General features: G+C 46.8%; 3 protein-coding genes, 1 long non-coding RNA gene and 1 other non-coding gene across 8 annotated transcripts; 1 reads left to right on the top strand and 4 right to left on the bottom strand.

Annotated features, from left to right (window-relative positions):
- Window positions 1-4,767: 4,767 nt before the first annotated feature.
- LOC133212120 (uncharacterized) lies at window positions 4,768-8,063 on the bottom strand. 3 transcript variants are annotated; one of them, XR_009725397.1, is made up of 4 exons: window positions 7,554-8,063; window positions 7,360-7,422; window positions 5,334-5,838; window positions 4,768-5,143 (listed from the first exon to the last, which is right to left on the bottom strand). It is a non-coding gene; the product is annotated as an uncharacterized LOC133212120 (long non-coding RNA). The 3 variants fall into 3 exon arrangements; XR_009725396.1 differs by having other exon boundaries at window positions 5,334-5,414; XR_009725398.1 differs by lacking the exon at window positions 7,360-7,422 and having other exon boundaries at window positions 5,334-5,414.
- Window positions 8,064-18,599: 10,536 nt separating this feature from the next.
- On the bottom strand, window positions 18,600-28,926 carry PABIR2 (PABIR family member 2). Its single transcript, XM_061353206.1, has 10 exons — window positions 28,621-28,926; window positions 28,189-28,267; window positions 26,898-26,954; window positions 26,490-26,533; window positions 26,357-26,411; window positions 26,032-26,133; window positions 24,622-24,710; window positions 23,998-24,062; window positions 21,572-21,668; window positions 18,600-20,517 (listed from the first exon to the last, which is right to left on the bottom strand). The coding sequence occupies exons 1-10, from the start codon at window positions 28,734-28,736 to the stop codon at window positions 20,367-20,369; spliced, it is 855 nt and encodes a 284-aa protein (XP_061209190.1). The 5' UTR covers window positions 28,737-28,926; the 3' UTR covers window positions 18,600-20,366.
- On the bottom strand, window positions 20,597-20,743 carry LOC133212209 (small nucleolar RNA U109). Its single transcript, XR_009725419.1, has one exon. It is a non-coding gene; the product is annotated as a small nucleolar RNA U109 (small nucleolar RNA).
- A 1,527-nt stretch (window positions 28,927-30,453) lies between the features above and the next one.
- On the top strand, window positions 30,454-44,387 carry LOC133212154 (P2R1A-PPP2R2A-interacting phosphatase regulator 1). Its single transcript, XM_061353219.1, has 10 exons — window positions 30,454-30,739; window positions 32,942-33,020; window positions 36,191-36,247; window positions 38,225-38,268; window positions 38,348-38,402; window positions 38,836-38,928; window positions 39,523-39,611; window positions 39,905-39,966; window positions 41,095-41,191; window positions 42,299-44,387. Exons 1-10 carry the CDS (start codon window positions 30,624-30,626, stop codon window positions 42,456-42,458), a joined length of 852 nt encoding a protein of 283 aa, XP_061209203.1. The 5' UTR covers window positions 30,454-30,623; the 3' UTR covers window positions 42,459-44,387.
- Window positions 44,388-51,603: 7,216 nt separating this feature from the next.
- On the bottom strand, window positions 51,604-66,854 carry MOSPD1 (motile sperm domain containing 1). Of its 2 annotated transcripts, XM_061353204.1 has the most exons (7): window positions 66,708-66,854; window positions 60,823-61,079; window positions 60,564-60,639; window positions 57,215-57,441; window positions 55,176-55,337; window positions 53,473-53,576; window positions 51,604-51,935 (listed from the first exon to the last, which is right to left on the bottom strand). In XM_061353204.1, exons 2-6 carry the CDS (start codon window positions 60,974-60,976, stop codon window positions 53,497-53,499), a joined length of 699 nt encoding a protein of 232 aa, XP_061209188.1. In that variant the 5' UTR covers window positions 60,977-61,079; window positions 66,708-66,854; the 3' UTR covers window positions 51,604-51,935; window positions 53,473-53,496. The 2 variants fall into 2 exon arrangements, with proteins under 2 accessions (XP_061209188.1, XP_061209189.1); XM_061353205.1 differs by lacking the exon at window positions 53,473-53,576.
- Between the last annotated feature and the right edge of the window lie 2,603 nt (window positions 66,855-69,457).

The raw sequence follows: 69,457 nt of genomic DNA, 5'->3' as shown, positions 1-69,457 counted from the left end.
CTTGTCCCAAGCCCCTCTCCAGGTTTCCTGTAGCCCCTTTAGGCACTGGAGCTGCTCTAAGGTCCCCATCACAGGCATTTCTGCTGGTCCCAGCAGAGCAGATCCAGGCTTGCTCTGTTTTCTTATGGCCATCCCTACCAAAACAGCCTTGTTGTGACCCATGACAAGCCCATCCTCACCCCCTGCCTGCTGCAGCCAGCCACAGGCTGTGGGAACAGCCCAAACTGGCTCTTCTTCCAGCATCACCTGCCTGGGAGCAGCTCCTGGGCTTGCTTGCAGCCTCCAGCCCCGTGTTGTCCCCAAGGCACCCTGCGCTCCCTGAACAGCAGCATCTCTGGCTCCGCTGCCCGTCCGTGTGCCAGGAATGGGGTGAACCCCAGCACAGTGAAACCCAGCGGGGCAGGGAAGGCGGTCATGCCTGCAGCGGAAAGGAATTCATCAAGACCTGTGCTGATAAAGCCATTGCCTTCACTGTGGGAGGTGATGACCGGCAGCAGGAAGCCAGCGGGCAGGTTGTCTGTCTGCAAACTCAGCCTCGGGCATCCTCCAACCCACCATGGCCCTTCCTGAGCAGCATCAGCAGGGACACAGGAGCCTTCTTCCATATGTTCCTATAGCCATTAGTGTAGGTCTTGGGCTGTGCTCACCTCCAGCTGCTTTGGGGGTCTGCGATGATGTGAAACACCCTGTGCAGGCTTGGGATGCCTGAATGCCTCATGCGCCAGCAAAACGTGGTTATAGGGGGCCATAGAGGACTTTCCCAGCTCCAGGGTCCCGGAGCAGAGCTGGGTGTTCCGGGAGCTGCACCCTATGGACACTGGACATGGACTCACCAGTCCCATTATGCTGATGGGCAGTGGCCAGGTTGGAGCTGCTTGCAGGAGTCACTCAAGGCTGGCTTAAGAAATGTGTCTGTGGCTGGGTCTGGAGCAAGGCGCAGAGGGAGGGGTCCTGCAGCATCCCTGTCACCAGCCTCGCCTGGCTCTCGGCAGCACGTCCAGGACAATATTCCCTCCAATACTCCCCATTTTGCCCTTGCCAGCGGCCTTCTCCCTGGGAACATCCCCCTGCAAAAGAACAACACCTGAAATCCAAAAGTGCATCAAGGTTTTTATCCGGAGACTGTGTGCCATTGGAGAGCATCGGGGTGAGCAGGCTGGGCAGGGACCACAGGCTGCCCACCCCAGCACTCCCGGTGCACCAGACTGCAGTAAAAGGTTTTCCTGCCCACTCCTCCAGCCTGTATCAGTCAGCTCTTTGGCTGCAGGGGAGGCTGCTGCTCAGAGCCAGTTTACAGCAGAGCCTTTATTTTTACTTTAAAAGCATCTGGAAATTAAAAATCCCCCTTGGCACCCGTCCACTTGGGAGGCAGAGCCAGGCCTGTCATCTGGCCAAGCAGCCCCGCTCTATAGCTGGGTTGGATGCATCCAGCACCGGGATGGTTTTCCACCCTGAGCAGAAGCGGGATGCTGGCTCCCTCCCAGCAGCTCCACAAACTTCCCAGGCCAAGCACTGGTTTGGTCCTCGTGCCGTCCCTGTGGTCTTTGTGCCATCCGTGTGACATGGTGTGCGCATCACCGCGAGCTGGGCAGGATGCGCTGTGCTCTTCCCCAACCCCAGGATATCTGGTACAAGGTGCTTTGGCCAAGGCAAAGAGCAACAGGCTGGTTGGTGCATGCAGGGCTTGCCCCAGCTGAATGGGACCAGTGTAAAACGTGGGGCACTGATGTCCATTGTGGGGCAGCTGCAGGTCTGGAGGATGCTGGTCAGCAAGAAGCTGTCCCCATGGGGAGGGCACATCGCTGCGGCTGCCTCAGCAGTGACACTAGCCAGTGCTGGCTGAACCTGGTGGGACAGTGCTGAGCTTATAGCAGAGCCCTGGGAAGCTCCCCATGAGCAGTGGTTTGCCCCCACATCCAAGTCATTTCATTGCTGTGGCCTTAGAGCCCAAGTGTGATGGGGAAGGGCTGAGGGACCTGGGGGGTTCAGATGGAGAAGAGAAGGCTCAGGGGGGACCTGATGGCTGCCTCCAACTGCCTGAGAGGAGGATGGAGCCAGGAGGGGCTGGGCTCTGCTCCCAAGGAACAAGGGATGGGACAAGAGGAACCGGCCTCAAGCTGCACCAGGGCAGGTTTAGATGGAGCTGAGGAACAATTCCTGCCCCAGAGGGTGCTCAGGCATTGGAACAGGCTGCCCAGGGCAGGGCTGCAGGCACCGGCCCTGTGAGTGCTCCCAAACCATGTAGACAAAGCCCTCAGTGCCATGGGTTAGGGGTGGCCTTGGCAGGGTTGGACTGGAGGAGCTGAAAGGGCTTTTCCAACCCAGCTGTTTGTGTGAGTCTATGCTCAGACTCCCATTCCCACCCTGCCCTGTCCCACCAGCTCCTGCTTCACTTCAGCCCCGTCAGTGCCAGGAGACACAAGCAGAGACTCTTCTCCCATCTCAGCAAAGCTCTTGCGAAGCCCTCCTGCACATCCAGAAACCAGGCTTCTCCAGAGGCTCACAGAACTGAAACTACCGTGGTCGGATCCTTATGGCAACGGCAACGCGCCCGCCTGCACAAAGCCCATCTTCCCCGTTGGATGTCAAGTCCCTCTTTCAAAGTATGGGAGCACTGGGTCTTCCCAAGGAAAGGATTTCCTGCACTATTCTAGCCCTGACAAAATGCTGTGTCCTTCTGTGCCACTGAAGTGCTGGGTTGAAATGGTCCCTAAAGAAAGAAGGAAAGGAAAAGGCAGAGTCAGGACATCAGGATCTTGCAAGCTCCAGAGCAGGCTGTGCTACCAACCTGGCCTCTAATGATACCTGCCAACTTTGTGAGCAGCGGACATTGTTTAAAGAACCTAATCAAGTTATGGGCTCCTTTTGAAGTCAGACAACTTTGATTTAGCAATGGCTTCGGAGCTTTGAAAAACCCAATCTTTCCTAGTTTGTCTTCCATGATGGCTCCTTACCTGTCTCCCACCATTGAATAAATCATCATAAACACGAACCAGATGCCTAATGCTAACAATAACTTTAGAGAGCCCTGCTTCCCCTAAGATGTATGGGCAATGACTAACACACTTTTAGCCTCCAGACTTAATTTAAAGCATTCTGAAACTGTGCGCTGGTGAGATGAAGGCTGCCCGAGACAATAAGTTTTACATTGAAAAATAACCTCTGGTTTTAGCAGCAGCAAAGTCAAGCTCATCCTCCCTCAGCCCTGGTATCAGCCTGCCCTGTGCAGCCGTGGGTGCACATCCATGATTTCATGTCTGATGATGGAGGAAAAGGAAGAGCTTACAGAAAATCAGGTGTCTGTGTTTGAATGCATGGGAGCATCAGCTTCTGCAGCTTACGGGGAGCATGCAGCAGCACAGCACAGCTCCTTGCAGCGGACCTGCCTTTGTGTTCAGCTGCGGTGGGACCAGGGATGGTGCTGAGCCTCCTCCACACACGATGCTGTGCCCATCACCTCAGCCTCTGCATCACCAACGCACTTTGAAACCTGGAACCCCCCCTTACCTGGAGCAGCAGCTCAAGGGGATGCGCTGGTGGGAGATGGAGTGATCCTGACCCAGAGGCCTCAGCCTGGGGCTGCTCCAGAACTGCTCCATAGGGAATATATTGCTTAACAGAGGAACCCACTTCAATGCATTACTAGTACAGCTGAATTGGTGTCTGGAGATAGAGCTATGGCAAAGAAACAAAGTTCTGAAAGCTTCCTTCAGTATCTCCTATGCCTGCATGCACAGAATGGGGTTGATCTTGCCTTTTTATTGGGATATAGTTGACATCCCTTATTGACAAGGTTTGTCATCGTATGCATTTTAAGCAATAACTAAAAGGGATAGGGGAGAAGGAAGGATGGGAGGAAATCTTTGACCTTCCAAAGTTAAGGAAATTCATATTAGGTAAAGTCTTCCATGCAGCCATGCTTTGCCTGGGTGATGCATCAGCACAGCATGGCACAGATCTGACACAGCTTCCTGACACAGAAAGAGCTGAAGAGTCATCACTATAAATATACCCATGGGAGGCTCGTGGGGAGCTCAGGGGGGTTATTTCTGCACCCTGAACTTCATGGCAGCACCTCTGCTTTGTTAAAGACCTCTGTTTGATGGCTTCCCGGGCAGCCAGGTCACATTAAGCCCAATGCTGTGTCTAAGGCACGGTGAAGATGCGATCCAGGAAAACCAGGGAAGATTTTCCAGGAGGTTTGTCCTTCGCATGGAATTTGTGTTCTCTTTGCATCACAGCTTGGTGAAGCTACACAGAATCATGGAATGGTTTGAGAAGGGGCCTCAAAGCTCCTCCAGCTCCAACCCTTGCCACTGGAGCAGCTTGCTCCAAGCCCCTGTGTCCAACCTGGCCTTGAGCACTGCCAGGGATGGGGCAGCCACAGCTTCTCTGGGCACCCTGTGCCAGCGCCTCAGCACCCTCACAGGGAAGAGCTTCTGCCTAAGAGCTCAGCTCAGTCTCCCCTCGGGCAGGTTCAAGCCATTCCCCTTGCCCTGTCCCTACATCCCTTGTCCCAAGCCCCTCTCCAGGTTTCTTGACTTGTGATAGGGGGAACAAGGCGAAGCACAGGGTGGCTTGAGCAGGGTAAAGACTGCACCCGGTATCTCCCAGGAAACCTTTGCCACCTGCAAAAGTGCTCTTGTCTAACACCAGGAGAGCTCTTTGCCAGCACAGACCCCGCCAGCTCTCCAGCCATGCTTGCAGCAATGCCAAATCCACCTCCAGAAGTAGTTAGTAGGGAACAAGAATATAAAAGACCACAACTTGCGCATTTCAAGCCATGGTTTTGATTATGTGGAATAGCGAACAGAACCTGAAAAACATCTTTTATAGAAAAAGTTAATTCTGTATGATGCTTTTTCCTTATAAAGGATGATTTACCTGTCTCCGGGGTTATGGGCTTTGTACAACAGAGCACATGTCTGTTCTGGTTCCTTACATCTGAGGTACAGATCCCAGGCAAACAGCTGTCCCGTGGTACTGCGGGGTTTTCATGACAAATGGGAATCCTTCACAGGCAGCTTTCATTTCTTCATCCGAAGGCCTCATACGTTAGGAGTTGCCAGAGTCCTGTGAACTTTCATATCTATTATGCCATCAGCACTCCAAATGCTTTCAAATTAACAACCAGCCAGATTTCCTTTCGATGACCAAGCAGGAAAATAAAGAGAAAGGACAGGAATTATTACATTACAGAATACCTTCTCCTCCAGCGCACTCAGCAATCGCTTTGTAAAGGGATATGAAAGGTTATTTACATTGGGATACATCTAAGGGGATGAATAAGAGCAAATGCTTCAGAAAGGGATCACAGCTGTTTCCTTTCTTACTTACCCTTACCACTGAGCAATCATCCCCATGCTGGGGGTGAGCCGGGGCTGCCACGCTCTGGGACACACTCCGATGGGATCCTGACAAAGTGCAAGGAGTATCAGTGGGAAATGAGCATTTCAAGTAATCTCTTACACTCATGATCCATTGAAGTCCTCTTTTAGCTCATTCCTTTTCCCGATTCCTGTTTGGGTGTTGGAAAGGGGCATCTTTGATCCCTGCGCATGGATGAGGGCAGGCACACAGGGAACAGCCCTTTCTGTAGGAGCAGAGCCGCTGCTGCATTGGCAATAACAGTTTCCAGGAAGGACAGCATGAAAAACAAGACAACAGTGCAAGAGGAGTGTTTTATAGCAGTGCCTTGCACAGCTCTCCCACCCTTGCCAGCACAGGCTTCCAAACGTGGTGGGATGCTCAGCAAAAGGCTGGAATCGCGGCCTGATGCCTTTTCAGAGTCAGGATCCCAGGCATCCGTTCAATGTGCTTGGCAAGAAGATTGTACAGCTAAAAATAATGAGGGTGATATTGAAAAATCAGGGAAATTCACTTTCAGGCCTCACGACTCTGGACCCTGTCAACTGCAGCATCTTTTGACTGTGCCTTTTCAAACCCTTACTTACAGCCCCATCTGCTTGGCAGCAAGGAGGGCAGGCGCAGGCTTTGCTAAGGTCTTGCAGGGCTCCAAGACCATGGATGGTCACCGATGGGAGCTCACAACAACCCCAGGGATGCCCTGCTCTGTGTGTCTATGTATAAAACCTGTGTGAGTGACTCAACAGCCTCAAAAATTGCCATGGTGAGTAATCCGCTGAGATTTGGTGCTGCCCTCATAAACACAGGCTTGGCAAATACTGCCTTTCGCTCCTTTTTAAGCATCAAAGGCTCACATTTGCTTTGAAAGCCATGTTTAGTCACAATGTCGTGTGTCTACAAGTCACTCGCATTGTGAGGACATAGCCACCTCCAAATAAACGCTGCAGCAGCTGGTCTGCTAACTGATGCACTTGAAAGATGGTACATAGAGCAGACGCCAATGCACAACCACAGAGGATGGTTGGTTATGCTCTGTGTTGGAAATGCACGCTTGTTTCATTGCTCCTTTCACTGAGGACAGGATTCTGCACTCCTGTGCTTTGTATAACTCCCAATGCTATAGCCCTGTGGCAAAACTTGAAGCCTGAAGAACTGTGGTGGGGGAGCTCGTATCAAGGGGGCTTCTGCCTTCATTATGCCATAGACTCGTCCAAAAGGGACTGCCAAGGAGTAGGTTCAGCACCAATTCATATGTATAAATAGCCATGCAGAAATCAGAACAGAAGCCAGTTTTATTACCCCTGTGCTTCAGGGCAGACTGAGCATCTCTGCCTTCTTCTGGTGCCTTAAGACAAGACTGTCAGGGCTGTTTCTTCTCGCCCCTGTTCCCTAGGCAGCTTTTAGCCTGTGTGAGGAGATCACGGCAAAGGAAGGCACAGAGCCCTCTTTCCTCAGCCTCTTGGCTAAACCCCACAGACTTAAACAGGGGTTGATGCCTCCAGAGAGCCTCAGAGCTCTCCTCTCTGACAGCTGTAAACCAAAGACCGGTTACATGAGATCAGCACACGCGGACATTGCCTTACACTTCATGGCACATGTACTACATCTATCGATAACGATGGGCAACCCATCGCTGCCAGCCCTTCAGTGGTCTTGTGATTATTATGGGGCTCTGTTTCATGAACAGGAGGGGGAAGCATGATGCAAGTCATGCCAATGATTACATGCAAAGATCTGCTGATCTCGTGGGACCACCGGATCTTTAATAAGCCTCACTCCAAAGGGAAAGATAAGTCCATTCAACCCCCCTTTTCCCATTAGGATGTCTAAATCAGTGCTGCAGCCCTTTAAACCAGCCAAACCGTAGGAATTGCCATAGAGTGAAGACACAGAGCTCTGTGCCTGACTCTGTAACAAGCAAACATGGGGTAATCTCCCTGCCCCGAAGAGCTCGCTGAGCCCTAAAGCATTAAGCAGGAGGGTTTGCCCTACCCAAAGCACCGTTTGTGTGACCCCTCCAGCAATGGCTCTTCTCCACAGGAGGATTCTGCAAAGCTCCTGATAACTTCATGGGAACACCTCATTGCATCGTGTAAGCATCCCCTTTGCCATCTCCCTCCCCAGAGCACTGGAACCTCCCCAGTAAGACACAGCCAGAGGCACAGCGTTTGGGGCTCTTTGGGTACCTGCCTGCATGGAGAAGCCTTCGCTGCTGTGGCTGTTCCAAAGCTGCTCGTGCGAGGAGCGTGGGTTCCTCACCAGGAGATTCCCCATTCCCAGGGAAGGGAGCGCAGGGCAATTAGTCACTGTAAAAGAGCCTAACGAGGGTAAAGAGTGAGGGCTTGCCTAGGCCCCAGTAAAACCCAGTGCTTTACGCGACCCGAGATGCTGCTGGGGGAATCTGGTTAATCTTTTCCTCTCCTAGTAAATCATTCATTGAGGCCATCTGTGAAACATGAGACGAGCAGCTCCAGCCCAAGATTCCCGCTTAGCAAAGCTTGGCCGGAAAGAAGCTTTCCTGATAAAGTTGATAGCTGCTCCAAGCCCTCGTGCTTTCCAGCAGCATTAATCCTGCTGGGGAGATTAGAGAAGCGGCCCTGGAAGGTCCTGAAGGGTGACTGTGCATCTCAGCAAAGGTCAAGGGAAAGGAATAAAGGGGAAAAACAAGGGGAAAAGAGGGAAAAACAAGGGAAAAAGGGGAAAAACAAGGGGAAAAGGGGAAAAACAATGGAAAAAGGGGAAAAACAAGGGGAAAAGGGGAAAAACAATGGAAAAAGGGGAAAAACAAGGGGAAAAGGGGAAAAACAAGGGGAAAAGGGGAAAAACAAGGGGAAAGGGGAAAAACAAGGGGAAAAGGGGAAAAACAAGGAAAAAAGAGGGAAAAACAAGGAAAAGGGGGAAAAATAAGGGGGGAAAGGGGAAAAACAAGAGGAAAAACAAGGAAAGGAGGGAAAAACAAGGAAAAAAGATGAAAAACAAGGGAAAAGGGGGGAAAAAGAAGGGAAAGGGGGAAAAACAAAGGAAAAAGGAGGAAAACCAAGGAAACAAGAGGAAAAAAACAAGGAAAAGAGGGGGAAACAAGGGGAAAAAGGGGGAAAACAAGGGAAAAGGGAAAAACAAGGAAGAAAGGGGGAAACAAGGAAAACAGGGGGAAAATGAGGGAAAAAGGGGAAAACAAGGGAAAAAGGGGGAAAACAAAGGAAAAAGGAGAAAAAAAAAGGAAAAAGAAAAGGAGAAACCTCAGCATTTGCCAGGGCCGGGCTCAGAGATGCATCTCCTGGCACTGCCTTTTCCAGCAGCCTCTTGCACACAAACAGCCCCAGCCCCTCTGGGCCAGGAGCATTCCTGGGGCTCAAGGATAGCATCAGTGCAGAAATCCGGTGCCCCAATGGTCAAGGCTGAGCCATGGCTTTGTTCAAGGACAGGCACAACCACCCCTATTCAGCTGAACCCAGACCCCAGACTTCCCTGCTTTGGGAATGCTCATGCCCGGGTTAAACATGTACAGCATGGGATGGTGTCACTCGAGGAATAAGTCACCCAAAACACCCCCATCAGCTTTCCATGCCAGGAGGCTTATCTGTGTCCTCCAAGCAGATTGCACTCGGGTCTTTAAGCAGCAGTCAGTCTTTCTGCATGGGCATTACTGCTAACCTGGGAATAGAAGAAAGTCCTTAGGCAAATACTTCATAGGGCAAAGCAAATAATAGTGAGCAACAGCTTGCAGAAGAACAGGGCTGAACACCTAACCACAGGCTCTAAGAGCATCACTTACAATCTGCCTCCCCCAGGAATGAAGACAATACAGTTTTTGATGGCTTTTTTGCTGAAGTCTTCTAGTTTGTGACCTCTTAGGATCCCTAATTCCCAGGTGGCTCAATAGCTAGAAGGAACAGAGGGTTTCAAAGGGAAAGATGAGATGCCCCACTTCCTAGAGCCAAATGTGAAGCAAAAACCCATACAGGGAACAAAGTAAGAGCAAAGCAGCATCTCGCTGACCATGACACTACCAGCTTGCTAGCTCCTTCTTGCAGATCTATGAAGCTTCATCTTAGTTCTTAGCAGAAATATCCCCTCTCCTTCAATTAAACCCCCCCTAAACCACATCACCTCGCCCTCAGTTGCTAATGTGCACCTTCTCCATAGCTTATAGCGCTCTCCTTTTCCCATCTAACCAAAACAGACCTAGGGCTTGTAACCTCTTCACAGAGTTCCCTGAGCTGCAGCTGAGATGCTCAAGGCATGAAGAGCAGGCAACATTCCATGAGTGGCAACCCTGGTGGAGCTGGTTCCAGAAAAGAGAGGGGAAAGGGAAGTGGGAAGAGGATTACCAGGCTCAAACCCATTTGTTGTTTGCTCCTGGTTAATATCTGTTCAGCTAACCAGAAATTGGGATCAACAGCTGGGATTTTTCCATCCAATCTGAGTGAGCCAGCAGTTGGGTTTCATTCAAGTAATTGTTCTAATGAATAATAATGTCTTATTATGACCAGAGGGCTTATTGCTAGAATGTTGTACTAAATTCCATAACCTGGGCTCACCATACGTTGTCCCTCTTGTGGGAGCTTCAGCTGCTCAAGAAGTAGACTCAGAGTTGCGTGAGCATCCCTAAAACCCTCTCCCCTTAGTTCCAACTCTGGAGAACAAGTTGTTCATCGTCTGCTGAATCCAGCCTTGGAGCAGCTCCAGTGAAAACAAAAGGAGTAACAACAGGAATGGATTAGGCCCGATTGCTTTCACATTGCTCCAACTTGAGTTTTCAATTCCAGTGCTAAAGGAGAAGTAAAAACAAACCCCCAAAGCCCCATGTATGGCACAGGGACAGATGCACTTCAAAACCTCAGTCTGCTCATGCTGCGGCCTCATGCCCTTTGGGAGCGCATCAAGGTGAGCATCCCCAGGCTCACCTATAAAGAAAACCCTGCTGTCTTGTAGCAGGAGCACGATAGATTCCTCCTTCTGCCCCTGCCTTGTACCAATGTTTGCACAGAAGGGGGCCCGTGGCAGGGTTGGAACGAGGTGATCTTTGAGGACCCTTCCAACCCAAACATTTGGTGACTGTATGAAACCCATCCCGCAGCTCTAAGGCTGGAGGGATATTGGCCCTATTGGCACTCTCTGCCAAGCTGAGATACAAAGGGATCACGGAGTCAAGGACTTCATTTCATAAAGGCACATGAAGATGGAATTGTGTGTGTGTTGTACCAGCCCCAGGCAGAGCTGTGCACAGCTCACAAGGGCACCTCTCACCTACAGACCTGTATTTCATAGAATCATAGGATAGGGTTGGAAAGGACCTTAAGGTCATCCAGTTCCAACCCCCCCACCATGGGCAGGGACACCTCACACTAAACCATGGCACCCAAGGCTCTGTCCATCCTGGCCTTGAACACTGCCAGGGATGGAGCATTCACAACCTCCCTGGGCAACCCATTCCAGTGCCTCACCACCCTAACAGTAAAGAACTTCTCCCTTATATCCAATCTAAACTTCCCCTGTTTCAGTTTTAACCCGTTACCCCTTATCCTGTCACTACAGTCCCTAATGAAGAGTCCCTCCCCAGCATCCCTGAAGGTCGCCTTCAGATACTGGAAGGCTGCTATGAGGTCTCCCCGCAGCCTCCTCTTCTCCAGGCTGAACAGCCCCAACTTTCTCAGCCTGTCTTCATATGGGAGGTGCTCCAGCCCCTGAGCATCTCCTCTGCATCCCTGGTTAAACAGATGGGAGCCAACAGAGAGCAAGAGGAGCAAGGGCTGAGATGGAGAACCCCAAGCCTCCCTCTGCCTGTTGAACCCCGCTTTCTCTCAGTGCCTGCTGCACCACTCACCCATTAGCTTTGAAGGAAGTTCCTTCTAACCCTGACCCGCTGCTTCCTGCCTGGCTGAGGAGCAGAGTACAGCCGCTTCCTCTGGGCAGCTCCTCAGGGCGCCCTTTTGGTGGCTGCCACATGAAGTTAACCCAAGAGAACGCGTTGCTCTTGTCACTGGGGCTATTCCAGAGGGTTATAAAGGGGGGAACAGAATTCTCCAGTGCTCAAACAACTAAACCACCAGTCAGAAGCCCCATGTTAGATTCCTAGCTCCTATTAAACCAGCAGTCACCGGAGGACCTCTTTGTGCCTCCAAACCCGGTTTTAGCCACACTGATGAGACTCCAGGTTATCCCTACGCAGATCAGAACCCCACGACATGTCACAGCAGCACCAAACAGTCAGGCCAGGTTTAACCCCAAGCGTCACAAAGCAGATGCCCATCTCCATTCAGCAGAGAGGGCTGGGAGCGGGGGAGCTCGGCTCAGCTGCCGCAATCACTGCGCGGTGTTTGCCAGCTTATCGGCAGTGACTTGACTGGTGAATGAGCTGCAGGCAGGCAGGCAGGCAGCTGGCAGGCTGCTGAGGCACACGGTGCCTGCTGGACCGCCGCTTCCTGCTGCAGACGTGCGAAGGAGAAGGCAAACCATGAGAGAGCAGAGAAACCGCTCCCAGCGCAAGGAAGGGCTGCGTGCGGCGCAGGCGGAACAGGGCCAGCCCAACCAGAAGCCCCAGCAACAGCGGTGCTGATGGCACTCAGCCCGGCACAGGGATTGCTATGGAGAGATCCCAAAGCAGAGCAGGCTCACTCATCTTCCCCCACCTCCTTGCTAAGCTGGGTTAGATCACAGTGCTAGAAGGGCAGCGGTCAGATCCAGCACACAGACCAAGGGTGATGCTTGCTTGTCTTTACAGAGAATCATAGAGTTTGGGTTGGAAGGGACCTTAAATCTCATCGAGCTCCAACCCCTGCCACGGGCAGGGACCCCTTCCACTGGAGCAGCTTGCTCCAAGCCCCTGTGTCCAACCTGGCCTTGAGCACTGCCAGGGATGGGGCAGCCACAGCCCCTCTGGGTGCCCTCACAGGGAAGAACTTCTCCCTAAGAGCTCATCTCAACGTCCTCTCTTCAGCTTAAAGATCTCAATAGATCTATAGAGGGTAGAGCTAAATGAACCCTCTTTCAGCAGGTAACACAGTTTATGTCAGCAGCAGACACCAAGCCATGTCCCAGCCAGCACTCACCTGGACACGCCATGGGAGCACTGCTGCCTGGAGGGATGCTCGCTCCGTGCGGGCAGATGTCCTCTGTGCACTGCAGGTTATAAACCCAAAACTGCTGCACACTCACCAGGTTCTGTGTGTGCCCACAGGGAGAAATAACAGCAAGGTGCTTCCTGCCTGTGGTCTGATGGGAAAGCCCCCAGCTTATACCCTGCAGTTCACTGAAACCAACTGGGAAGTGCCCAGCACGCTTCTAAAGGGCTCCACAGGGCTGGGGAAACAGGCACTGTGCAAAGTGCTCCAAGAAAAGCTCTCTTGCTGACACAGGGCCTGTCTGTTCATTTTGGGTTGTCAGCAAATCTGATCTAAGCCTCCTTTAGCACAGGGCTGGGTTGTTCCTTATACCCAAGGAGCATCTGCCTCTTCTGTCCCGGTTTTCAGGTTACTGGTAGAGTGAAATGCAAACCTCACCCTGGGAAGATGGCATTTACAGGGAAAGGAAGAGGTTACACTGTGAGTGAGGGGAAAGCTGGAGAAGGTGCAGGATTCCCAGTGCTCACCAAGCACTGCTCCGTGCTTTGCAAGCCACGATACGCCATCCCGTGGTGATCCCATCCCGGGAGCTTCGCACAGCTTGCTCCAAGTATCCAACCCAGCTCAACGGGCACTGTGTGTGCTGGCACGGCTGATACACCAGCAGTACCAAGTGCTCTGTGCTTCTGCTTGCTGCTGCAAAGCAAGGCTGAAAAACTTCAGATGCTCTCCCACCTGGTTTGGGTTGGAAAGGACCTCAAAGCTCCTCCAGCTCCAACCCCTGCCACAGTCAGGGACCCCTTCCACTGGAGCAGCTTGCTCCAAGCCCCTGTGTCCAACCTGGCCTTGAGCACTGCCAGGGATGGGGCAGCCACAGCTTCTCTGGGCACCCTGTGCCAGCGCCTCAGCACCCTCACAGGGAAGAGCTTCTGCCTAAGAGCTCAGCTCAGTCTCCCCTCAGGCAGGTTCAAGCCATTCCCCTTGCCCTGTCCCTGCAGGCCCTTGTCCCAAGCCCCTCTCCAGGTTTCCTGCAGCCCCTTTAGGCACTGGAGCTGCTCTAAGGTCTCCCCTTCAGGAGCCTTCTCTTCTCCAGGCTGCCCCAGCCCAGCTCTCTCAGCCTGGCTCCAGAGCAGAGCTGCTCCAGCCCTCGCAGCATCTCCATGGCCTCCTCTGGCCTTGCTCCAACAGCTCCATGTCCCCTTTTGCTGTCACCCCAGAGCTGGACACAGCCAACACCAGCCTCGTGCCATGCCATGCCAGCTCATCCCTGCTGGGTGAATTCCTCCTCCTGCTCCTCCACTATGGCACTCTGCGCCACCAAGTCCCCCTGACGCCCACTGCCCCACAGCTTTTGGGGCATCTTTGTCCCACTCCTGCACCCTCAATGCCCTTCTCATTTTCCCTTTCCCTCCATGAGTTTTGCCTGCTGGTGTCCAGCACATGTCTGACGGAAGCTGGCAACCCTGCTCAGTAACTATCCGGAGCATCCAGCCCTGCTTTGGTCAGCCAGCAAATGCAACCAGAACCTTCAAAGCTGATGCAACCGAGTGTAAGGGGGGCAGAAAGGAAGTCCACACAAGTTCAGCGAGCCCTCTGCACCCCTCCTTGCTGCCCATCTGGCCCACCCTACCCGAGCTGCCTCACATTGCTCATGCTGCTGGGGTTTACTACAGGAGGGGGAAAGAATAAGGAATAAGTAGAAGTGACCAGCAGCAATAACAGTCCTCAAAAGGCGAATGTTTCCTATTACAGCACTGGCTCTTTGGGGTTTTGATGTCACTTCTCCCACACAAAGCTGTTTCTTTCACAGTCTGCTCTTGCACATGATCAAGATGCTACACATCCAATGCGTGGCACATCCTCAAGCACATTTGTCCCAACCCTACTTTGTTCTCTGTACTGCTTTCCAAACCAATACTCACTCATCACAGCCATAGAGGCAGTTGGATCCTAGCTCCCATGGTCACATCTATTTTCCGTCCACATTCTTGGAGGTTCTGGTCATCCCTGGCAGCATTCAAGGCCAGGCTGGGCAGAGCCTTTGGGTGCCATGGTTTAGTGTGAGGTGTCCCTGCCCATGGCAGGGGGTTGGAACTGAATGGTCTTAAGGTCCTTTCCAACCCAAACCATTCCATGGTTCTATGTACTGGGAAGTGTTGACACTTCTCCAGGGTTGAGGCTGAGCTGCTCTTTGTGGCAGGAGCTGAGTTTCTCCCCCAGCTTTAGAGGTGTGTAGAGCAAAGGGTTTGCTTTGGCAGAGGCTAGATCCTACATTTCCAGTCTGGACCAGCTAACTTTAGCATCACCCTTTATTCTACTATGGCCCATGGTTTTTGATGCCACCTGCACGTTACAGATCCTAACATTCCACACTGAACATTGCAGATAAACCATTATAGCTCTCATGACAAATTTAAGTCACAATGTGGGGCAAGGAAAACCTTACTGTCCAAGCACAATGGGGTTTCCATGGCGTGCATTGCAAACTGCCCCCATACACATCACAGCCTGGCACTTCTGCCAACTTACTTTGCATTGGTGGAAGCTCCGGCGCGCTGGGGGCTGCAGCAGGACGCAGGTTTCTTTAGGTGCTGCATGGGTTAAAGCAGTCAAGCTCTGAACAAACAAGCACATGTCATTGCCTCCAGGGTTCATTGGTGGTAAACAGGAGTTACTCCTGCACAAACCATAGCCAAATGCCTCACAGAAGTAACACCAGAGAGATCTTCCAGACAAGACACATTGCCTTACCTGGAAAACAACCCCATATCCCAAAATCTCTTATACCCCACAAGAGACTTGCACAAATGCACAAGGAACATTACCACAGTCAACCTAACAGCAATATATTGTGTTTGTATAAGAGGTAAAGATCTCATGGCCCTCAGAAATAAGCTAAAAGGGACTAAAGGTGTTGGAATTACAGTGTAAGGTGATGCTTTTGGGGCAGAAAGGAGATGCTTCATAGCCTGGTGTCCCAAAGGGCCCTGCTGAAACACATAGGGCTGTAACCATGTGGCAGATGAACACATCTTGTGGCCTTTCAAGTGGCAAGTTCTTCCTTATAGCAAGGAGAAGCGTTTGGGGGTGAAAGCATATTGGATTGTGTTGTATTACTGATGATATATGCAAAAGATTATTGCCTGCAGTTAAAAATAGAGTCTGGTATCAAACCAGCTGCATTGGTTCACTAAAAATAGGTTATTTCTGCGCTTTCAGGTGTTATTTCTTCTAAACCTCCAGCCTTTCATGTTCACCAAAGCTAACGTGCATTCTTTAACAGCAGGGACCTACCTGCTTTGCATTTCCTAGCTTTATAATGCAAGCGGCACAAAACAAACTGCTCCAGGTTTAAAAGGAAAACATTGGCCCTGGTATGCTAACCAGAGGCGAGACTCAAACCCAAAGCCCAGTAGACCCTATATCAAAAGGCTTTAAGATCTAAAAGCAAGTAATAAAAAGCAGCTTTAATGTATAAAGGTTTGGATTGAAACAAGAGACTTCCTTAAGTGCCCAGTACACTAATAAAAGGATAGCCTTGAGGTACACACACAAGTTGAAAGTGGGAGTTGGGTGCGTTTGTATTTATGGGAATGGCAGCGCCAGGCCAGCAGCCACCACAACCCACTTACAGGAGGGCTCCCCATCCACAACCCCATACTTACCATGCTGAAACCACCTCATTTACTCCCTCAGAAAACATTCTTGCCCTAAGACAGCATCTGAGTTTAGCCTGATAGCAAAGGTCCTTGATAACCAGCCCTCCCCCAGCTCCCTGCCCTCTCCCATGATGCCTAAACCCAAGACAACTGCAACTCCACTTCTGACTGACTTGCTCTTCTGGGGCTGGATTGAGCAGAACAGTGCTAGGCTTGCCAACAGGGAGTCTTCTCCTATAGGTTTGAACACCCTGGACTGTTCTGAAAGCCTCAGTTGCTTGAAAAATGCCTTTTTTCATTTGAAAATGAGTTGGATCAGCTAGGTCTGCATTCAGGGGTAAAACAGCTGGTTCCTACCTCCTCCTGACTGGTACCTCCAGTGACCCAACTTGTATCAACCACTGACTTTGCTGAGGATTATTTAAGATCCCAAGAGAGATTGAAACAGTGAATGGCGGGCAAAATCCCTTTCCACTTACTATGGGAGAGCTGCCATTCCCATAACAGCCTTGGAATACAAGAGGCAGTTTGTACCGCTCCAAAAAAATCCCTTGGCCTTTACTCCACAAAAGCAAATGAAACAATCTTATGACTTCATGAAATATTTGAACCCATGATAGTGCAAAGCTGGTTTATTATGGAGTTACTGGGAAGATTACAGGCAGATGAAATCCCTGCAGGGAAAACCAAGTTCTTGCCTTCCTTGTCACAAATACGTAAGGAGGGTCTACAGATAAGAATGCATTTGCAAACATGATTTCCCAAGTCTATTGTATTGGTGCACCAGAAGACAAGGTCCACATCCTCCTAAGCCTGCTCAGGTTAACCTCTGCATACAGCCCCCAAGGTGGGTCTGGCTAGAGAAACACGCCAAGCTGAAGCCTTACATTTCAAATGGGTTTAGCATGTTGAACCATTAAAATGAGTGCTCTATTTTTATCATTACTGAAAACCCCCAAACCCTAGCAATAGCTTTCCTCGTGTATTTCAAGGAGTTTTCCAATAAAGTCTGCAGAACTCAGCTTTACATCCTCACCCACTGACAGTTTAATTACTCTCATTGTAGAAGACAGTATTTAATCACATACAGTCAGGAAAACAGCCCCTTAAATACAGGCTTTTGGGCCCATGATCCCCAATTTGAAATTCAATGAAGGAGAATGAAACATGCACACTGCAATCCATTTCCTGATTCAGAACACTTGATATTATCAAAACACTGAGTTCCACAGCTGACACACACATTTCTCTATAAAGCATTGGTAAAACCCTTCCAGCATTTTAAGCCCATGAAATGAGGATTCAGCATGGTTCAGATCGGATCTAAAGGCAGTGCTAGTCAAAGACCAACAGCACAATGCTGTGCTCATGAACACATTAAAAAGTCCAGCTGAAATGCTGCTGGAATTACACTGGTATTTGAAATTTGCTTCTCAACAGTGACAACATTAAAGGTAAGTCATCACTGGTGATTCTCAGCAACAGATCTGCACTAATGGCTCCTTATTGAAAACAAAGAGGCAAGACAGGAATTCTCAGACACCCATATGGCAATTCAGCATAAGTAAGTCTGGTGAGGTCATAAAAACCAGTGAAATGTGTCAGTAGTTATAGATTAAAACTGACTACCAGCCCCAGCTGCCCTGCTTCCCCACACTGCTACCTAATTCATTACAGACAAGCCAGTTACAGAGCCAGAAGTGCACCTTCTACTCGGTTTTAGCCAGTGTGCTGTACTAGCCTTCACACTGCCACAAAGATGGGTTCTGCAGCAGCAGCTCACGTGCAGTTAAGTGCAAACATCAGCTATTAAAGTATTGGAAAACTCAGTTTTAAAGTGAACACATTGTCTTACAGCTATGAACGTAAAAGAGAACGTGATCCAAGGTGGTTCCTACTGCACTGCACCATGCCATTCACTCTGAAATAAGAGACAGCCTGTGTCTGTGCTACATCCATAGTTTATAAAAGAGCAATGACTTCTGAAGAGTGGGGAATAGCCAGAACATTCCAAAACTGGCTGTAACGAGAGTATATGTGTGTTTGCTTTACAAAGCTTACATTCTCATGTTTACAAAGGCCAGCACTTGTAGAAGACTCTCCACTAACAAACAAATCTGGAATACATCCCTTGTACAGGTAAGTCAGCCAAAACTAAGCAATCGCTGTGCTCTTCTCACTTGTAGGAAAGCATGCAATAGGTTTCCCCCTTCTGACACCCCCTGTTCAGATTTCTACACCACAGTCCCATTAAAAGCACTCTTATGATGAAACTGGGGCACAGGCACCAGGCTGAATTTTATCACAGACACCACTTACCAATGCCCTGCAGATGTCAATGCAGCCTTCTGCTAGCACCAGAAAAGCAGAGAGGATACAAGCATGGATACAAAAATATTTAAGCAATTTAAGTAATCAAAAAAGGTCAAGAAATAGCACTGGGCATATCCAAATAAACTGAACATTTACTCCTGTAGAGCTCCTTTAAAAATGGCACCAATGGACAGTGTTTTACAATATGCACATTTATTCAAGGTGGGGAACTAATGCTCCACAGGTGAAAAAGGAGAATACAAATAAAAGTGCCACTGTTGGCCCACGATGGGATTGCTTACAATCGAATGGGAACACTTGGAAAAATAACCTGGTATGTACATGTCTCCTGGGAACTTAATGGCTTCTTTAGAACACAAAGAACTATGGTTGTCCCCCTCCCCTTTTTTTAGCCAGACAGTATTGCCAGAGCTTGTGCTCCCTTTGCAAGCACATCATCTTCCTTGAAATTCAGTGCTGTTTTCTTTCAGAAAGATCAGAAGTTGTACTTTTAGGTAATAAAAGCATTTATGTTACAAACATTCAAAACCGGAAGCTTATGATTCTGGCAGACAACGTTGCGTATTAAATACAAACCAGCCAGCAATTACTGAACATAAAAAACTTATTCAATCATAAAAAAATACTATAATTCATCACCACAGACTTTTTACATAGTTATAAATAATAAATAGCATAACACAGTAGATTACAAACGGATTTATTTTGCCCCGTTAAAGTCTTTAAAAAGTAAAATATCTCTTGTCTTACCTCAGCCTGACCAAGGTACTGTAGCAAGCCTGCTCAGAGCTCATACATAAGCCAAGCAATACTCAGAGCTCATGTTCAATCCAAACTTTTCAGTCTTTCCTTAGAAATGGAATCTTTGCTCAGCTGTTTGCCCTGCTCAGGACCAACGGAGGTGTAAATGCAGCTGCAGAGGGCATCACCTCGGCTGCTCTCTGGGGCTGCCCACAGCACTCGGAGAGCAGCACTAAGGAAAGCAGCCTCCAGGACAGGTTCTGGTGAGCACCCTATGAGAAGCTGTACATAAAAGGGTTTTCCCCACCCACCCCTCTGGTTTTACATTCCATCATTTTGTAGCAATGCCCCCCTAAGGCACAAAAATACCTCTGACCTCAATGCCACGGGAGACATCGGCGGTGCCAAACATGGTTCTCCTACACAGTAGTTTAAATAACTTTGTTATCTGCACTGTATGTCTTAGATGGAGGCATGGATTCATTTTCCTTGGCCAAACCTTGCTGAATATTGACCTCATTTCATAAAATCTGTAGGGTAAAGGATCTGGGGGGAGAACTATGCAGCCATTTTAATCATGTTTGTAGAGTACTGTTATTTCTTCACTGGCGGCAAAAGTGCCAATCATTTTGTTGTGGGTTTTTAATGTAAGAGAGGGAGATTTCCACACCCACTGTAAGAAAAACGACTAGCAGCACTAAGAAAAGGTTATCCTTCCTTCCACAGAAGAATTTTTAGCTAGTGACTAAAGATAAAAAACACCAAGGAGAATATTTTTACTCAGTGGTAGAAGTGCCAGAGAATAAATCAGCTTTTTCAAATCCCTCCAAATCAAATTCTTTCCCTAGACATAGTGACCACAATAATAATAGAAGTAATTCTCCTACAAATTGCAACACTACTAGGCAGATACCTATTCTTGGAATCAAATTGTGTATGCAAGTTCCTGAAAGCAAAAAGTTAGTATAATCTGAGCAGACATCTTGTTTAAAAAAACCACAAATTTGCAAAAACAGACATTAATATGGTCTACAACGTCCATTAAATGGAAAAATATCAAAATCACTGGAAAGTCACCAAGGATTAAAGGAACAAGAATAGTTTTCTTTCAGTAATCCTTATGTTAATGGTTCAAGAATGAGAGTTCATTTCTCTGTACGAGTGTACAGTGAGGAAACAGCACAACCAGACACAGATTAAGTCACTTAGGTGAGAGATCATCCATCAGAATGAACGAAGAGCATGAGTTGGAGCATGTCACTGGAGACTCTGTGGTTATGCTGCCTTTAGTCAGCGAGTCAGAGGACGAGCCAACACTGCTGCTGCTCCCATCAAGAATATCTGAAGACAGGCTGGGGAAGAAGGAAAAGTTCTTTAGCAACAGGGGCACAATGACTATGGGCGCAAAGCCAATGTACTGTTGCCTTGTAGAGGTGTAGGAGACCTATACTACCACTCAGCCTTTACTGCAAGACTGGCAGCCCTGAAGACTCCTTGTTTTCTGTAGCATGTTACAGATATATTCATGCTCCTTATGGGAATGAGGAGCAGAATTTCTTTTTTCTTTTTAACATGCAGAATAAATCATCACTCTCATTCGAATCACTCATAGAAAGGATATAACAACGAATAAAACCTTAAAAAAAGTATAGAAAGGAATAGTAACAACCTAATCAGCAATGCAGCAACAATGTCATTATTAGCTACTATGTTCTTTAATGTTGTGCTACTCAGAGCAACATTTTGAAACCTGTTTTGCCCTTGTAAGGAATCCTGGTGTTTGGATTTTGAAGTCTTGATAAAAGATTCCAGAGGGCATAAATGGATGCTTTTATCATTTATGCTGGAAGCAACATGAAACAAAATCTCTCTAAGCAGTTCCAAGTCTGTAGGTACACTGAAATTGTAGTCATAGAGTTGGTATTTTACAATGCTTATTTTCTGACTTCTGACACAAAAGAGAACTCAGTTTTTAATGAATCCTGATAAACGAGACTGTACCGCTAAAAAACGTAAATAAAAACATGAACTATGTAAGCACAGTAACTATTCACACACATCTTCTGACTATGCAGACAAAATACCACAGATACTGTATGAGCACCACCTACAACACAGTGAAATAATGAAGCATCCTCAAAAAAGAACTTTGCTTATGAACCAACAGGGATTTGTAACAATCAGATTCAGTATAAAGGCTTTGATACACAAAATCTAGGTTACAGTCTGCTCAGGAAGATCTGATCAAAGGAACAGGAACACTGTCACACTACCACAGGAGCAGTTCCCAGTAACATGCATATACAAGCTATATGGAGAGTTATTTCTCCCTGGAAAACAAACAAGAACACTTGTGATCCATGCACACTCCCCATTTTGGCATTTCAGGGCACATGAAATAGTTACCATGAACTCAGATCGGTCAGATGTGTAACATCTGGAGAAAGCATGTTGGTTGTTCCTTGAAAAAGTCTCTTTGGCTGACTTTCAGTTTCCATTTCACCTAAGGAAAACAGTGCAAATAATCAAACTCACTTGAGCCTCTGGAATGTCTGTCCATTTAACATTCGTCTATGGTAAAATACAGGATTGTCCCATGACAGTGCAAAGCTATTGTAACCCAAATCCTCTCATTCAGCAGGCCAAGCACTTGGGTAAGACATTCATTTCATGCTGTTGTATAACCATCCAGTCCATCCTTAATTTAATCAATGCTTCAGCAGTATCTGAGGGGCTACAACAATCCCAATGACATAAAACTAGGCACTTGCTACCTGGACTATAATCAGGCAAAATAATCTAAAGCAAACTAATCACTGTGACTTAATTTTAAGTAAGCAGTTGAGATGAAGAGGCTGACATAAGCCAAAATAGGGAGATTAAAGTTCTTGGCGATTATGAAAGCAGGAATGGCAGCTTGGCTCACAGTTTCACGCTCCTGCAGACAACAAATTCTGGTGCATACGTACACTGCTACAGAAAAGCTGAAGAGAAAACAAAATGGCATGGGTATGCATTTCCACTTGCTCATCGTGGATCAGACTATCTTTGTACCTGTAATCATCTACTGATATTAAGAGATTAAACATGATGAGGAGAATTCATGCAATCTGTCTAGTGTAATCTGCCCTGAGAATGAGCAGGTTTGTGAACAGCCCTTGTACAACAGACACATCTGGAAATATCATGAATTTGCCAATGAGAAGCTTAAAAACACCCCTTTCAGCTACAGTGCATTTTCATTTTTAGTTTGGCAACAAACACATATGAAATGGAAAGAAATGTTCTGGCTTTTTACCTACACTTCACAACAGCTGTGGTGTCAGGTTGAAAAGCTGACAGAGGTTAAGCAGTATAGCAAACTGAAGTACATATTAATATATGTTCTGCAAGAGAATTATACTACCACTTGGTTTATAGAGACTGATAAGCCCCCTAAACTTTCTTTAGCTCATGGAAGTACATTCCCTTCTTCAAAGGGAAAGAATAACAGTTTCTATCAAGCTGAATGGGCAAAAAACCCCACATTTATAATATATCCAAACCACCAACTTAAGTAAGTTCAAATTTCACAAAGACAAATCAGCTCCAACACACTGCACAGTGTACCAGCATTCATTCCCTCTAGAAATGTTCTTCAATACATTGCTTCCTCCTCCCACGTGTCACGGTGTCGCTTTGTTACCGTGTCACATCTATAGAGTACGAACTGTAAAGCTACTGCTAAAATTCAGAAATAAAGGGATTCTGTACTTAGGAAAAGAAATGAGGGTCACTGAAATGGGTTGGATGTTTTAAATCTACGTAACATTGAGAATTCCTTGATATTTCAAGTAAAAAAGGCAAACTCCTACCTCCACTTCATAAAAGATGCTCCACAAGAGCACACAGCTGAAGAAAGCCTGCCCTTTACCTGCTTTTAATACAATACAACCTGGGTAAAGCCTATCATAAAACACTGAAAGTAAAGCAATGCAGTATAAATACTTATTCCTTACTGAGTCTGATAAACTTGTGTTCAATATTTAATGCCTCTAAAATGCATAGAAAATAACAGCCAAGAAAGAACTGGCATCCATGGGAAAACCTGCCTCTCTCCCCTGTCAACTCAATGTAAGTTAGAAAACATTCGTTATCTGATAGAACAAGCAGCCCTAAAACAACACTAACCAGGACCTTTTCTTGAAGGCCAAGTCCTGCAAAATAAAGGGAGATGCTTTTTATGCAGTTAAGAATGCCCAAGTTAAAATGCAGAAAGAATAAGCATGGCTAGAGGCACGCTCATAAACATCTCAGTCTCCCAGTTCTACTACGGAGACTTGTTCTGGGCTGTAATTTAAATATCCTTAACATGGAATATTTCCAAGAAAGAATGCAGTTTTCCCCCCTCCAGGAGGAAAGCACTGATCTATTCCACTTCTCCAAACACTCACCTTCTGAACTTTCAGAGTGAAAACAAACATTCAGTACTAAGTTTAGCAGATAGTGCATGATAAGCAACATTCCTGAGATGAACTGAAGGGTGTGCACTGTACAGTGGTACTCTTAGGAATGTCAGGCCTTAGGAATATTTGTAACATTGCATTCGATATGTAATAAAGTTTGCCTCTTTTAAGTAACTGTTGCTTTTAAAGGTTTTCATTCTTGTGTTTTAGACTACCTATTGTCCACTGTATTTTTAAGTTACAGTTGGCAAATTCCAGTTCACCATGGATACAAGTGCATTGTATTTACAGAACAAAAAAAAACATGGAAAAAAGAAATGCACCCAGCTGCAAAACTACATCCCAATAGGGCTCAGATAAAACATCTAATACTTTAAATACACATACCTTTTCTTTTAATGGGGCCAAGAACACTGGGCCTGATACAGTTAATAGGACTTTGACTCCTCCTGCTATAGAGAGAATACCAACACTCAGTCAGGCCTGTTCCATCACACCTAACATCAAATCAACACAACCACAGCACCATAAAATGTTCTTTAAAGCTATTCCTGCACAACTGGAATGCTTAGGGAGTCTAAACACATAGATAACAAAGAAAGTGCCTGCTATTAGAGCAGATTATCTGCCACACAAAATTGTAGTACATTTTCCAGGGCTTTCTCCTTCCCTTAGCGCCTCACATCCTCATGTCAATCATGTCCACTTCTAAACTGCATTTAATATACAAAATTGATATGCTGGAAAAGCTAAAGTTCATTTGAAATACCCAGGAATGTCCCCACAAGTTACCAAGTCTAGGCTGAAGTTGACTCGGACTTCTATAGGAGAACCCACATAAAGCTTTACTACTTGTAAAGGCTGAACTTTCAGAGCATTTTTACATGGCAATACTTCAGCTATTGCAAAACTAAAATCACTTTTAATGCCTTAACATCAGCTTTAGCTAATCTTCATGCCAGCCCTGGAATTTAAGCCAATGTATACCTGCTCCTTGTAGATGTTACTTACTTGGTGAATCGCCTTGTTGGACTGGGAATAGGACTCGGAGGTAACCCATTACTGCTCACAAACATTTGCAATGATGGTGAAAAGCATTGCTGCAGAGAACATCACATGAAGGTACTTCAGAATTCCCTTTGAAATATTCAGCTGCTTCACCCCACCCTCCAAACAAAACATCCCCATTTAAAGAAAAGCTGGTAACAGCGTAAGGCAGAGATGATAATACACAACCCTAGAGGTATTAAAACCTTAACTTGCAAAAATAGACTGCCTAAAGCAAGCCCGCTGAGATTAACTTAAAATTCAAACCCACAGGAAATCTGAAATGGAAATAGAAGCTGTTTTCTAAATAAGAGAGCTGTTTCTGGTCTTCCTGTTACATTTAGAAGCAGCAGTACAGTACTCAGGACTTGCTTCTTTCAAGGGACTTGTTAAACAAACAGGTTGAGTTGACTCAAAATACATCTGACCTGAAAACTTAACACAGTATTCCAGATCGAACAGAGCTCTGTGGTTCTGCAGCTCATTTGAGCTTAGCCCATAAATGCCCAGACCTAAGCACAAAAATGGTTTCTGTCCAGTTATCTAGTGCTGCTTTACAGTCGTGATTCCAAAGGTACAGGAGCAGTTGTCAGCATCAGGGTTACACTAGGAACACATTTACTTAGCACTAATGTGATGCTCCATGCATACACCACCAACAATACTAGCTGAGGCATGTAATAAAATATAGCAGTACAAAAGCAGAACCACAAAAGAGGGTGAAAACAGGGTCAATCAGCCCATCTATAAACACAGTTCCCACTTTCTCTGTGCTGCATTTCTGTTTTTCAATCCTCACTGGAAAAAGCAGTTTATCTAATACATATATTCCCTTTCTCCAGCATCTGCCACCAGTCTTCAGTGCAAGTTGTGCACACCGTAGTCCTCCTCCCCAGTGATTTATGCCTTCCTTCCCATAACTGACAGATATACTTTCATCCTCCTCACCACACAGATCTGCAGCATCTAGTCTTTGCTTACATTCTTACTCTATACATGGTACATTCCAATGTTGGTGCTTCTTCCCCAGCAGCTCCCACCTAGGCAGCTGAAGATCATGTCCAAATCTGATTGCTATAATGACCTTTTCCAGCTTCCCCAGAACCAGAATCCTGACCTATGCCAACATCACACAGACAGCAGCAACTGCAAACATTTAGTGTGACAGAACTGGGAAACTCCCGAAACTCTGCAAGCTCTAAGATGGTAAAGATCTGATTCTCAGAAACAAGTAAAATGTGGGTTTGGGTTGTGGGTTTGTTTTGTCATTGGTTTCTTAAAAACTATCAGTTTGTGAAGTTACACAGTCCTTATAGTTCACCTTGGGCTAAAACTCTGAAGTGTTCTCTCAGTTTGGTATTTCACTTTTCCTACCTTTCCTATTCCTCTTGTAGGTGAAGGTGCAGGCGAAACTGGAATGAAGTCTATTCTCTTTGGGGAGGAAGATTTCTCAGACTTGTCCAAGTCATTGTCGCTCTGTAAACACAAGGTTTCAGACTTAACACTGTTGCAGGACACTACCTTTGAATCCAAGGCACAACCTTCTAGTGGGAAGTCATTGGGCCAAATGCAAAAAAGCTAAAGCAGATGAACTTAAGTTCTTCTTCAATTACTTTCACAGTTAATGTCTCTCTTTCCCTTAAATTCTTCAGTTGAGTGTAATAGTAAATTAAATAGGAAACATCTATAAAAAGATTACCAGGCTCAAGCTTTCCTCCCATGACTGGCTTATCTGCATAGCTGTCTGCACTTCCCTAGAATACAAAAAACCCCATCAGTAGCTACAAAGAGGATAACTGGCTATTTTATCATCTTGTTTGAATAACACCCACCTTTCATGGGCTGTTTCTCGGTTCATTAAATCCACTCCCTCCTCCTGCAGGAGATAAAAACATCCTCAGTTTCCCCATAACATTTGCTTTCTTACAGGTAGTTGGAATAGCATTCATGATTCAGTAACTTGCCATTAGAATTGAAATGCAAACAGCAGGACCACTCCAGAAAGAAAAGAGAGCTACCAGCCCAGCTCAGTTTCTCTTAAATGAAACAATACATCAAAAATGCAAGGTAGCTTACACATAGCAACAATAAACCTTGCAAGGAAGCTTCCTTGTTGGAACTGAACCTTAAAAAAGACTGGGTTTTCTCTAGTGCTTGAAGAACTCAACAGGGAAGAAACTCCATTATTATATAATGGTTTTCATTCTGCTACTAAATACACAGATAAAACCTACACTCACCCTTCTGATCTGATGAAGTCGGCTACTAGGAATACGAATAGGAGATGATGACAACAACTGAGGAAAAAAAGAGACAGGCACAATGATTAAATCACATCTCAGCACCTTGCATACATCCTATTCACCACCACCTGCATTCTTAGTGAATTAAAAACGAGCTGTACTACTACACGTGGATGACTCAAGTAATGTCGCAAAAAGAAAACACTGACCTTCAAGAGAGAAGACTTGTTTTACAACTTACAAATTCATTCTATCACTCAGCAAGTGGCACAGAGCTCAGCTTGCATGCGGATACCGCTCAGCATCTCGAATACACAAACTACCATGAGACAACTGAGAGATTTTTTAAGTGAACCTATGAACATTATACAATTCCCTGCTGTTCAGAACGAGATGACAAACTCCTGTATTAACATACTCAAGGAGCTGGCTATTATAAAGGAGAAATCCCAGTGTTTCAGCTCAGGTTTGAACAACACTCCCTAAAACTTGACTGTTGCAATTCTCCAGTTTTACACATCTCATTCCTCTGGAACTTTGGCCACCATCACATACAAATGGGCCAACAGTCCCCACTGAGGATGCCCATTTGTCCTCTGTAACACCTGATTTGAGTGCCAAAATTTTACTCTTATTCCTAAGAAATCTCATAACAAGACACAGAAGAGAATCCTATTTCAGGACTTTAAGTACTGCTTTTCTCAAAGCCTGTAGGACTGTATCTTGACTAGCCTCAAGATGATAGAGAAAACGCTCAGTGGAAAAGAGCATTTAGGTCCCTGAATTGATATGATGGAACAAAGAGAAATGTACCATCTTTGCCAGGTTAAACAGCAGGACTGTTACTGTCAGACTTAAAGAAGAGAGAGCAGCACATCACTCAGCAAATTATTCTTCTTTAAATCATTTTCTGACATGTGTTGATCACCTTTTCCAATATCAAAGAAACAGGCCAGTGAAGATTCAATCCCCTGTTTCATTTTTACAACAAATTGAAAGACTTAACTATGACAACAGTTTTCTCTTCCAACCCATGGTCAGGTCCAAGTTAACTTTAAGCTGAAGCACACACACAGCTTCAGCTGCTGTTGTCTTCTTGGGGACATACAGGTAATAATACACCAGCATTATCACTGCAGGTTGCAGTTACAGCTAGAAAAACCCGCATATACTACAGCCTAAAAGGTTGCTGGGATGCACAGTGCAAATATAAATCAAGTTTAACTTCATTTCTCCGGCTCAATGACTTCTCGTTAGGTGTAAACCAAACATGCTTAAGATTCCTCACCATGCTGTGACGGCTCGTAACTGTTGTGCTGTTCCTGCGAGTTCGCAGCACGTAAGGCTGAAAAACCTGCGAGTTGTCACTGGGGATGGAACATAAACTTTTGTGAGTAGCTTCCTAAGGGGTGTTTCACTTACAGCTGCCCAGGGCCCGAAAACACCCGTTTCACGTCGGCAGAAGCTCCACTTTCACAGACGGCGCCCAGCAGCCAGCGACTTTCCCCGGCAGCCCGCGGGGATCCGCTGCTGCCCTCCCGCAGCCACCCGCCACCCCGACCCGAAACCGGGAACGTGAGGCCTCCACCGCGCACCAGCCTGCGCCGAGCACCGGAGCGCAAGGGCCCGGCTGGTTGCGGGTCGGCCTGCATCGCTCTACGGCTGGGCCCCGCGGGACAACGAGCCCCGGAGCTGCGGGGCCGGGCCGGGCCGCGCTCACCTGAGCCCGTGGATGAGCGGGGCGCTGTTGGATCTCCTCAGGCCGCCCCCGTCGCTCGGGGCCGCGGCGCTCCCCGGCGGCAGCTCCAGGTCCAGCTCCATTTTCTCCTGAGCCATCGCGACGGCGGCGGCCGCGCCTCCGGCTCCGGCTGCTCCCGCTCCGCCGCGATGCCCATTCACTGCCGGCGGCCGCAGCGGCTCCTCATGCCGCCGCTGCCCCCGGCCCCTACAGGCCTCGCGGGCGGCGCCGCAGGCACAGGCCGGGGGCGCGCCGGGCCCGGCGAGGGGGGCGGCCCCAGCAGCGACCCATGCCGGGGGAGGCCGGGGGACGGCGCCTTCCCCACCCGCTGCTGCTGCCACACGGACGCGCTCCCGCTGCTCGCTCCAGTGAGGCCGCCTCCGGCTTCGGAGCGCCTCGGGCCGCACTCCCCTCCACGCGCCCGCCGCCGCCCAGCGCGCATGCGCGGGAAGCCGGGCGGAGGCAGCGCTCCCCGCCTTACACAGCGCATGCGTCCCGCGGCCGCACCGCGGCACTGCGCATGCCCTACAGGGCGCCATCCCGCCAGATGCGTGCGCGCTCCCGAGAGCGGCAGAGCACGCGCGGAACGGCTGAGCGGGCGGGGCGCCCGTTTGAAACGGTACAGGGGGTGCTAGGAGACCGACACGGGGGCGGGGTCTGCAGGGCCGCGGGTTCGAGTGCCAGGGTGGCCATAACAGTGATCCGATCTTAGCTGGGTCTGCCCCGACAGAGGAGCGGTGAAAAAAGCCTTTGGGACCCTGCTCAGGGTTAGGTTCTCGCTCTTCAGCTGAAGTCGCGTTCTGCTATGCCACTGAAGAACGTGCTGGGGTTCTGAGCCCCCATGCTGCTGTCAGAAATCCAGCATAAAGTTCGTTACAAGACCCAAAATTCTAGTTCTTGGCTGCATTTGGGGATCGGGATGACATTTACAATTCCATTCCAAGTAGCAAAATGTTGTGCTTCCAGACTCTTATTTTCTAGTATTTTTCTATAATAACAATTACAATATACATTTGTCTCTTACGCGCAGGAGATCTTCAGGGTCTCTACCAGCACCAAATTCATAAAAGTTTCCATTTTCTCCTGTGAAACAGCAATTATTTTTCCAGAGCACTAGGTACAGAAATAGTTAAGACAGAAAAGTGAGGATTTTTCACCATTTCAACTTTATTGTTGAATTGTTCTGCACACACACGTTTAGATTTGAGTGGGCAGAAGCTGCTATGGCAGAGCAAAACAGGGGTACAGCAGGGACTACTTGTGCCTCAGAGCCAAGCTCCATGGCGGGGCAAATGGGATCTCCTACAGGCCGCAGCCGGGTCGGGCAGCCCCGGGGAGGGGACAAAGGCATCTTTAAGCTTTCTCACCGCTGCTGTACTTGTCCCGCCACCGGAGAGGGCCCCAGGCGGGCAGTGCGGCTGGCGGGGCCGGGTCACCTCACCTCAGCGGCGAGGCCGCTCCTGTCCATGCGGCCTCACGTCTGCCGGTGGTTGTGGCTGTCCTCGCCTGAAGGGCTCGGCGGACACAGCAGCGCGGAGGCCGCACCGGGCGCAGGGCCCAGCGAGCTGCGGCACCGGCGACACCGAGCCCGGGGAACCGGGAGCGCTTCCCGCATGCGCCCTGCCGAGGGGTGCCTGTGGCGCAGGCGCACAGAGCGGCGGCGGCGGTGGGCTTGAGGCGCTCGAGGCCTGAGGCGGCCGCACCGGAGCGAGGAGTGCGAGTGCGTCCGTGTGGCGGCAGCAGCGGGTGAGGGAAGGCGAAGCCCTCCGGTCCTCCCCCGGCCTCCCCCGGCATGGGTCGCTGCTGGGGCCGCCCCCCTCGCCGGGCCCGGCGCGCCCCCGGCCTGTGCCTGCGGCGCCGCCTGCGAGGCCTGTAGGGGCCAGGGGCAGCGGCGGCATGAGGAGCCGCTGCGGCCGCCGGCAGTGAATGGGCATCGCGGCGGAGCGGGAGCAGCCGGAGCCGGAGGCGCGGCCGCCGCCGCCGCGATGGCTCAGGAGAAAATGGAGCTGGACCTGGAGCTGCCGCCGGGGAGCGCCGCGGCCCCGAGCGACGGGGGCGGCCTGAGGAGATCCAACAGCGCCCCGCTCATCCACGGGCTCAGGTGAGCGCGGCCCGGCCCGGCCCGGTGCCGCCGGTCAGGCTCTGTGTGTGTATGTGTATGTGTATATGTAGGTTTGCCGTGTGTTGTGTAGCTGAGGAGCACGCAGTGTGCAGGGGCAAGGCTGTGGCTGTTGCTATAAAGTAGCAATCGCTCTGATTTAAGGGTTCGGGGCTGACCCCAAAACCACCCAAGTCGCTGTACCGTATGTGACTATAAACAGTAAATCCTTTCAGAACAGTCGGGTGAATTTAGGAAGATCGCTTCAAGGGACGTTGGAGGATGCACAAGTTTTACATTTAGTGTAAAATATTACTTCAGTTGGCCTGGAGTTTGTCTGGATGATACTCATTTTGTTACTGTGTAATACTGGGAGAGACACATGTAGGTAAGTGTGCTTGGCTATTGCCATCGGCCTCTGACTGGTGGGTTTTGCAAGGGGGATTGGATGCTTGCCTTTAGCTGACAGGGCAGAGACGGGGAAAGCTCTCGGGTCTCATGTATAGCTTTGTGTTTGGGTGTTGATAACGCACTATTTCTTGTCTTCTCTGGGTTGTTGTGAAGTGGGGAGATGCCCACTTCTACATGGTGTGGCTATTTGAGGTGGGTCACATGCTGCTCCTAGTAGTATGCCTGCAGCTTGGGAGAGTTTATTGACAATAAGCTTTGTAAAACAGTATAATTCATGGGTACTTCCCCCCCAACAAACCTGTTTAAACTTCATGTCTCTGTAAGGTGCTAGGTATCAAGTGCTGAGCCAACCTCATAAATCATTTTGTACCAAAATGATTAACAGTTCATTACAGTTCAGAGGAAATATTATTGGTTTTGCAGTCATAGTTTAATGCTAAGTAAACACGGTGATTCTTTTAATATTCACTGTATGTAGTGATAATTGTAAAGGAACAACTCTCAGTTTCCGTTTTGATGCAGTACACAGCTATTGGGAATGGCAGTCATTCCTCAGGCAGACTGCTGAGCAGGTAAACTGGTTATGTGACTGAGATGAGATGCTTTTATAATCTCATCCTTTTGTAAGTTACAAACTGTGAGACCCTTGACTCCTTAAAAAAGGCATCCCATAACCACGCTGTGCCTGAGCTCTTCCCTTAACACTATGCATACACCATACATTAGGTGTGTATATTAGGGAGCTGAAATGCCATGGAGCTAATTTGAGGTGGTTGCAGTGTTTTGCTTGTTAGGAATTTTCCAGCAGAATATTGTTTTTGCAAGATCGCAGCTCTTGGCAAGAAACTTAAGGGTTTTCTTTCCCAGAATGGCTTCACTGGGTAAACTGAAACAAAAGCTCTTGAACAGCTTTTGCTGCTCTGCCTCCTGTTTTGACTTCTTCAGTAACAGACTTAGTAAGGAGCTTGGAGAGTGAGTTACTGTAGAGCCAAAGAACACTTTGAAGTGGAATGTTTGAGGTCATGGAAGTTACATTTCACAGAACTTTTGACTCTTTTTTCGTGCCAAATAAGATTGATTTTTACTGGGAACTGTGAGTGTTTTCTGTGAAAGGTGTGTGATCTGACCAGCTTTTGCAAGGGAGATTAAAAGTAAGGATATTTGCAGGGTTTTTTCCTCTCCCTCTTAAAAAGAGTCTCTTTTATATCAAATAACTAACCCTGTGTTATTTAACTTACATGCTGTTTCTCGGTTAGAGAAGCAATGAGTGTGGTCAAAAGCCTTAAGGCTTTAAAAAATGCTTTTATTGTAGGTTAAATTTAACCTCATTTACAAAAAGCATTTAGCACTTTAATTAAATGTTCATAGTGATAAGATTTATCAAGATACTGGTTCGGGGGTTTTTTTGTCCTATTTTTTATGTAGCATTGAATCTGGCTTCAGCCACTGGTTAAATACCGTTTATAACCTCATTCTGTTGAATAATGCAAGTTGCAGGCATTCCAAATGTCAGAAATTCCCACAGAGATCATCAGTCTTTACAGGTTTTGAGCTATTCTGAAGACAGAGGGTGATTAATTAAAATCATGAATTAAAGTAGCTGGGACTTGAAGAAAGAACAATTTGCTTTTCACTCTGTGCCAACAACCTGCAGGAGTTCTTCCATACCTGTCTCTGGAGTGCTCTGTCTTGAAATGAGAGCTGTCATAGCATTTGAAACTGAGCTTCAATTAAGAGGTGCTTTTTGCTAGGAAGGAAATGGGTTTTGCATCTGACAAGTGTTTCTTTTCACAGTGATAACTCACAAGTGTTCCAGGCCAGCGTTCTGCGGACCCGCAGGAACAGCACCACAGTGATGAATCGTCACAGTCTGGTAAGGAAACTGTTAAACCAACTGCATTAGGTCCAAGCAGGGTTAAAGGAGAAAATGAGGTTGTAGTCTGTGAAACTAACAGCACATGTTTTCAGAAACAAGGCTCTAACTCTGACATTAATGCACTGTACCTATAGTGTAATGTTACTTATAGACCACTGGGCCTTGGAAAGGGTTAGAGTTAAGGTTGGAAAGGACTTTAAGAAACTTGGGTACTTGCATTTCATTCTGATCATAACTTCATGAAATACAAACAGGTGTTCAAAGAATAAGAAAAGTAGCCTGTAAGGAAAACTGATTATGTAGATGTATTGTTGTTCAGTATTCACTGTGTTAATCATTTCTGATGGTTAAAAAAGCCAGGTGGTGATACTCTTGTCTTAAATTGTATTTTATATAGTAATGACAGAATAGACTGTTGTAATCAACAACAGTGATAGAATCATATAATCACAGACTGGTTTGGGTTGGAAAGGACCTTAAGATCATCCAGTTCCAACCCCTGCCATGGGCAGGGACACCTCACACTAGACCATGTTGCCCAAGGCTCTGTTCAGCCTGGCCTTGAACACTGCCAGGGATGGAGCGTTTACCACTTCTCTGGGCAACCTGTGCCAGTGCCTCACCATCATCACAGAGGATGATATCATTATATCTCTTTGATAATATAGCTCTATATATCTACATAGATATCTTTTATAATGTCTGCAGGGGCAGCTGCACCATTTGCCTGGGGTTTAACCTGCAGGTTTCTGTCACTACTTGTCATTGCCAAGGAAGTGTCAACTAGACTCAGTGTCTTGCTGTTCGTTTCTGTCCAAAAAAAGAGCAGTGACACCTAGTGAGTAAATGTTTCAGTGGTTTCTGTTTCATTTGTGTGGTTGGGGATCTTGTTTTGTTGTTTAAGCAAAGCATTTTAGCCTGTGGTTAGATGTTTAGGTGCTATTTCAGCATTTTCTTTGTTTATTCTCTGTACAGCTCAGTCAGCTCCCTGTCAGGGTTCACTGTGTGGCCCCACAGATGCTTGTGCTGGCAGAAGGCAGGGGGCACTGGAGGAACAGCAGTGGAAGGGCAGAGGTGCCAGAGCAGGTGCCTGTTGCCTTGGCAGTGGTCCCTCTGAAACTTTACCTTCAGGGAAAAAGATTTATCTGACATACTGGAGAAGGGCAATGGGGAAGGTGTCTCTTTCCTTTCATAGTCTTAATAATTTGTAATGGCTTTCGTTAAGCTTTGTGCTCTCAAAGCACTGGAGATTTGAGTAGCATCATTTCCCCAGTGAGTTCAATCTGCTTTAAGAAGGACTGAGGTTTCTTTTCACAATAATTAAATCAAAGGACTGTAAACAAGAGAAAAGAAAGCTTTTAGCATTGACAAAGAAAGGTGGTGACTTGTTGGTAACAAGATGCAGGATCCACAGAGTTGGTGAGTTTAGTTACTGCGCTAGGTCCTGAAAAGGAAAACTGAGTGTCTTTTTAGGATTTCTATTTTATACTGCAAGCCACTGGTTTTGTATGTATTTTGTTAATGTCAAACCTTAAACATGTGGACCACACTCATAAAATTAGAACATAATGAGTGGAACAAGTCCATTTTACTGTGGAGTGCCCTAGTGAATAGGCAGGAATGTACTACTACTGTTCAAATCCTTTTCTCTGTGTGAGAATCAAGGTCACCTCAAGGTCCACATTGGCTGGTACAGCTTGGAGGAATTTTTGTTAGGCTTTTAAGGAGCCTATCCATTATAACAGCAAAACTGACCTAAACTGGACTTCAGAAGTAGCAAATCATAACGTTATAGCTGTTAGACTTTGCTGGTATATATTAAGATGAGTACATTCTGGCAGAAACATTGAAACATCCTCTTGTGAGTCAGATAAGCTAGCATCTTTTGTGAGAAGGGTGTGAAGTCTTGATATTTGGCTTAGAGGGAGGATTCTGGATATATGAAGCATTAATAGTCTATGATAACTTACCATAACCTCTTGTGTAAGGCAGCAGAATCTCTGTGTTCTCCGTGGCACTGACGAGAAGATGGTGCAGTAAATGGTTAACTGAATGTTCATAAGCTCTCCAGGTTGAGCACGATGAAGAGCTCTGGCAATGTTTTGTGAAGCAGATGAAGCCTCCTACTGCATAAAGCATAGAAACACTCAGTAATAATGCAAACCTTACTTGCTGAACACACTGGATCCATTTTAAGAAGATACCTTGTCAGCTTACAGAGAGGTTAAACCTCTAGTCACAGCTTTAGCTTTGAGGTTTTGATCCCTGAATGGGTTAATAACAAAAGTCAACTGAGGGGTGAACATTTAAGGGATGGGAAATACATGAAAATAAATTATATTTTGAGAAAATAATCTCTTTTAATTGCTTGCGTTTGAGCATGCTGTTTTAGATCACAGCATTCCAGTGAGAGCTTGATGCAAAATGGACAGAATTATCAGAAGACCATTTCTAGTGACATCCTCTCTGACTTCACCCGAATTGGTTGAAGAAATTTTGAGAAACCCTAAGGAAGATATTTAACTCTTGTTAGCCTTCTAATAGCTGATTCTTTCAGCTGTCAAAGTAGGCATTTGTAGGGAGACAACAATCCAGAAGCCTTTCTGCACATTGTGTTTTGGCTTTGGATTTTTAAAGGCAGAAGCTCTTCCCTGTGAGGGTGCTGAGGTGCTGGCACAGGGTGCCCAGAGAAGCTGTGGCTGCCCCATCCCTGGCAGTGTTCAAGGCCAGGTTGGACACAGGGGCTTGGAGCAAGCTGCTCCAGTGGAAGGGGTTCCTGCCCGTGGCAGGGGTTGGAGCTGGAGGAGCTTTGAGGACCCTTCAACCCAAACCAGTCTGGGATCCTATGATCTGTTGAAGAGCCTTCTGTTTCACTTAAAATATTCTGGATCACTTCAGTGAAAAAGTTTATGCAACAATGTACATTAAGGGTGATAATGTGCTACTCAAAAGCAGCTTTATTCTGTAGAGAAGTGGAATCCAGGCTGATGCCAACTAGCATCATGTTCTTGCAAGTAACTGGTGTAGTTCCTATATACTATGAACGTTTTAGTTCTTTATTCTTGATCTGAGATAGCCCTATGGAGTGGGTACTGACATTCCTGTGCCTTTCCCTCCCTTCTGTAATTTCTAAGTGTGTCTCAGTTGTATATGGCTTTGTTTTGCAGTTTGTGCCATCATCACCTATCCGTATTCCCAGCAGCCGTCTTCATCAAATCAAACAGGTAAGCACAGGTTCTGAGTCAGTTTTATTTAATTTTACATTTTTTATAGGGGGTTGGGGATTTTTGCAGTTAATGTATAATGTCCTTCGGGTGACAATTGATTTTACTTTGAAACTGTGTCTGCAGTGTCACTTCAAGGTGTTCTAAAAGTAAAAGCTGGATCCTGTCTGCATAGCTCCAAATTCCATGAATCTTACAGTGAGAAGGAGATTTGAGCAGAAAGAGGAGTCTGAAAATGGACATTTTAGAAAGGAAATCGTTCATGTAAACCCTTAGGGTAAAGTTTCACCAAGGTTTTGGCAGTGGTGCCAGCATAAAGATTCACAGCCAATGCAAAGTCTTCCTTAACTCTGACACAAGACTTTTGTTCAGCCAGAAAATGGACTGGGTAAGGAGGCTAAAAGAATAAGTTTGGGCTCTTCTTGCTGGTCTTTCATCTGTATAATTATCCAGATTATGGCACTTGTGCTATCACAGCATGAGCAGAGGGGGAAGGGTACCAGAGCAAACACTTGGGGAGGTGGCTGATATCTGAGTAGGCTTAAATAGCACTGCTGCCCACAGTCAAACCACTCAAGTTTTCAAAGCAACAAGCTCAGAATCTTGTGGCTCCTCCATTTCCTATGCCTACTTTTTGACAGTAGGATGTTTATAAGATTTCCTTGAAGATGCTTGGTTTTATTTATATACATATATATTTTTAGCTTGCTTGTTTTCAATGGGTAGGCTTGATTTTTACAGGGTGAAAAGTTAAGAAAGCAATTTAATGCTTCAGGCAGCTTTTTCAGGGTCTGATTCCTGAAGCGATGGAAGGCATTTTGCTTCCCATCTCAGATAGTGAAGGTGTATGCACAGTAATCCTGAAGAAAATAACTGTTTGCTTGCATTATGGAAATAATCTACTGGTTTCAAGAGACTGAAGCACTCGGGTCATTTGTAGGGTTGTTTTTATCTGCATAAAAAAGCATAGGATTAATATGCAAGTGTGGTGAGAGCAGGGGATTGAATCATAGAATTAACTGTTGTGGCTCTGCTATATTACATGAAGTTAAAGTTTGATAATCCAGTTCTTTTGAAAATATATGTGTATTCCTACTTGTTCCATACAATTATTAAACCAACGGTGACGTTTCCTAATTTGTGTTTGATCACTGCATACCCAAGTTGGAATTCCATAGCCTATATGTTTCCTGGCACAGATGGGAACCTGTGTGATTTACTTGTGATCTCTTTCAAATCTTACCAAATAATCACACGGTTGAACCATGTTACTGTTAGTAACATCTGCAGATGTTTTGTTGAACTTCTATTCTTGGGCTGAATTAGGGAATCTACTCATTCACTCACCAGACTGAGCAGCATTCAGTTAGTTTGGAGGAATGGTGGCTACCTAAGAGGAGATCAATAGTCAGGTTTGTGCTCTAACTTGGTGTTAATGTTCAGTGTGATTTTACATCTCTGATCCATTTTAATGCTATTTTTTTGATGGTTTAGGACCAAAACACTAAATCCCAAATGCATTGTGTACAATGCACTGTATTGCAAATGAAATGATGATAGGTGTCTGGTTAGTTACTCATCCATAGAATAGGGTAAGAATCCAGCCATGCTTCTGAGGATGATTTGTACTAGTTTCCATTTTGTGAAATAACACCATGCCTAAAGATACTCCAGCATGAGCAGAAGGTTTGCTTCATCGTTCAGTTTTGTAACTACTTCTTGGATAGTAATGAAAACAAAAACACTGCTTGAGGAACAACCAGCTCCTATAAGCATTTCTTATGTGATGGTCTCTCTTGCTACATCTCTTACCCATCCTCTTCCCCTTACTCCTTTTCATGTGGTGAGAGCTTGAGGTTATTATTGCTTAACTGAGTTCGATTAGTTTTGCTGCATAGCAGAGTGAAATGAAACTAGAGCTGATTTGCTGTAGGAAAGTGCTTTTTTTTATGTTTATCTTCATTTTTCATCTTTTAGGAAGAAGGAATGAATTTGCTGAATAGAGAAACAGTACATGAAAGGTAAGCATCAAGTTGAACTGGGATGCTTCATGAAGTCTACTATGGGCCTGGGACAATGCATTTCTTTTCTTCTTTATAGAGAAGTGCAAGTAGCAATGCAGATGAGCCACTCATGGGAGGAGAGCTTGAGCCTGGTAATGCATTCATGCTTCAATTTGTGTTTCTGTTGTCAGTATCAGGACACTAGGGACTCTCATGTCAACATTTCCTTTATTAGCTTGATCTACACTTAAGGTGTTTGTATATTGCTGCTTTTCATCAGCAGTTTTTCCACACTAACAAGGCATAGGATGGTCAGTTGTTTGAGGATACATGTGGGTTCCTTTGCATCCATGCAAAGAAAGTTGCGTGGATGCCTGCCTGTTCAAATTTTCTTCCATATTCTGATACTTGCCTAATGATGTTTAAGGCTTTTTAGTTGTTGTTAAGCATGAGCTCATAAATGGCTACCTAAAAGTGTTTAATGTGGTGGAGGATAACTTTGGAATTGTACTCAGTTCCACACCAATCAGCCCTTTTCATGGTAAGGAACTTACTCCTAAGATTAATTCTGTGTACTGTTTCCAGACTGACAATGATTTTGAGAAATCCTCATCACCAAAGCAAGTGGACTTTGTCCCAGTTTCTCCAGCTCCTTCACCTACTAGAGGAATCGGGAAGGTGAGCAAAATGTGGTAATAATGGGTTTATCTTGAACAGTGCTAAATAAATCCAACCAAATTGGTAGCAAAAGATGAAGCCACCTGCTCCTTTCTGCCTCAGTGGCAAACAAGAAACTAGAATAAAGAAACAAAACCACCCCTAAAGCCCTAAACCAGAAAATATCAACCAGCAGATGCACATCTTGTGGGTGTGAAATTCTGTGGGGTGTTCAACTGTTAATATGTGGTTAGTAAAACTTATTCTTTATTTGCCTTCTTCTTGGAATTAAGAGGAAGGAGTGTACATGGCTGTTTTCAGAGTCATGGAATGGAGCTCATCTCAGTCTCCCCTCTGGCCTAAAGTTAAAGCCATTTAACTCAACTACAGCGAAATAAATCCTTGTCAACCTGCATGTTTTCTGTATGAAAATGGAATCTCCAATTTTAGGGTATTTTGTTCTCAGTGATGAAGTATCTGGGTATACCCAGCCCTGTTGACTGGGTGCTTGCAACAATAATGGGTTGCTTACTTACCCCCAGTAAGGATCAGTTGTTACTGTATGGGTGTGATACGGTGTTTATACATAAATAACACAAGCTGTTTTCCTCTCAGCAATGTTTCTCACCATCTTTGCAAAGCTTGGTGAGCAGCAGTGGGTTACCCCCAAGTCCCAGCCCAAGTCCAACACGGCGATTTTCAAGGTCAGTACCAGATCATATCAATAATAGGAAATCAGACTAGCTTGTTCACAGAAGGCTTTTGAAACCCCAGAATTTGTTACAGACACAATTGATTTCTGATCACAAATACAACTTTATATATTCATGAACAAAGGGGGGGACATGACACTTTCATTGTATAAGCTGTTACAATGCCTATTTTCTTAGTGTTTTCCACTTAGTAGTTTGTTATCCAAGCATCTCTTAATGCTTTACATGTTTTCAAGCTTCCTTTGTTAATGGCTATCAGTACAGCATATGCCTTCTTTTACCAGGAGAAGCCAGAGTCCAATTAACTGCATTCGACCAAGTGTTCTGGGGTCAATAAAAAGAAAAGGTACAGTATTTGCTTTGGGCTGATGTAATAGGCCAGCTTGTGAACTTTATCAATTAAAAATAGAATATAGCTTTCCTCATAATTCTGTTCAATTGCCTGATACTTGAAAGAGTGCCTAGAAATAGAAGGTATTACAGGGGACCAAATAAATAGAACTGATTACAGAGATAAAACAGATTGTTAAATTAGTTTTTACTCTTCTATAAGACTAATAGTTGTTCTGTTCTAATGGCTCTCCATTATGTCTGTATAGTCGTCTAGATCTGATAACATAATGATAACAGACTCCTATATATCTGACAACATAATGATCATATATATATACCTGATAACATAATGATCATAACAGACTCCTCTGTAGTCATATAGATCTGATAAAAAATGGATGTAACCTGCTTAACAAAACAAGAAATACAATTGTTGGTATATTACCAAGTAAAACGTTTTGGAAGTCCTGGATAACACAGCACACAGGTACTATAGAGTAATAATCACCCTTCAGAACCAAAAGCTGATGCAGAGACCTTGTATAGACACCTTTACTGCTTTATTGGTAAATGTTTCCCAATCTCCCTATGTTTTTATTCAAGTTTAACTTCTGGTTATTTTATTGCATCTGTTTTTATATCTTCATGCTTCACCTTTGTAACAGGACACTCTGTCTCCGAGACAACTTTTATCTGAGTTCTGTCATAGCCTGTTTAAGCATGTATTTATCCTCCCTTCTTCTAGAATATTTGGAAGTCAAAATCAATGCATAAGTTTAGTGATAATCCTGAACCTTGTTTCTATTGATTGCAAGAGGAAAACAAGCTTCCTTATTGTCAGCTTCTCTGCTTTGGTGGATCCAGCCGGTGAACTGATAGCTGAATAAACTGGAAAAAAAAGAAGAATAAATACCTGATATCTAAACTCAGTTCATAATTCACTAAATTTTATTGAAGTTTGGACTAAAATGTTGCCAAGAAACAGTCTTTAAAATTTCAGCATGAAATTTCTGGTTTACATCTAAAATAACGCTCATGCTCTTGTGTAAGATTGAACCTCTGTTCTGTTTGCTGTTCACTGAAAGTAGATTTTAGTTGCAATGACTGGCAATGTTTTATCATTCCTTATCTCTTACCAAAGGTGTAATGGAGATAGAAGATCATCCAAAAAGATTATTCCAAGGATCCACCAACATGCTTAGCCCTGAGGTTTCACATCAGGCAGACCTTGGCGGATGGTAAATGCTGTGCTATTTATTGTGTCCGTATCATCAGGAGCATTACAGGTCTCTCTTCATCTAGCAGTGATTGTGCTTGACGTTGTTTTGGGTTTTTTTAAGTACAGATATCTCATTTTGCAGCAGTGAAATCACCACAGTCAATAGGCAGCACTGTTCACTACAATGTACAGTTTCTAGACAGGCTGTTAATGTGCTTCATTGAAATGGGAGTTGAGTACGTTTAGGAAAAGATATCTCATGGCTGACAAGTCCTTGAGTCTAGTTTCAAGTTGCAATCAAATGTGAACGTAACACACCCCCATTGGGGGTGGACTGGGGGTTTTCTTCCTTCTCTTTTATTTTCCTTGCTCTTAGTCACATAGGAAAACTGGTTCCGCTCCTCCCTGCCAGGGGGAGATAAAAATACTGTGTTAAAAATCATAACAACTTGAAATAGCAAGGGATTTTGATTTAGTATTTCAGTCAAGAGGTTCATAAGACATAGGGTGTGCCCACAGAACTATGCACACAGGCTTGTTCACAGCACTTCTGTCCTTGCCTCTCAGCTGATGCACATGGCTGTGCACAACCTTTGAGCCATAGCAGTGGCAACAGTAACATGGGTGTTTTAAAGGTAGCTTTTCTAGCACTCTTATTCCCAATAGGCACAGCAGTGCAGGGTCATGGCTGCATCTTGGTTTAGGAGATGGTAATTTTAAAAATCACTTTGCTATTGCTGGTGATAGATCACATCAGGTGTAATTCTGAGTACTTAATGGTACAACTGAAGTATGTACAGTTTATCATCAGCTCTCCCCATGACAGAGGCCTCTGGGTATGTGCTAGGCCAGGATGTTGTAGGAGATGGGGTAAAGCTTGAGATTACTTCCTCAGCCTTATGCTTTCTAATCTGTACACCATTCCTGGGTAAGCTGAAGGAGGTGGGCTGAATGTTATCTGCCTGTCTGGAAGTGATTGTGCAGCTTGTAGTTGCAGCTTTATTTCAAACCATAGGGCTTACTGTTCCTTCAGAGATGTTCTAAAATAGCCTTATAATGAGGGGAAGCTAGTATCTGGAACTTGGAGTACCTCATTTCTCCTAACTTGCTGTTCCTCTGTTGCCAGTCTGTCGTCACATGCTCTCGATGACAACAGGAGCAGTGCAGGCTCTTCCTGTGACTCACCAGCTGAAGTTGGCACCAATACAGACTCTCCAGTCTCACTTTCTGACTCCAGATCTCCTTTTTTACCAGTAGATCTCACGGCTAAGTTACCCATCAATTGAGAAGCAGAAGTCTGCTAATGGACACCAGGAAACAGGCTGGACATCAATAAGACTTTCTGTTGTGTGTAACTGATTCTGTTCCTCATAGGAACTTCCAGAAATGTCATGATTTCTAGAAAACTTCCAGAATAGTTCCTTGAGGAGGAATTCACATTTCTAGTGATTTGTATGAGGCTTACTACAATACAGTAAGCATTTGAATCGCAAACATATTTGATGCTAACATCAGTGAGCAAGCTGTTGATCTCCAATGGATGTTGTCTTGTTGGAGTAAGTTACAAGTATTCTATGTACATTCTGCTTGTGGAACTCTTGGCTTTCCAACAGCTGCCAGGCAGCATCCTCACTAATATAACGTGGTGCTTGTGTAGTAGCAGATAACTTTCACACTTGTCCTCAGTCTGAAGCCAGCAAAGCAGCTTTTACTAAGTTGTTTTTATTCCAGGAGTGTTACATATTTATCCTTTTTGTTCTTCGTATAAAATAGGGAATATTGGGAGGGGGAACTGATTCTTGTGTTCTATGATGATTGGCTGTTATTCAATCCTGTGCTCTAATAGATGTCAAAAGGACAAGTTGGTGAATTGCCAACTTAAATTCATATGATGGATTTTGTTCATGATCGTGACTGCTCTTGTGGCTAAATTCAGATTAGGTGGGGAACATTCTGCTGGGGGTTTGTATTTTTGTATTCTTCCCCATGTAGATGACTTATTAGAGTGGTAGGAGCTCTATTAAAGGTCTTTTAATAAGGAAATATAGTAATAATGTTTGGAACAAAACATTAAATCCTGAGGTTTTAGTAATGAGTGCTTCAGAAACGCGTTAACAGGCAGTATTTGTTCCCATACATGGCTTTTGTTGGGCAAATACAGAGAGGAATCTTGAATGCCTTTATACAGGCTGAGGAGATCAGACGTGTTTAATCTGTGTTTCATCTCCTGCTGTCGCTTCCTCCAACAGTGGCATTGAGTTATTTCTGCTGTCGAGAACTTCAGATGCTGATTGCAAAGAGGTTTTAGGATTCTTGTACTATATTGGAAAAGTCAGTGGGTTGAGACATCCTGATCTCAACTTGGGAATTCCCCAAACAGGAGGAGAACCTGCAAACCCCACCATAGCAGCTGGTTTCAGGTTTTCCAGTGACAACCTCCTTTTGGTTGTCGACTCCTGTTACCCAGTTGAACTTCCCCAGCTGGGTCCCTGTTTGCACGTGCGTGTGCATCTGTACTGTGAGGGTTCAAGCCTTCCCTCCAGAGAGGTTAATAATGAAGCCAAATGGTTTCTTTTTAACACTAAACCTTTGGTCTGTGTAGTAAGGTGAGAAGTGTGGAGACTTCCTCAAGTAGGAGAAAAGCCTGAACTCTGCTGTGAAAGATGGATGAAGCTTTGCCTGACAGCAGCCATCAAGAGTAGAAATGGACAACTTGGAGTGCAAAGACCTGGTGACCTGAGGGCCAGCGACCAGTGTCCGTATGTCCTTATTGTAGAGAGAAGATAGAATGTATTTAATAGTTTGACTCAGTTCAAGTAAGAGATGACATGGTTTACTTCTCATTTCATTCCTCTTAAATTATTCTAATAGCCAACTTCCTGATTGCAGCTCCCTTTCAAAACCCAACTGCCCTTCATCCCTGTGCCGGATGGACAAGCTTGTGTTTTGTGTCTGTTGGCTCCCTCTAATACAGCACAGTTTGGTTTTGCAGTTTCGAGTATGTGCCAAAGAGCTGCTGTGTGTTCACTCTTCTGTGGGGAGGGCAAGATGGGGTTTTAAACATCTTGCAGAAGAATGAACCTCCTGGTGTCTCTTCCAGTCTTCTAAAGATGCACCAGGGGAGGGTTTGATAGTTCCGTGGGGGTCAGCTCCTCTCTGTTCTGTTGAATATTTATGCTATTTTTCAAATAAGTGCCAATAAATGGAGAAATAAATGTGTGTTGCTGTTTGTGCACTTTGTTAGAGCCAAGCAGATTCTGGTTTTAATGTTTAAATGCTTTCAGTTTTCATTCAGAATATCTATCATAACCCACTTCCCCCTAGTTGGAACTGGATGAGCCTTAAGGTCCCTTCCAACCCAAACCAGGCTGGGATTCTGTGATCTTAAAGTTCTGTGGCAGCTCTAAAACCAAATCAAATCAACCCCAACATTCTCAAAAGGCTTTACTAGCTAAGCTAAATGTGCCCCTGGTTTATACCTAGAGGAGGTTGTGCTGAAATAGTTTGGAAGTGAGAAGCTGCAGTTGGCTGGGTACAGTATAGAGGCTCTCACCTCTTAAGAAGTGGGGGATCTTTGTGGTTTGCCTTAATGGGGCAATTGGTGCTGTTGGAGGAGAGAGCAGCAGTGATGTATCTGCAGTCTGGATGTATCTGCAGTTGTTCCTTTCCCTGCTTTTGGAAAACGAATCACTTTGAACTTGTGGAAAAGGCATAGAATCATGGAATGGTTTGGGTTGGAAAGGACCTTAAGATCATCCAGTTCCAACCCCCTGCCATGGGCAGGGACACCTCACTCTAAACCATGGCACCCAAGGCTCTGTCCAACCTGGCCTTGAACACTGCCAGGGATGGAGCATTCACAACCTCCCTGGGCAACCCATTCCAGTGCCTCACCGCCCTTACAGTAAAGAACTTCTTCCTTATATCCAATCTAAACTTCCCCTGTTTCAGTTTTAACCCATTACCCCTTGTCCTACCACTACAGTCCCTAATGAAGAGTCCCTCCCCAGCATCCCTATAGGCCCCCTTCAGATACTGGAAGCTGCTATGAGGTCTCCATTTCTTGTCCACTGAGTCACTGAGAAGCTGCAGGTTTGTGCCCTGGGGCCAGGAGGCACATCCAGGATTTTTCCAATGAGATGAAATACTGCATTTTGGACCCAAATTATCCTGTCTAATCTGTATCTGGCTTGAGGGAACTGGGGTGTTACTCAATGCACATCATCAGCCCTGCAGTAACTCAGCTGTCAGTATTGCTTCTCTATGGCTGTTAACTCCTGAATAACGAATACTGAAGCTGTGCTTGATCAAGTGTCATTGTTACAGGACTATTGTACATGCCATTCCTTGACTGATCTGAGTTTGCATTACAAGTGTTAGGCCTTTGTCTTCCCCTAAGAAGAAATGGGCAGCTTCCTTGTCTTAGGCCTTACTGGAAGTAGTATGATGTGTATATACACACACACACACACATATATATATAAATGTGTAAATATATATGATATATAAACATGTTTATCCTGCAGCTCTTTGGGGCCATAGAGCCGTTCCTCTGGGATCCTGCTGCTCCTCTGCCATGGCACCCTTCCAAGGTCCTGCCTGTGATCAGCACTTCATTGCTCTGGTTGAAAACTATCCCGTGGGATTTGTTGGCAGTGAAATGAGGGCTTGGGCCAGTTGTGTCTTCCTTGACAACTGATAGGTGTTTTTCTTCCTTCCACCTTCTGCAGAGTGACGTGGGAACATGGATAACGGTGCCAGTGCTCAGTGGGACAGTATTTATGGAATGAGAGCTCCAGTGCTTGCTGCCTTTAGCAGAGGGATAGATACTTGACGCTGGAAGAGAGGTACAAATGCCAGGGAAAAGGAGCCTGGGCAGCAGCCAGATTAACTTGCTGTGGTCCTGTGTGTGGTCAGTGAGATCTGAAGGCTTCAGTGTAAGTGATCACCAGCCCATACAAACAAAACAGGGCTCCAAAGTCTTGTAGTGGGGACCCTGAGATGGTTTGATCTATGAATGTCTATTGGGGTTCTAGTATCAGTGCTGTATGTGTGAGTCCAGCCCCACCGTGGTGAGACATTGCCAGGGAAGTGACTAAAGGCAGGAGGGATCTGTAGTGCTCAAGAACAGCTTGGGCATTCCTTAGCACAAGAAGTGCTCACTTTACACTGTTGTGCTCTTGCATATGGTGGAGTCGTAACTCATTTACTTAAAATAGGGAGCTTCAGGAGTCCAAATGACAATGTGTGAGCTCTTCAGAGCCTGTTTGAGCAGCCTTTCACCATCACCACCAAGGGGCAGGTGGAGTTGAAGCTGATCCCTCTTCTCCTGGAAGCACAGGGTGCCCAGAGAAGCTGTGGCTGCCCCATCCCTGGCAGTGCTCAAGGCCAGGTTGGACACAGGGGCTTGGAGCAAGCTGCTCCAGTGGAAGGGGTCCCTGCCCGTGGCAGGGGTTGGAGCTGGAGGAGCTTTGAGGTCCCTTCCAACCCAAACCAGGCTGGGGCTCTGTGGCTTGCAGGAGCCCTTCACAGGAACTGGATGTCAGGATTGTCACCTCACAGCAAATGTGGTGCCTGTTTCCAAAGGATGTGTCTTGGATGGGTGAGTGTTCCTCTGTTTTACCTGTGACAGTGGAGTCTTCCCATTTCTGTGTGCTTGGTACGAGCTTCCTTGTCTCATGTCTTCCTTGAGACCTGCCAACAGCCAGCCCGGGTCTTGGTCAGGAGATGCCCTTCCTCTCTCCAAGCAGGCAGCTGCCCTACATCTAAAGATGTGCGGAAGGGAGGGATTCTCCCTTCCCCTTTGGGGTCTGGTGGTAGAAGCATGAGAGAGGAGGGGAGAAAATAAGCAAGTAGAGGAGAACAACCTTGTGTGACTTTGAGCCGCTGGCTCAGGAACAGGAATGTCAGAAGGGGGGAGGAGCTGAGTGCATTTAAACCAGAACCAAACACGTCTCCGCACGCCTTCGTGCTGGTTCCCCTCTGCCTCTCAAGGGACTGGGATCTCCAATCCCAGGGAGATTCCGCAGACAAACCTGGCATTTATAAGCCATGAAATTCCTCGGTGGGTTTTAGTTTCTTCTTGCTCCACAGGAGCCTTGGAGAGTGTTTGTTCAATTCAAGGCTTCCTTCCATGGTTAATGGCAGGTAAATACGTAGAACTTTGCTGGGTGTTGAGTAGGAAGAGCTGCTGCAGCGGGAGCAGCTCCTGCTGCAGGCACTGCCTTTGGAAACATGGGTTTCTTGCTTACTTTTTCCCTTTGTGCCATAGAGGAATCAAACCCAAGGCGTGCGTGTCAGGCACTGGGTTTTGTGGCACAGAAATAGAGCGCTGTGGGGTCATGGAGCCAGCTTGCATCAGACTGTGTGGCACTCGCATCGCTGCAAGCAACCGCTGCCAGAAATACATCGAGATGCTTTCACTGTAAGTGCATTCACTGCAGCACTCGGGGTTGGTTTCGGAGATTCCTGAGGGAAAGGCACTGATGGGTTGGTGCCGTTGATGGAACACAGGATTCCAGAGCCTTGCTGCAGAGTTTTGTCTTGTGATGGGGGATTATGCTCGTCTAACACCTTGGTGATCCTACCTCCAGTATCTCCCTAGAGAAGAGTGCTCTCACTTTGTTAGGTGCATTGTTAGTTCCTTTCTTTTTCACCTGTAAGCATGGCTTTGAGTTCCATCACAGGCTCTCTCACTCTTTCATTTCATGTCTTTGACAGGCATTTGGTCAGTCATCTTTGCTCCTTATTCTCACCTCTTGCTCTGCCAGGCTCAGGATGACAGCAGCTACATGTGTCTGAACTGATGCTGCACAGCAGAGCTGTCACAGGCAGCCTGTTACTCAGGTGGGCCTCCTTACTAGCCCTTTCCTCACAGTGAGATGAGCCATGGCTTTGGTGCTGCTGCAGTCACGGCTGTGCTACTTCCCCTGTGTGTAATGCCATGTTGTGTTGTCAGTGGGGTTACAGAGCTTTGCAGCTTTTCAGGAGCTGATGTGCATTGGCTGCAGTTCATTATCCAAAGTGACCAGCTAGTTAGCAACAGCAGAGAGCTTCTATAAGACAAAATAGACCAAAAGAAGTGAGTGCATCTCCTTACCTGGCTGTAGGTGTTAGACTGCGAGGGTTCATTCCTTCTGTACTCATTTTTTGAGGGTATGCAGGTTCTTTAGGACTCCTTTCATTTACACATCCATTGTCTTTAAGTGGCTCTCACTAGCATGAGCAGCAGCGCTTTCCCAGCCTTCACTGGCTCATCTGGAGCAGCACTGAGTGAGTTACGTGCTCCTGGCAACAGCTCCTGCACCCTCCTTTAGTGGTTGCCCAGAGAAGCTGTGGCTGCCCCATCCCTGGCAGTGCTCAAGGCCAGGTTGGACATGGGCTTGGAGCAAGCTGCTCCAGTGGAAGGGGTCCCTGCCCGTGGCAGGGTTGGAGCTGGAGGAGCTTTGAGGTCCCTTCCAACACAAACCATTCCATGACCTATGAAGGATCTCTCATTCTGAGAACTTTCTTTGCTATAAGCAAAGTACTCCTGGGGCTGGTTTAGTGGCTCAGGGAAGTTCCCTCTGTGGGATGATTCCCAGTGGGCCTAAGTTTGGACATGTGCAATAAGGGAAAGGGGTGATGGACCTTGGCATTTCTAAGGGAAGCTGTTACAAGGAAAGGGGGGTATTTGGAATATGCATTGACAAATGAGGACTAAACTATGGTGATTTATAACCAAACCTCTTTGGCAGCCTCTTCCCAGTTATCGGATCCTTCCTGTGTGTGAACATGAAATGAAGTAACACCCAGATGGCTTTGAGAGCTTGGAGCTGCTTGGTTCCGGGAAGGATTCTCCCGTGTTGAAGGCACGTTCCTGAGATGGGCTCCTCAGAGCCCCCCTTGGGCTGTTTGGGCGCAGCAGTGGCTGTCACCGAGCCCACACTGGGTTATCCTCCTGGGGTGGGTGCTGAGCCACCAGCAGCAGCGTTCCCATCGGCAGGGACTGGATCTGTTCCCAGGTGCTCTCCACATGAGGCTGCTCCCCAGGCTCCGGCGCTCCTCCTGCTCCCATCCCTGGTGAAAGGAGTGGGTTCTCCAAAGGGCCCTGCAGCGTTCAGCCAGGTCTGCTTGGTTTGAAGCATTCCATGACCCCTCCTTTAGAGACAACAGGGAAGTTACAAGTGTTTTCTGATCCCAACACCCAGAGGAGCTCCTGTCCCTGAGCCTCCAGGAGCTGGGAGCGCCGCTCAGCCTGCCAGCGTTCCTTGTTTGATCCCAGTGCCCCAGCCAGCACTGGGTAAACAGGATGACTGTTTGGGCTGGGTGATCTTAAAGCCCTCCTCAGTGTCTGCTGAGAGCACCTCTCCATGGCGAGGAAAGGGCTGGTTTTGTTTGTTTAAGAGGCAGGGATGGGAAATGACGCCGATGCTTAACTGGTTTTCCTGGTGTTTTGAGGGGAAGGCACCGTCACTGTCTCAGGTCTGATTTCCAGAGGCATTCGGTGTTTTCCACAACCCTGCTAAGTACTACAGCTGTGTGCATGTGTGTGTATATGCATATATATATATATACACAGGCATCAAAAAACAGCTTATACATCTCATGCACCCACCTGGTGATGGGACACGAGTGCCTCCCTGTGCCCATGCTGTAGCAGGGTTCGATTCGTTCCCCCTCACGGTGCTGAACTTAAACCATCCTCAGGTCCCGTTTTGCCAACACTGGCATAGATCTGTGCTTACAGAGTGTGCTGTAACCCCCCTGAAGCAGGAAGAAGTCACAGTTCACCTCTGTCATGCTTGTTTTGCCCGAGCACCAGGTTTATCTGCACGTGCCGAGTTATGCTGCACGCTTCATCTTTATCTTGTATTGCTCCTTGCTTGTCCTTGAAGGGATGTTCCAATGTTTTAGCTGCTGGTGGTGTTTTGTTACTGGTTTCTTTGGTCAAGGTGTTCTTCGAAGTCTGCATTCCTTGAAGGTGTCAGTCATGGTCGGGTCCTGTGGTCCCATTCCCATGCTGTGTCCATGCACTCTCTGCAGGCATCAACGCTTGAGATAGCAACTCAAAGAGTTCCTCCGTGTGGGATTCTCTCTCTTCAGTACTTCTGCAAGAGCCTGGCAACAAAACCACAACCCTGGCACTGCAGGATACGTGTGGAAAAGGTGCCTTTGTGGCTGTGGCTTCTTCCATCAGCTTGGGCACAATAAAACGTGTTATCTTGCTGCATCGGTGCAAGGCTGAGGGACCACATGGCAGCTTTGTCCTATCTTGTGCTCCACTCCTTGTCCTGCTCAAGCAGCAGCAGGTCCAACCACCCCATGTACATCAGAAGGAGCAGCACAGGTATTAAAGAGTGACAGCACAGCTCCGGAGATCAGAGCTCACAGGAGCCCCTGTGCCCCAAACCAGTGTCACTGGTCGGTGGCTCCAGCACAGGCGCTGGAACATGGCCTCCACAAACCAGTGAGGAACTTTGCTTTGAAACCAGTGTTAATGTTTGACTCTTCCTCATCCTCTGACCCTCACAGATGACACAATCTCAGTGCTCCTGCGAATCAAACTGAACTTACATTTTATTGCCCTTTAAAGACTTATTTGTATTGTATATAAGAAAAAAACATACAGTGCTGAACAACTTCAATTCAACCTTTCTCCTTTTGTTCTTGGGGGGGGGGGGGTTATAGCAACACTTATCTGCAGGGTTTCTTTAGCCTTGCATGCACAAGCAGGAAAGTGACCCATAACATGCAGGGGTGGGGGGGGGAGAAGAAGGTTTCATTTCCAAAATGTCATTTATACAGATCAGAGCATGTTCTACAGACTGAGGAACAAAGATTTGTCTGTCTGAATCAAACACAGCAATAGAGGCCCTTCAGCAGAAACTTCTCACCCATGAAATGTCAAGTGACGTCAAGCGCATCTTGTATGAAACAAGAGAAATGGAATATAGAAGTGGGATTTGAGCAGGAGGTTCTGATACAAAACCCCTCCTCTGGCATGGCTGGGGTGGGATGGAGGGATCCCTGTGCTGCTCTACTTAGTTTGGTCTCTGAAATAGAAGAAATGGGGATGTTTTCAGTGTGAGTTCAGGTTCTGTTAATGCCACTGAGGTCACCTGCCACATGCAGCCTGTGAAATGAGAGGACCTGGATGCCAGAACTTGGCTTTATTGTCTTACAGCTGTGATACAAAACCAGCACTCAACGTGGCACTGTTGAAGCAAGGACGTGGAGAAGGAATTCTTCACCTAAAATGCATGGTTTATTTCATAGTTTCACTGCTGGACTCTGGCATTCGCTTCCATGCTCAGTCACGACTCGCATCCTGCGAGGGATACACAAGTGTTGGGCGCCAGCCCCAGCGCGTACAACCACAAACCAACTGGATGTTTTACAGAGGACAGGGCTTTGCTTTCCCAGGGAGCACACACTGATGTGGACATAGACTAAAAATAACAAAGGTTGCTTTAATAAGGATTTTGTACAGTAGGCGGAGATATAAAAGTTTTCCAAGTGATTTTCACAGGTATCACTGAACATTTCATAGCTGTCTGATACAGAAGCACCCAAAAGTGCTTTGAGTCTTTCGTTTATTATACATAGTTAAAATATATTACACTTCTGAAGGGGTCTGAAATCACTGAACGGGTTTGCTAGCATCTTAATGCGCCAAATGGGAGTAAAAGGCAGTCCACATTCATGATGTGAATATACAGTAAGGTGTTTGACATCCTAGTAACTCATTGCTCATGTTCTCAAAATAACCATGGTGATGAGACCTGAAAGACAAGAATTCACAACTGAATGCTTTCATTTCATAGAATAAACCATCTAAAACAGACAGCTTACCCTGACACAGCCCAGAAAAGAAGGTGAAAGTGCATAAATACATGCACGAGTTATATATACACTGAAATAGCTTGAGGATTGCTCCAAGTGTTGATGGAGTCACAAAGACTGACACTGAAGTGCAGTGTAGCTGGTACCCAAGTGTCAAAGCAGCTCGAAATATCCCAGTGACTGAGCTCACCCCTGGAAAACCTTCACCCTGAGCTTTTGACTGTGGCAAGTCCAAGAGCAGCACACAAGCCCCAGTTTTCACGGGGGCAGTGTCATTCCAATGCTGACTCAGCTGAAGGCTCCAGGACATTGTTTCTGCTCTGTGCAGAACTGATCAAAGACCAGTCTTAGACTAAGATGTGAAGCTTCCTTGTGAGTCTGCCCAGGGAGCTTCCTGCAGACTCTGTTGTGACCTTTAGCAGGGAGGAAAGCAAAACAGAACTGTGCTGACAGAGGTTAAAACCAATTAAACCCAGCTGAAAGCAGGAGCCGTGGGGCTCATAAACCTACCCATGGCACAGGGAAAAGTTCGCTTTAATTATGTGCTGATACAGGAAAAAGTCCAACTCTGCAAGTTCTTAGCCATGATTTATTTTGCACAAGGTATATGGAAAACATGAGGGCTCCCTCAGTTCCAGCCTTACACAACATCCGAGCCGTAATTTATCAGCTCTTGGGCAATCCTCCTTTCCTGCAGGCTCAGATGGTGTTCACGGAACAGCCTTTCGCTGCAGAGCTCAGCTAAAGCCTACACATCTCCTCTATCATGGATGGAGGCACTTCTGAGGCTATTTTAGTGTCCTGCCACTACACAGTGATTTAACTCACTGACTTGGTAAAGGTCTGAGGATGGAAGCGTGGCAGAGCAGAGCTCTAACGCTGCCTTCCATAAGCGATGCACCCACTGAAGAGGAATTACAGTGCTACAAGACAGCCCATACCACCTATAAAAGACTTGCAGGCCATAAAGGGTTTAACTCATTGCTGTAAAGCAAATACTTCCCAGCTATAAGCCCAGTTGATGGGCATCAACCTCCCTTTTCAATCGAAGCCACACAATGCACTTGTGCTTTGGTGTCAAGAAAGCAGTTTCATCTTCCCAAGAGCACTCAACTTTCTACCCAGGAAGAGTTGCACATAAACTCATGAGCACTAAAAGTGCTGCTCCCCCAGGAGTCAAACCCTGGGAGGACTTTATAGTGAATCCACAAACAGGTTGGACTTGGTGCAAATGCATCGAGTCAAATGGGTTCCAACTGCTGTTGGCACCAGCAGAAACTGGAGTCATTTTCAAAACTAGAGATAAAACCACAGCAGGAGTTAGTGCAAGGTCTGAGAACACAGCACCAGTGGCACCACCAGTGACTCAGGCAAAGGGCACCAGGAGGGGTTTCCCACTGTTTCAGGAATCAGTGAGTGGCCTCTGTGTGTGCATGAACCACCAGGAACTTGTGTCTTTCCCCACCACTACGTCACCTCTAGCTATCAGCCTGAAGCTGCCTAGCTCCTTTCCTGTAACTCCTCATTTGTGCCAGGTACTGGGGCAGGAGAATTGAGTTTAGTGACACTGTTCTTCCAATCTGAAACAGTTATAGACAGAGAGTCATCACAAATGAAACATGCAACTTCCCCACGCTTGCTAAGGTAGGAGGTACAAGGCAGGAAGGACTGTGGCTACTGGTGCTCTCCTGGGAAGGGCTTACAGTAACTTATTTCTACACAATTCATAGAATCAACCAGGCTGGAAAAGCCCTTTCAGCTCCTCCAGTCCAACCCTTACCCCAGCCCTGCCAAGGCCACCCCTAACCCATGGCACTGAGACCTCATCTCCACGGGGTGTGAACCCTTGCAGGGCCGGTGCCTGCAGCCCTGCCCTGGGCAGCCTGTTCCAATGCCTGAGCACCCTCTGGGGCAGGAATTGTTCCTCAGCTCCATCTAAACCTGCCCTGGTGCAGCTTGAGGCCGGTTCCTCTTGTCCCATCCCTTGTTCCTTGGGAGCAGAGCCCAGCCCCTCCTGGCTCCATCCTCCTGTCAGGCAGTTGGAGGCAGCCATCAGGTCCCCCCTGAGCCTTCTCTTCTCCATCTGAACCCCCCAGGTCCCTCAGCCCTTCCCCATCACATTTGGGCTCCAGGCCCTGCACCAGCTCCATTGCCCTTCTCTGTCCCCGCTCCAGCCCCTCAGTGTCTCTCTAGTAGTGAGGCCCCCAGAGCTGAACACAGGACTCAAGGTGCAGCCTCACCAGTGCCCAGTGCGGGGGCACAATCCCTGCCCTGGCCCTGCTGCCGCACTGGTGCTGATCCAGGCCAGGATGCTGGGGGCTGCCTGGGCACAAGCTGCTCATGCTCAGCTCCATCAATCAGCACCCCCAGATTCTTTTCCATGAGCAACTTTCCAGCCCCTCTTCCCAAGCCTGGAGTGTTGCACGGAGTTGCTGTGGCCCAGGTGCAGGACCCAGCACTTAGCCCTGTTGAACCTCATACCACTGCCCACAGCCCATGGACCCAGCCTGTCCAGATCCCTCTGCAGAGCATCCTGCCCTACAGCAAATCCACTCTCCGACCTAATTTAGTGTCACCTGCAAACTAACAGAGGGTGCCCTCAATCCCCTCATCCAGACCATCAATGAAGATATTAAACAACTCTGGCCCTAACACCGAGCCCTGAGGGACACCACTAGTGCCCAGATGTGACACCATTCACCACTATTCCTTGGGCTCTGCCATCCAGCCAGACTTTTACCCAGCGAAGAATTCACCTAGCCAAGCCATGAGCAGCCAGTTCAGTATTTCAACTGTTTATGGAGTGAATGGAACCTTTGAGACCTGCTCCTCTGGGCTGGAGAGAGGAACAGAACAGAGGAGATGTAGGTTCTGCAACGGAGGAACCCCCTGTTTCAGTGTAAGAATCAGAAATGGCACATTCTATTCAGGTTTGCTGGCAGACAGCTACAGTTGGACACTTGTCAGATGGAAGTTAACTAATGGGCCTGTATATAATAACTAAACTAATCTGGTCTAAAATGCTTATGAGAATTAATGTACTATGGTATCATTTTGGCTGCAAGTTAAAATCTAAGTAGAGATGCAAACCAAAGGGTAATGGTGGTGATTTGGATTCCAGCAGTCACTGACAAATGCAGAAGCTGTAAGAAAACCTTTACAAAAGCCAAAATACTTACCTAAAACATAAGCAGCTACTAACTTTTGATTCACACTTAAGTGGAGGTAGAGAGGCACCAGGGATTCCAAGTCCCCCAATGTAGGTAGCATTAGTGCTGCAATACACACTACTCCTAGGAAGACTGTTAGTAAACTAGGTCCCGACGAGGCAGTTCTGTTTTCTGGAAGAGATGAGGACGGAACATCTAAGTTTGAAGGAAGATCTGACCAAAATACATGTTAAGTATTATGTAAAAAGCATTTGTGGTGCATTGGAGCTGCAGCATCCTGGGATTTTCTTTTCCCTTTGGAGTTTGGAGGGGGTGGAAAACACCTCTTAAACCCACCCTTCTGAACCTTCCACGTTTTGCTGCTCCCTGTTCTGATGCTGGAACTTGTTTTCACATGATCTCCCAAACCCCTCCCTTCTGCAGGAACTGAGCCTGCCATGCCCAGTAGCTATATATACACACACTCCTGAGAGCTGGATGCTTCAGCAGGGCCTGAGGTTTCACCATGCATCCTGCCTCCATTCCTTGGTATGTTCCTCCAGTGATTAGTAATCAATGAGGAAAGAACTCCTAAAAGAGCTGCACAGGCAGGTAACAGCTTCCACACCCAGAACAAAGCCTGGCTACAGCAGGGGCTCATGTGCTTGGGCCAGATGAGATTCCTTCTGTAGAGGATTCAGGGGCTGCACCTTCCTGAACCAGTTTAAATGACAAAAATCAGTGATACTGCAATCTTATTTTAAAACCTATGGGAATGAACCACTCTGACAACGTCACCAGATTAAGGGCACACACACTGTAAAGGAACAGTCCTTCCTACAGCTGGAACCTACTCACAGGCACACTGTGTAACCTCTGAGAAGAGCTGTTAACACGTTAGTTGAACACCTCCAGCCAAATTCTTACATCCCATTGGAAACCAGCCAATGTTTTTATCCAAGTCTTCCATCCTCAGAGACCCGCAATACGTGTTCTGTTTTAATTCCATAAACCTGTACTTTCCAGGTTGTAGGTTAGATGCAAAGCCTGCAGTTGCTTTGTTTGCTGTTTTGCTGTTAGCAAGCAGTAGAATGAAGTCAATAAAGGTTTTAAGCAGAGAAGCAGCATTTGGATCGAGACCAGGATCAGGTTGTTCAGGATGGTTCAAACCCTCTGTACCACAACAACTGTCATGGTCACATTTTGTCCTGTGAGCCCAGAGACCTTTGTAGGCTATAACCATCCACCTCACTAATACCTATCTCTTGAGGTTGTTTGGTTTCGGGTGTTTCACCAGCCAACAACCAATGTGTAACTGGTGAAACAGTCTGGTTTTCACAAGAGGAACGCTCTCAAGCAGGTTCACCTACTTTCAGGAACTGATTTTTGTTCTTGTCATGAAAACTCAAACAAGTGACAAGAATATGCCAGTATAAATCAGGACGAGTGAAGGAGACTGTCAAGAACCAGTTTAAATCCAGTTCTGGAACAACTTGATACCTTCAATATCTCCCCCTATCACTTGAATTTAACAGTTCAAGTCCAGGTTTTGCCCAAGACTGTTGATTCACTTCCTCATGTATGAAACACGCAGTTTCCAGCTGGTAACTGAGCTGTTCTGTACTTGTGAGACACACAAAGGAGATGGTGCTGAACAAGGAGCACTTTAGAAGATGTTTCTGTCAGTATTTCCTGCGCATCAGGAAATGGAGGATTAAGGGTTTGGAACTAACTCAGAAGGGGCATATGTTCTGAGAGAGCCCAAGGGAAAAAATAGCTACCATCCTTTTGCAGATGAGCTCCCTTGGGCTGTCACAGAACTTATGCACCAGAGGAATGGAGGCATTCTCCAAGCAACACAATCATAGGGCAGCAAAAGGTCTTGATCAAGACAGCATAAGCACAATAGCCACAATTTGGGTTCTAGGGCACTATCATCCCCTAGTGATAACAGCAGCAGTCTTGCAGGCATTTAAGGAGAATTGGGTTCAAACTCACTTTAGTCTTTCTAGTCACTAGAGCTGGCCCTAACAGCTTCACAAGACAGGAGGGTCAAAGGTTTCACGTACCTGGTTGACACAAAGTCTGCTCAAAAAAGACGCTTTCAGCCAGGTGTTCTTTTATTCTCTTCTCCTCCTCTTCCTTTTGTTGTTGTTGTTCCTTTGCAGATGGAAGCAGAGTTGCAATAATCTCCTTTTTCCCTAATGCTTTCCTCTGGCTCTGCTCAGACACTTGTAGACGGAATTTATCTATCACACCAAAGTAAGAAGCCCGAACATCTCTGTGACGGATCACGCTGCAGAGGAAAAGCACGTTTTCAAACAGAGGAACTCATAAGCAGCACTTCTCTTGTGGAATTACATCCTACATATCCCAGTGTTTCCCCTCTTCCCACCCTACACAGATGCATTGCTGTAGTCCAGACCCCCATTATCTCCTCCATCACTCCATATGCTTGAAGAATAGTTCTTGCCTTCTCTCCCCCCTCCTCATGTTTGCTCTGGTTCCCTAATACATCTGCTCCAATTAGCTGGCCAAAAGGAACAGTTAATTCTTTACCTTAAGCCCATCTCTGGCCCAGCTGCCAGCGTGCATGAAACATCAATGCTCTGAATGAAGCCTCCTCCCTCACCAAAGTTGCTTGATGCTGGCCAGCGATTTCAAAAGGTAAGGGGGGAATGGACAGGGCAGAAGAAAAGCAGAGCTGCCAAACACGTGGGCAGGTGATGGCCCAAGTCCAGCTTTTTGAGGAAACCAGGCTCAAAGCTTTACAATTATACTTTCTGAGAAGCCAAACTCATTCCCTCTGTAGACAAGAGTCAGCAAGATGTGAAGGGATTTGAGAATCGAAGCCCACTAAGAGCATGTAAGAGTGCAGTAGGAATGACAGCCACAGATCTCCATGTACATCTTTCACCTTTCAGTGACTTCAACGTGGGTATCAATAGCAGAGCTCCGTGCTGTCAGACCTTTGCTCATCAACCTTGACCACAGTTCATAGCCTGATCTGAAATGCATGATGCTGCAGATACTCCACTAGCTACCAATAGCTACACCAGCTGTAGCTCCACAAGCTGCAGTCACAGCTCAGACTGCAGTGTAGACATATCCTCTGTATTATAGAGACTCAGTTATTTTCTTGGTTAACCCTCTCACTGTCCAGCAATCACTGTGTTGCTCAACTGCTTTTGAATACATTGCCCAAGATGGCTTCAACAGCAGGGCAGGGTGGGAACTGTTGCATTCCTTCTAGTTTTATGGTATTCCATTGGGAATAAATGTATGTGGGACTCACAAAAGGCACAAGCTTAAAGGAACACTGCTCAAAGGCACACAGACCTCTGAGCTCTGCTTAACTGCATCCCCTCTGCAGTTATGATTCATTATGAAAACACATCTCTAGCATTAAATAGCTGCAACATTCAGGTTCCAGCTCGTATCAGCTCTCGGGGTTAATATGGATTTTAGTTATTTTTCCAAAGTGGAAAGCTTGGGTTTTGTGAAAGGCTATTCTCAATTTCTAAGCTAACAAAAACTAATCTGGAAAGACACCTATATAGGAGTGATTTGGCTTCAAGAAGGCTGCCATCCCCTGAGGGCTAAAAAATGATTCCACCCTTAGTAACATAGGAGAGGAGTCTTAAATTGCTTCAAGAAACCTATCTTTGTTATAATATAGACAAGAAACAAGATTTTTGTGTTGTGCTCTTTATTTAAATGAACTATATCGAGATACCCGCAGTCAGTAACACAGAGACAGTGTTTGTAACCAGTATCCAGTTTAAATTGACTATTCAACAAGGAAGCAGAGACAAGTCACCCTCCAAGCAAGAAGGTGCAGCAGCATACCTAGTTTTATGCCACTTTAGAGGCCAAAGAGTGCTTATGACAGGCTTTCAGTGAGCTGAGTGTTGGCTGGGCAACTGCCTTCACTAAAACAGAAGGGGTTTGCCCCCTGGCAATGCTAATTCATAGGACTCTCAGCAAATTAAACTCTTCTTTCTCCCTTTTACACTTCCTTTTCAGTTTTCGTTTCTACTCTTCGTACCACCCTGAACAGAACCTGTACATAATGCTGTGCTCTCAGAACACCTCCTGCCAAGCAAAGAGATATTTTCTGCAGACCCCTATAAACAGCTACATTCTCCTGTTTCTTTTTAGAGCCCATTGCATAATTGGAAGCTCTGTAGAATATCTGTTTATCTGGCAAAAGGCCACACTTGCATAGTAGTGCTCATAGCCCAGCAGTAAACACTGCCCTTAGACAGCAACCACTGGAATGGGATGGGGGTTCTGCTGGAAACAGTTTTCCCTTGGGAACATGCACGTCTTATTTTCCTTTCTTTAATAAAAGACATTTGTTTAGGATTAACCAAATGTCCTCAAGCTTGTGTAAATGTCTGCTAAAGGCTGGAACAGCTCACTGATACACTGATATATTCTGACCGGTTTTGTTCCATTTGCAGAATTGTTGCCCCTGCCCAAGGAAACCTTTTAGATCCATGTTTTAAACTTCCCTTCTATTTGGTGAGCCCTTGGAATCTTCCAAATTACACTTAGGGAAAGAGCCATTCCCCAAGGCCTGTATTATTTATCTGACAAAAGGCAGATCCTTCACTAGTGGAGTTTTCTCACATGGCCGTTTGTCAGCCAGAGATCCCAGAAGGTGTTACACATACTTCTATTCAGAAAGCTCAGTCTGCTCTTTCAGGTATTTCATACTTTCTTCAGCTGTACCTGGACATCAGCACAGAAAGAAGGTGCCAAATGGAAGATGCAAAGAAGTTGGTCTAAAATACACTCAACTTTCAATTGCAGCAGCCTACAGACCCTATCCATTTCTGTGGTCACTTCTCATTTTCTCTGTTGTTAAGCCAGACCCTGACAAGGGGAACAAGTAAAGGGGAGATAGATCAGAGAATGAGAGGCCATCAGGATGAGAGGTGGGCCAAAGAACCTTTAGTAAACATGGCCCAGGAACGTGTGCTCAGCAGAACTCCACATGTTTTCATTTTGCCCATCTGCAAACAAGTATTTCTCACACAGAAATCCCCTGTGTGAGTGATCTCTGTGTGAGCAATACTTGTTTGCAGATGGAGTCTGGCTTTCGTTATTTCTAACAAAAAAGTGCTCATTTTACTTTCCCCGCTGGTGTACAAACTATACTGCATTTACTATTTATTTATGCCTAAAGACAAATTACACAAGGAAGCATGACCGATTTTGTAATACCTTTGCCTTAGAGTGAAAGAATGGCAAAGACCAGACAGCCACAAGAATACGGGAGATTAGGATAATACTATATCCAACTTAGCTGATACTATGAATGCTGTCATTCAGTACCTCTTAAATAATAAAAGACATCAATATAATTCAATGTTGTACATTACAAAAGAAACCCAACTAACTCTTACTTACATATCAACACAGCACTGAGGCTTCACTGCACCAGTAGCATCAACCACCGCATATTTGTTTGGAGTTGTACAAAGAACTGGAATAGAAAGGACAGGAGTGGTAACAACTCAGGAATTAACACCTCACCGACTTCATCAACAGATACACACAAAGCCACGAGTTTGGGTTTGCCACAAGTATGATTTGTGACATGAATTATAATTGGACTGTTCAAGATCACCAACTAACCCTTAAATAGAACTTAACCTAAGAAACCCACCTTTGAATTTTAAGGCAAACTCATAGGGGTTATATAGAGTCAACACCTGCTTGTGTGTTGACTGGTCATCTGCATAAAATATAAGTTCTGTAGGAAAAACAAAAACAGGAAGATTTCCTTCCACTAACTCTGGCTGTCTTTTTTGTTGCTGCATTGGCACTGAATCCTCCTTGCTGCTTCTTGGGTTCTTATGATTTTGTATCCTCAGGGACTTCAGGTTTTGAAGCGTTTAAGAATTCCAAAGCATTTTGGCAATTCTAAAGGAAAAAAAGGGGGAAAAAGAGAGAAAAGGCAAGATTACTTCCATAAGTCTCTACTGAACTGAGGCAGTCAACAAAGGTGTAAAAATACACACTGTGATGCTTGGTTACAAATCTACCTCCAAATTCTTTCCAAAATACAGAAATAGAAGAAAATATTTGCATCAGGTTTCCATCTGTGCAACAAACTGCTATGAAACAAACTGGTAAGCGCTTCTTCAGGGGATCGTGGCAGCATTTTGGGGTCCCAATTCACAACCAGGGCTGCTTACGGTGGGTCTTTGCAACACAAACTAAACGATGACGACAAAAATATATTCCCCCCCCTTAAAGATATCCCATCCTTGCCTTGGGACAGTAACAGCAGAAGTGAGGAAACACAAAGAGGTAAATCCCCATTTAGGCAGGAATCTCTCTGCTGTGGTGCCCTTCCCGGATGAGGGATAACAACTTAGGTATCTGCTCACACAGGCACTGAGGTATGTCAAAGCCCAGAGACTCAGAACAAAAGAATGGGGAACACCTTCATGCCTTTGTTTAAGCTAAACTCTTGTTATGACTGCATTGTCGTTCCTGGGATGAAGAATCCCAAACAGATTTGGGATTTACTATTTATCTGAGCACTGTTGTCTCTAACCAAAGTACAATCATCGTACTTCTCCCTCTGCCACCCCCCCAGCTCTGTTTTGAGCGACATTCCAGAACTAAAACCAGGACCCATGACATGAGCAAGCAACAATCCCAAATGTAATTCATAAAGGCCAGACTCCCAAGCCTGCATACCACTGCGCCTTTATGCACTACAGACAGAACAAAGTGAAACAGCTCCTTATATTCCCCTCTAAGAACAGCATGTTTTACTGTAGCTCCCACAGGTTAATTATCAACCTGGAGATGTCCTTTGGGGCTCAACATTATTCTATAGTAGAAAATAGTAAAAGAACAAAAAGTTCCTACTGACTCATTTCCATTCCCATGAAGCTTTCTAAGACAAGGTCCATCTCAGCTGTTCTCCAGCCTAATGAACTGATTTAGTTGCACCTTAAGACATTGAGTTGCTGAATTTTCTAGCCACGAATAGCCCTCACATTGTGAACAATCAAACCCAAAGGCTTGTTTCTGCATTCTAAACATGACGTTCACACTTCCAAGCACCAGATACGTGTCTCATACTTGAAACATGACCCACCTTTAGGTGTTTACCAGAGAACATGTGTCATCTCTTCAGATTTATGGGTTCTGATTCTTATTCCCAACCGAAACGTCTCATTTTTTATCCCAACAGCAACTCGTCCCTGGAATGTCACAGCTCTCCCTGGAATGTCTTCCCCCAAGATCCAGTTTCTTTGCAGAGCACAGGTTTGTTTCCACTTCACTGAAATGCTACTAATAATATGCTGAAAACAAATCCCCAGCGCCTGTGTTCCAAGCTGATGTTCTGCTACCTTATTAAGAAGAGCCCAAGGAAACAGCTCTGGATGTGGCAATGTGGGTTCGGAGCGCTGCTTGGAATTCCCACGAATCCCTTTTGTTTCATTAAGCTCTGGAATCACTTTGTGCAGCAAGTGTAAGGGCTATTTCTTGAACAACTTTAGGTACAACTGCAAAGCGAGAGTCATTGCTCCATGCGAATATCTGGTGACCGTATGAGGAGCTAATGTGGAAAAGCTGCCAGCACCCAGGAATGCAAAATGACTTCTGAAACTCCTCATAGGCAGAGGGGTTTATTTTTCATAGCAGTTAGCTCCATGCAGTGAGAGCAGCTGAGAAGCTCTGGTTCTCATACATATCTGTACTGCATACATTGTAAGTAGGAGAAACACAGGCAGCTTTTGAAACGAGGCAAAGTGGGTTTTCTTCCCCTAATAATGTTGTACACTACTGCTAGATACTGTTGAGTGACAATGTTTAATGAAATGGTTAAAACATAATTTCTCATAATGAATGCTGTTTTCATTCTTTAGGGTTTTATTTCAACACTGCACAAGTTTCATTCCAATTCCTGGTGTCAAACCACAACTCTGGATTCATCAGCTCAGCAGCAGCATGCATTGAGGTGTCCAAAACCCCACAGATCACCACATCAGTGGAGGGGCGGATCACTAAACCTATTAATAGGCTCATTTTCCTTAAGACACCCATTGCAAATCCCAGGATTCCACAACTTGCAAGCAGAAAGCCACCAATCTTAAAAAAGTATATCCCGTTATTGCTTCCTTTGCTTATTTGACTTGGCTGGATGAGAAATCACCGCCCAAGCTGGCAGAAGGAAGAGCTGGCAAAGCCAGGCCCATAGTAGTTGTGCTTGCTGACACAGCAGTGTCCTTCAGGTTATAAATTCCTGGATTTCTAGGCAAGTAGCCGTTTTGAGACAGCCCTTTTTGGCTGGGAAGTCACCTTACTGGGATGCTGTGTCGAGCAACATATGTAAAAGGGCTTTTTCCAAAGACTGAGTTATAAACTATGCACGTGCTGCAGAGATCTGATAGCTTAATAACAGCATAGCTTCCATACAGCACTTATCAATAGGAAACTGCAGAGACTTTCAGAGGAAGCCTGTATCATCAGAACTTCCCTGCACAGGTTAACCATCAAGAAGTGCTCATGTGGTGTTGGTTGGCAAGAAGCCCCCCATGACCCAGCTTCAGTGAGTGCTTGAGCCCAGAACCCCCCCGTGTGCTGGGTGCACCCCCAGAGCACAAGCAGCAGCTCAGGGAGGGGATCCTGGCCCTCTGCTGTGCTCTGGGAAGACCCCCCCTGCAGCCCTGATCCAGCTCTGGGGCAGCAGCACAAGAGGGACCTGGAGCTGTTGGAGAGGGTGCAGAGGAGGCCATGGAGATGCTGCGAGGGCTGGAGCAGCTCTGCTCTGGAGCCAGGCTGAGAGAGCTGGGCTGGGGCAGCCTGGAGAAGAGAAGGCTCCTGAAGGGGAGACCTTAGAGCAGCTCCAGTGCCTAAAGGGGCTGCAGGAAACCTGGAGAGGGGCTTGGGACAAGGGCTGTAGGGACAGGCCAAGGGGAATGGCTTGAACCTGCCCGAGGGGAGACTGAGCTGAGCTCTTAGGCAGAAGCTCTTCCCTGTGAGGGTGCTGAGGCGCTGGCACAGGGTGCCCAGAGAAGCTGTGGCTGCCCCATCCCTGGCAGTGCTCAAGGCCAGGTTGGACACAGGGGCTTGGAGCAAGCTGCTCCAGTGGAAGGGGTCCCTGCCCGTGGCAGGGGTTGGAGCTGGAGGAGCTTTCAGGTCCCTTCCAACCCAGACCAGTCTGGGATTCCATGAAGAGGGCTACGCAGCAGGCTGCCTCTGGCACCCCAGCCAGGCCATTTACAACAAACACAGCTGCCGCTTTGTGCACAGACTCTCATCAGGATCACTCAACATCGTAGCTGACAGTCACTGTGACTGCTTGCAGAACAGAGGTAAGCACAAACCAAGATCTGCAGCCTCAGCTGTGACCTCCACAGGTCCTCCCGATACTAATGGAACTCCTCGCTGGGGCAGGAATCTGTCCAACAGAACTCTCAGTACAGGACACAGGCCAAAGAGTAACACCTGAACAAGGCCAGCTTGCCTTCCGCTCACTTTGAAGTCTAAAAGTCACCATGGATATCTTTTTTAGCACAATAAGGATCTTTCCTCCCTGAAGTTACTAAATATATACTGCTGGTGTCACAATAGCACAGATCTGCCAACGTTCCCTTTGAAGTCCCTTCCTTCATAAACTTAAGAGAAAAATACAAAGTGAAACACAGTTTCTCTTCAGGGTCAGAAATAACACCGATTGTGATTTGGTTTTAGTTAACAAGTATCCGCTGAGAACACAAACCAAGCAAGGAAGTTTGCTGTTCCCATTTTAACTTCCAACAGCCTCATCACCATGGCTTCCAAGCACATCTGTTGGTTGTTGTTTTTCTCCTCACAACTGCACATAACTACAGAGTGTCATCTGGTAAACACTTGATTCAGAGGATAACCTCTTTACAACCATACTTCTTTCAAAACCTGTTCCATTACAGTTCGATCTGCTTTTGCTCTAGCTCCTCACCTAGGCTCTAAACCTACACAATAAGCCTTTCTACGCTATAGCCTCAAGAAAACTGATGCCTTTGGAGTGCCTGTTTACAAAACAAGCCACAAACTCTTCTTCAAAACTCACATTGAGCCATTATGAGCTCCACATAAACACAGCACCGGATCCCCAGCAGATCTACACACACTTTGCTCCTCCGGACGGTTTCAAAGGCTCCTCCATGCACTTACGCAAACCAATGTTTAAAGTACCTGCAATTATCCGGGAGAGTCACCCAGAGCACAGAGCCAGCAGCCAGGATGGCTGGATTCCATTATTGTTACCTCCGCCACTGCATGACCTTGAGCGAGCTGGTTAAACCCCACCTCACCGTGCTCATCTAGGAAGGCACACATCCTGCGAAGCATTTCAGTAGGTGGCCAGTCCCATTCAAACTGGCAGGACCACTCTGCTGCCTCACGAAGCCTGCGCTGGAATCTGTGACTGTTCACCAGAAACGCAATTAGGAACTGTCTCCAGGATGCTGTGCCACGAAGAAGTCTCGGCGCGTTACCTATTAGCATGGGTGACTACAACATGCATAAATCCTGCTAGTACCGACAGCAAAATGCATTAGGGGCACATTGGTTCTATTCTTTTGTTTTCTCAAATGCTGAAAAGGTGGCAATAATACAAAAAAATACAACTAAAAGCTATGTAAAAGCAGAGGAAATGAAATAACTGTTGTGTGCTGCTTCTGAGCCATTCTACCGCCTTGCTCGGAAGAATCCTACATGTAAATCCAAACCTCAGCACCGTACCGGCTACAGGGAAGAGAATTAACTGTATCCCAGCCGAAACCAGGACAGGGTGGAAGCGTTTCAAGGGCACATCTGCTTTAGTCTCTGTTTTCTCACTTTCGGTTTGTGTTTCATGCACTAAACCGAACCGCCTTAGCGCTACGTGGCCTTTTCCCCCCTCTCAGGCCAGGTCCAAGCACTTGTCTCAAACGTCAAGATGCCACAGATAACCGAGGAACACGCTCCTTCCTGAGGGAGCAGCGGGAGGAAAGGCCCCGGACCCCGCTCCCCGAGCGCACCTACCCGAGGCACAGAACCACCAGCAACTGCACCCGCTTAACTGATCCTCTTTGTTCTCCACCAGCACAGATAAAGGCTGAGGCATCCGCTAAGGGCCCCTCTCCGCAGCCGGCGCCCTGCCCTGCCCGTGCCATAACGCAGCAGCCCCTTTGCCCCGCACTTCGGAGCGAGTTCAACCGGGCCCCGGCCCCGCACACCCCACTCACGCCGCTCCGGCCCGGCTGCCCCGCGGTAACAGCGGCCAGGCCGGGGCCTCCTCGGCCGCGCTCCTCCTCACGGCCCGCTAAGGAAGAGCCGCGGGCGCCGGGCTCCGACAGCGCTCCCTCCCCGGCTGCACAGCTAGAGCTGCCGGCGCCGGAGGCCAGGCCAGGCCCGGCCTGTCACGGCCCGCCGGTGCCCGGAGCCCCCTGACCACCCGCGGTGTGGGGTGCTGGTGCCACTCCGCTCCGCTCCCCCCGCCCCGCGCCCGGTGCCCGGTGCCCGGTGCCGGCTGTCGCGCTGCGCCCACGGCCCAGAACTCACCCTCCGGGGCCGCTGAGGTGCGGGCTCGGGCCCCTTTTGTCCGCCCCCCCCCGCCTGCTCCCGTCACTGCAGGCAGCGCCGCCGCTATGGCTACCGGGAGCGCGGCGGCTCCCGCCCGGCACTGCCAGGCGTCACCGGACCCCGCCCCGGGCCCGCACCGGCACCGGCACCCGCCCTCTTCTTCCTCCTCCTCCTCCGCCCCCCGCCGCCATCTTGGGGCGGGCGCGTTGCGGTGGGGCCGTGGGGTTGTCCCCGGTTGCGGGTCTGGTTCCTCGGTTGATGCCGCAGCCGGCCCGGCTCTGCTATGGTACACGAGATAGTGTTAACGCTAATTTACCTCATGGATGGTGTCTGAGGACAACCCCTACCCGAAAGGGTCCATGGCCCCTTCACGGCGGTCGCTGCCATTGACCTTGGGCCGTTCGGGTCCATCCCGGCTCGGTTCCCTCAGGATGAGGTCCCCGGAGCTCCAGCCGATCCCTCACAACCCCCCCCGCAAGAAGGGTCGAGGTGTTCCTAAATGTGTTCCTAAATGCAGAATAAACGTGCTAATGAGGCAAACAGGGGCCTCCAACCACGCAGCAGTGCAGCTTAAATGGGGCGTGCTGTCACCATAACTCCATCTCATGCTGCTTTGTTCTGTGTTCCTTATTCACTCTTCGTGGACTTCAGCTCATTTTAGCAGCATCCACCATCATCTTTTTTCAGTCTTTTCCCTGACTTGGGCTTTTAAACCCTATATAATGAAAAGACAAGACTGCATCAGCACAATCCCCACCTAAAATCATCCCCAATTGCATTAATGCAGCAGAACAGTTTTGCTGCGAGTCAGGTGAATAATTGACGTTGACGTGAAGCCATCCAGTCAAACGGCATTGCAAAACCTTGGCCCTGGTACCAGCCTTCGCCCACCACTGGGATGAGCACCGCGGCCAGAAGTGTTTCACAAGAACAGCACGGAACGATCCAGGATGGGAAGTAACGTATTTTATCTATTTAAAATCATGGGAGACGTTGGCTGACAGGAGGAATAAATACCCACAGTGCAGCTTGGCCAAGTGGTGTGGGTTAGCACCCGTCTTTGCCCGGTAGCACCTTCTGCATGGCTAATAGTTGCTCATAGTTCATTACCAGTCTTGGAGCCACAGGTGACACAATATTACAGTTTTATATTAGATATTGTCATTTGTCAGAGTTTATGAAAATGTAAAAAATGGCAAAAAAATAGATACATATTTCTTGACGAGTGTCACTCAGCTCATAGTTTAATATTTATGGTTAAAAATAAAGTGGAGTTCTTGGTTTGAAGCAGACTTACCAGCCTTCAGGATACATTCAGAAGCTTATGTTGTGAGCGTTAGTTACTCCAATGGAGGGTGTTCCTGGTTTTGGAGACCTGGCTCAGAAGAAGCTGCAGACATAAATGTGTTCCAGGGATATTCAAATCCAGAATAAAGAGAACGATCACATGAGAAAACTATCATTTAAAATGGTGAGACTTAGGAGCACGTTAATAGGGGCTCCAGGAAACCTGGAGTGGGGCTTGGGACAAGGGATGTAGGGACAGGGCAAGGGGAATGGCTTGAACCTGCCAGAGGGGAGACTGAGCTGAGCTCTTAGGCAGAAGCTCTTCTCTGTGAGGGTGCTGAGGCGCTGGCACAGGGTGCCCAGAGAAGCTGTGGCTGCCCCATCCCTGGCAGTGCTCAAGGCCAGGTTGGACACAGGGGCTTGGAGCAAGCTGCTCCAGTGGAAGGGGTCCCTGCCCGTGGCAGGGGTTGGAGCTGGGGGAGCTTTAAGGTCCCTTCCAACCCAAACCAGGCTGGGATTCTATGATTATGCTCCATACCCAACATTCCTAAAGGTACATGTGTGCCATCGCTATTTAACCAGCACTGACACACGCGAAAATACTACAGAGCCACTTGGTAGACTTACTGGTGCTGAAGTTTTTGTTTTGGGGATGCACAGATCTGAGCTGGACACAGTCCTGCTGCTCCTCTCGCTGGGGAATTATGTGCTTTATGTGGAATAAAAAACCATGGAGAGGATGGATGTGAGTGTGCCCACATGCCATGTACTGCGGGTAGGCTGCTCATCTGCCATGTGGGAGATGAAGACTACTGCCATGTGTGGCAGAAACCAGAATTAGATCTGTGGGAAGTTCTTTATCATTAGCTTATTGTTTCTTTGGCTTTCTCCTTTCTGGGCTACTGTGTTTTGCCCAAATAACTAATTATTTCTGGTATTGGAGGCAGACTGAGTATGCGGTCCTTGATTGTGGATAAAGGAGTATTCAGAAATACAGATACAAAGGAGCAGACACACAAGATGCAATAGAGAATCTGCAACAAGTTTGCCGAGTCACTTTAAGTGTGATCTGAGGCCTAAGAAAATGCTGTTCCTGGAGCTGATGTTTGGACCTCTGAGCTTTACTGACTGTAGCAAGCACTGCGAGTGAGCTCCGAGCACTGGCTAGTCTTGTGTTACATAAAATATTGCCTCCTTCAGCAGGAAACCTGAGCCTGGAGTCTGCACATACACAAGGCTCCTGAAAAAGACCAACCCTGTGGTGGTTTTGGTTGCTGTGGTGATTATCCATCTGTTGAAATACTTCCTATGGGAGATTCTCAACTCATTTACCATGGAGAAGATTGTCTTTAAGTTGTGAGAAACATCGCCTTAGGCCTGATTCCTGTGATTTTCACACTTGATTAGCAGCACATTCCACTTGGTGTGCCATGGCAGGAGGA

The sequence above is a fragment of the Neopsephotus bourkii genome, unplaced genomic scaffold, assembly GCF_033783945.1.
Source record: "Neopsephotus bourkii isolate Nb327-2 ecotype Australia unplaced genomic scaffold, CSIRO-AGI_Nbou_v1 NB_668, whole genome shotgun sequence".
NCBI classification, from domain to species: domain Eukaryota; kingdom Metazoa; phylum Chordata; class Aves; order Psittaciformes; family Psittacidae; genus Neopsephotus; species Neopsephotus bourkii.
This window is presented reverse-complemented; position numbering and strand designations above follow the sequence as displayed.

Excerpts from the sequence above, each read along its gene's own strand:
- LOC133212154 (XM_061353219.1), top strand. The coding sequence starts at position 30,624 with ATGGCTCAGGAGAAAATGGAGCTGGACCTGGAGCTGCCGCCGGGGAGC. Across the intron at positions 36,248-38,224 it reads GTCTTCATCAAATCAAACAG|GAAGAAGGAATGAATTTGCT; the intron begins GTAAGCACAGGT and ends TTCATCTTTTAG. Across the intron at positions 38,269-38,347 it reads AGAGAAACAGTACATGAAAG|AGAAGTGCAAGTAGCAATGC; the intron begins GTAAGCATCAAG and ends TCTTCTTTATAG.
- MOSPD1 (XM_061353204.1), bottom strand. The coding sequence starts at position 60,976 with ATGCAGCAACAAAAAAGACAGCCAGAGTTAGTGGAAGGAAATCTTCCT. Across the intron at positions 57,442-60,563 it reads CCTCAGTGCTGTGTTGATAT|CGTGATCCGTCACAGAGATG; the intron begins GTAAGTAAGAGT and ends TTTCCTCTGCAG. Across the intron at positions 53,577-55,175 it reads AGTAGCTGCTTATGTTTTAG|ATTGGAAGAACAGTGTCACT; the intron begins GTAAGTATTTTG and ends TAACTGTTTCAG.
- PABIR2 (XM_061353206.1), bottom strand. The coding sequence starts at position 28,736 with ATGGCTCAGGAGAAAATGGAGCTGGACCTGGAGCTGCCGCCGGGGAGC. Across the intron at positions 26,134-26,356 it reads GGGAGGAAAGCTTGAGCCTG|AGCGACAATGACTTGGACAA; the intron begins GTAATCTTTTTA and ends TTGTGTTTACAG. Across the intron at positions 24,063-24,621 it reads CCAACAAGGCGATTCACCAA|CAGGAGGAGTCAAAGTCCTA; the intron begins GTAAGTAACATC and ends TTCTCTCTATAG.